This window comes from Notamacropus eugenii, chromosome 1, assembly GCF_028372415.1.
Source record: "Notamacropus eugenii isolate mMacEug1 chromosome 1, mMacEug1.pri_v2, whole genome shotgun sequence".
Lineage (NCBI taxonomy): Eukaryota > Metazoa > Chordata > Mammalia > Diprotodontia > Macropodidae > Notamacropus > Notamacropus eugenii.
In genome coordinates this window covers 214,161,264-214,232,848 of record NC_092872.1, presented here as the reverse complement: position 1 = coordinate 214,232,848, position 71,585 = coordinate 214,161,264, and the positions used below count along the sequence as shown (strand labels likewise).

The 71,585-nt window shown below is 43.2% G+C and overlaps 1 protein-coding gene across 1 annotated transcript; it reads left to right on the top strand.

Annotated features, from left to right (window-relative positions):
- The first annotated feature begins 25,733 nt into the window (after positions 1–25,733).
- On the top strand, positions 25,734–48,094 carry RRP12 (ribosomal RNA processing 12 homolog). Its single transcript, XM_072626589.1, has 34 exons — positions 25,734–25,973; positions 28,318–28,547; positions 29,493–29,576; positions 29,965–30,041; positions 31,631–31,736; positions 32,030–32,146; positions 32,830–32,968; positions 33,173–33,300; positions 34,187–34,285; positions 35,396–35,487; positions 36,089–36,200; positions 36,500–36,597; positions 37,370–37,484; positions 38,247–38,389; positions 38,635–38,756; positions 38,848–38,912; positions 39,012–39,174; positions 39,510–39,664; positions 39,968–40,035; positions 40,224–40,317; positions 40,894–41,052; positions 41,233–41,313; positions 41,458–41,563; positions 41,890–41,997; positions 42,270–42,427; positions 43,145–43,236; positions 43,445–43,600; positions 43,694–43,860; positions 44,090–44,203; positions 44,419–44,468; positions 45,137–45,209; positions 46,773–46,834; positions 47,282–47,364; positions 47,519–48,094. The coding sequence occupies exons 1-34, from the start codon at positions 25,835–25,837 to the stop codon at positions 47,619–47,621; spliced, it is 3,858 nt and encodes a 1,285-aa protein (XP_072482690.1). The 5' UTR covers positions 25,734–25,834; the 3' UTR covers positions 47,622–48,094.
- Positions 48,095–71,585: the final 23,491 nt, after the last annotated feature.

The window sequence follows — 71,585 nt, the reverse complement described above, 5'->3', positions numbered from 1 at the left end:
CCAATTGATGAGCATCCCTGCAATTTTCAGTCCTTTGCCACCACACAGAGAGCAGCTATAAATATTTTAGACCATGTGTGCTCTTTTCCATTTTCCCTAATCCTCTTGGGAAATAGACCTAATAATGTTTTGGCTGGGTCAAAGGGTATAGGCAATTTAATAACTCTTTGGGTACAATACCAGATCTCTCTTCAAAATGGTTGTATCAGTTCACAGATCCACCAACAATGAATTAAGGTCTCAATTTTTCCACATCTCCTCCAATATTTGTCACTTTTCCCTTCTATCATTTTAGTCAATCTGGTAAGTGTAAAATAATATCTCAAAGTTGTTTTAATTTGCATTTCTCTAATCAATAATGATTTAGAGAATTTTTTCACATGATTATAAATAATTTTGATTTCTTCATCAGAGAGCTGCCTGTTCATATCCTTTGATCATTTATCATTTGGAGAAATGATTCACATTATTATAGATATGACAAAGTTCTTTACATATTTGAAAATGTAAATTTCATACAATTCAAGGCATACCTCACTAAAACTTGGGGCACACTTTTTGAGATCAAGCCAGTTAAGAAACTCCCTCCCTTTTCTGGTAGTTTTCTACATCCTGCCCAGAGATAGATACTACTAGATAATACTCTTTCCTTATACTTCTGCTTTTGTGGGACCCTCAATGAGGGGAAAGAATTCAGGGATTGGTGAATTTGAGAGGTTTGGAGTCAAAGCCTCATCCTGTCCTCTCCAGTGGGCCAGATGTGCCCACTGTTTTGTTGTATGTTGTTTTGTAGTATAATTCTGGATGGGAACCCTGTGAGGGATGAAGTCAGGTTTACTTCCCCACATCAGCCACCACAATGACCGCTCCCCACTCCCTCCCTGAGTCATTGACCTGTTCCTTTCCTCCCACCAGTGCATCCTTACTCTGCTGCCTTTGTCCTCAGCTCTGATTACTCCAGTTCTCCACCATTTTTGCCTCTTCCTCCCATTAGCACTCCATTGCTTTGTCACCAATGTGGTTCTACAGGCTATAGTCCTTCACTTTTTCTGAATGAAACAGCCAAGACAAGAATGTCCTTGGGATGTTTGAAACTTTCCAGCTCTTTCATAAGTCCAGAGCTAGATGCCTCCAGGATAGATCTTCCTGGACATTTTTGTTCATATCTCACAGCCTCACCCTCCATGTGAAGGCCTCCCTCAGGCAGCTGATAAATACTTCTACTCTATTTGGCCTGCCCTACAGTCTCTAATTTTTATTCTGGTTGGAGTTTGGGTGAGTTCTCTTAAGTTTCTCTTCTCTCCTAACTCCTGAACAGATGCCTTCTATTCAGTATTTACCCTTGAGTCCTGAGGTTTGAAAGGATTCCCTCTTCATTCTTTCTTGGCCTTAGGTTTCCCACTTCATCTGGGAAACCTGGATTTGCTACTTACTACTTGTGTGACCTTAGTCAAATCATTTCATTTCTCTGGGGCTCAGTTTCCTCCTTTGGAAGACTAGAGTGTTGGACTAGCACTGTGTCAAGCACCTAGTGGCTGCTTCATAAATGTTTGTTGACTAACTGACAGTTTGAAAAGGAAATCAGTGATCATGAAAAGATAGTGTTGGCTCACTAAGACACAGTCACTCTAAACTAGTCTTGTGGGCCTGCTAGATCCAGTCAGAAATACCTATTATCACTTCCCTCCCTCCCAAGTCTTTTCTTATTTAAGTTAAACATTCCCAGTTTCTTCAACTATTCTTCATGTAACATTGAGTTTTTTTATGTAATTAGTATTTTTTTCCAATTACATGTAAATATAGTTTTCAACATTCATTTTTATAAGATTTTGAGTTGAGAATTTTTCTCCCTCCCCATCTCCAATCTAATATAGGTTATACATGTGCAATTATGTTAAACACATTTCCACATTAGTCATATTGTGAAAAAAGAACAAGGGAAAAAACAAAGTGAAAATAGTGTACTTTCATCTACACTCGGACTCTATCAAGTCTTTTTCTGGATGTGGACAGCATTTTCCATCAAGTCTTTCAGAGTTGCCTTGGATCATTATATTGCTGAGAAGAGCTAAGTCTAAAATAGCTAATCGTCACACAGTGTTGCTGTCACTGTGTACAATGTTTTCCTGGTCCTGCTCCATGTAACATTGTTTCAAGTCCTCCTGCCATCCTAGTTGCTTTCCTCTGGAAGTATGCCAGTCTTTTAATATCCCTCTTAAAATATGGCATCCAGAACTGAACAGAGAAATCAGAGGAATGCAATAGACACAAGATATCTAATTTTAGCAAGGCATTTAACAAAGTCTCTCATGATATCCTTATAGACAAGATGGAGAAATATTGGCTGGATGCTACCCCAATTGGAGAGATTCATAACTGGTTGAATAACCATAACCCAAATAATACTAATAAATGGATTTATATAAAACCTGGAAGAACAGAAGAGCCTGTTCCTCATCAAAGCTTTTACCAATGATTCTACTTACGATAAGGTTGTGTATTTTTTAATTTTCCAGTGACATAAAGATAATGGGATTAACTAATGTGACAAAATCAAGATCCAAAACCTTCTCAAGAGATTGGAAAAAATGATCCAAATCTAACAAACTACAATTTAACAAGGCTAGAAAGTCTTATATTGTTTTTAAGAAATCAACTGCATAGGTATAAGATGAAGAAGACCTGTCTTAACAGAAGATCATAGAGAAATGACTCGGGAACCTAAGGAATGAGCCTAAGGAAGCATTTTCTAGCAGGTAGAGCAATCCAAAAATGAACTAGACTGCTTGCTGCCTGAGGTAGTAAATTCTCCATCCCTGGAGATGTTCAAGCAAAGGCTGGATGATCACAGGTGAGGGATTTCTGCTCTGGGTAGGCTGTTTCCAGTGGTCACATTCTTGGTGGACTGATTAGATACAGAAGTGAAGGAGAGAATTAGGTAACGATGTCTCTGAGGTTTTGCATGTGTGTGACAGACAGAACAGTAGCTTGGAGTTGCTAGAAAAAATGAAATTGGAGGGGCGATGAATTTAGCTCTGCACATTTTAAGTTTGGAGTGATGGTGGAATAGCCAAGTGAAAATGTTTAACATACAGTTAGGGATAATATAGTGGGAGCTCAAGGGAGACAAGAGCTATCATTTAAGAGTAAATCTGCCCCTAGGGAGAAAGATAACAAAAGCTGACATCCCTCTCCCCACCCAAGGGGGACAGATTTTAGAACAGAGGTTCTTAATTTTTTTTTTTTGGTTTATTTTGGCCCTATTTGTCAATCTGAGAGAGCCTGTGGACCCCTTCTCAGAATCATGTTCTTAAGTGCCTAAAATAAAATAAATAGGATTATAAAAAAAAAAGATTAGGTTGAAATATAGATATAAAAATATTTTTAATAACACTTGCTGGGGAAATTTAACTTGGTCTTTGTATTAGAATCTAGCCCTACACATTTTAAAAAAGGATATTTTAAAAAGACATGAATTCAAAAGGGAACTGAAGGAAGAAACACATAGGCCATTAAGACTTTGGAATTCACTTGGCTAGAGAACACATGAAAATGAATAATAAGATTGAATATTTTTAAGGTTTACATCTTTGAACTGGGCTGAACTGTGTCCTCTCCCTTTTCTTTTAGCTTAAGGCAGAATTTTGGACAAGTTTCTTTGTTTTTCTGGGCCTTGATGTTTTGTGTCTCGGGTTTCTTACCACCACAGTAATGAAAAACATCCCCAAAGCTTGATTAAAGTTATCTGACAGATTCAAATGAAAGGTATTTAGGAATAATGTGAAAAAGGGAAACAACGCATTTTTTAAAAATATAAAAATACTGGAGGTTGGGGTTGTCAGCAGGAGTTGTAATCTGTTGTGAAAAAGGAGAGGAAATTGAGCCATAGGCTCTTCTCTCAAAGAGGAAGTAGTATGTGTATTGAATAAGAGCAACAATTTCCATTTGTGTGGCGTTTTATGATCACAAAATATTTTTGCATACATCCATGGTGTCTCCCCCATTAGACTGTGGAGGGCAGGGACTGTCTTTTGACTCTTTTTGTATCCCTGGTGCTTATCACAGTGCCTGGCACATAGAAATGTTTATTGGTTTTGATTATTAATTGGTCAACTTGATCTGCTGAACCTCGCAATAACCTAATCACTTGGTAGTGCAAATATCCATGATTCTCCCTTCTATAGATAAGAAAACTGAGGCTTAGAGAGGTTCAGAAACCTGTCCAAGACCACACAGCTAGAAACTGGCAGATGCAAGACTTCAAGATAGGCTATCATGCAATAACTCATCCAGAAAGCTCCACTATGTCAAACAGGTAAGTGTTTGGTCACCAGGGGAGAACAGCTTCATTATCCTGAGCAGATCATAAAGATGGAGACAGTAAAATCAGAGCAGTACCAATGCCCTCCTCAGATACTGGAGTTAGAAAATCTTGTTGAAATGAGAAATCCTGTAGCAGATTCAGGGTATCTATGGAGTGCGGTGGATAGAGCACCATGCTTAGAGTCAGGAACACTCATCTTCCTGGGTTCAAATTTGACCTCAGACATTTACTAGCTCCGTGACCCTGGGCAAGTCACTTTCCTCATCTGTAAAATGAGCTGGACAAGGAAATGGCAAACCACTACCAAGGAAACCCCAAATGGGGTCACAAAGAGTCAGGCATGACTGAAATGATGAACAACAGCAGGTCCCGGACCAATGTTTTCAACATAGTTTTGAATTCCTAGTGTACAGAGTAACAACTAGGCAGTTAGGACTCAGAACCAGGGTGGCAAATTTATTGGACTTAAAGCATAGAAACTTCAGGCACATAGAAACAGGAATGCCAAGCACCTAGTTAGCAAGCATGATTAGTTAAAACAGGAAGATACCCAATAGGTGGTTGGAATGAACTCTTTCCTTTCCCTTACCTCCTGGTCCTCATTCCCCTTCCCTTCATCTGAGGCCATACTTTGTGCAACTGGCCTTGGGTGCTATGTGTAGGTATTAAAACTCCTGGTGATGGTTCTGCTTGTGTAGCAAGGCCTTATCAGACCAGACAGGGGCGGGAAGGTGGTATCATATGACTCCTTTGAAAATAGGCTGCAATCCTCAGCCCCTTCACACTAGTTCTGTCACTTGTTTGGAAACACAGAGCACCTTTCTCTTTTGCCAAGCGAAATGTCCAGGCCAAGAAAAGGAGAAACAGCTACACCCTAAGGGAGACATGGAAGAAAGAGCAGTGTTCTCACCATGTGAGTGAGAGGACAGCACGGAGGTATTTTTCTTGTCCCGGGATGGGGAGAGAGAGAAAGGAAGTTCCCCTTGGGATTATCCACTAAAACAAAAAAGAAAAGGTTAAAGTCTTTTTTCATACCTCTCAGTCAGTGTTTAAGGCTTAGTCCCTGATCCAACTAGTCTATAGAGGTGGGGCTAGCCCTCAGCACATGTTGTCACTCTTACCTCCCATCTCTACATTTAATAAACTCCTTCTCCCTTTCAGTTCTCTTTTCCTTCCCTAAAGATGTCAAATGTCTTAACTTCTGTCCCTAACCTTCTTGGGTCTCTCTCCTTTGGCATTATCCTTCAACAGAGACCCATTTTCTGCTCTTTTTCTATCTCTGTTATAATTTCCTTGCTTGGTGTCCCATTTCTTTGGAACCTTGATAACTAATTAATCTGAACAGGTCAGTATTGCCTGGTTGCCTTCTTCTAGAATTATTTCAACTTGTCCATATCCTCCCTAAAATATGGTACTTGGAACTGAATATTCCAACAATACTTCAAGGATGTTGTGACCAAGGCAGAGTACAGGAGGACTGTTCCAGATACTATTCTTGTGGCCTAAGATAACATTAGCAAGATTAGTGGGTCATAGTGGAGAGAGGAGGGCTAGCCTTGGTGTCTAAAAGAACTCAGTTCAAATCTTGCCTCTGACATACCAGTCACATGACTAGGAGCAAGTCACTGAAACTTCCAATGGCCCAAGCAACTCTGGAAGATTACAAGTGGCTACAAGTTACTGTCTTCACTGATGGAGGAAGATTCCCCATTTGGAGTTCCTTGTACTGATTAAATCAATAACATACTATTGACTTGTCCTGAGTTTACTAGAGTATCGACTAGAGTACTTTTTCTAAGAGTACCAGGTCTTTTTCATATGAACTGTTGTCTAGACTGGTCTCCACTGTCCTGAATGTGTGCATTTGATTTTTTTAACCCCTTGTTAAATTTCATCAAACTTGATTGGACCTCTTTCTACTCTGCTGAGATATTTTTTGGATCATGATTTTGTCTTCTAGTGTTTTAGCTTATCCTAAGGCACAACTTCATGAAATCTATAGATCTGATAGTCTCATTAAGTAGAAAATAGGCATTTTCATGAGTTTTGGAGACACTATAATGATCACAATGAGGGTGATGCCAATAGAGAGTTCCATGACTGGAACTTTCTTTGGATTACTGAGTATTATGAAGAATGGGGCCCTCTCAGTGACTCCTTGCAAAACTGGCTCTCTGTAGACATAGTGTGTAAAGAGCTACATAATCTGATGTGAATGCCATCATGAGTGAATGCCTAGCTAGCCTGACTAGAGAATTCTCTCTACTGACCTACTATTGTCTGAAAGAGAGAAAGAGAGAGAGAGAGAGAGAGAGAGAGAGAGAGAGGGAGAGGGAGAGGGAGAGAGAATAAGGTAGTCTGTGAGTATATTCCAAGAGTACAACCCCTGGGAACAAATAGACAGAGGAATATTTCTTACACAGAGTTCTCCCTTTTCTCATCATCCTATATGGCTCACATCTTCCATCTTTCTTCCTTGTATCAGTTATTCTCACTTCCTTCTTGCCTCTCTTTGTCTCATGCTTTAACATTCATTCATTCAAAGCTCTAAATAATTGATTTTTAAAACCAACAAAACTATATCATGGGGCAAACATGACTAACTAGGTATCAGATATATAGTAGGACTCCCTTTGTTGCCTATCATGAGGAACCTCTATGGACCATTACAAATGAAGATGAACAAATGAATGAATGAAAAAGCACTTACTAAGTGATCATTAAATCAGAGCATTGCACTAAGTGCTGAGCATACTAATAGAAAGACAAGACAGTATCTGTTCTCAAGAGTTTACACAGGGGAAACTGCAATCTAAGAGGATTCAGCTGCAAGTCAAATGGAAAGGTTCCACTGTTCTTGGAGTGCAGCAGCAAAGGAAATGGAATTCATCTTCTCTTATGTCATTTGTATAGATAAAATAATATCTATTTCCAACACTGAACCATTGTCAAAATCAAGGCCTTTGGTGATGAGAACTTTTTTTTTTCCTGGGTCTTTAGTAATTGTGACTGTTTAGCATCTTCAAAGGCAGCTGATAGACCCCACATCTCCCCAAGGGTTACTCCCCTGGAGTATGGTTAGAAGGCTGGGTTGACAGAAGAGTTTATGGGAGGGAGGCCACTGCTACCCTTGAGGCTTCTGGGCTAACTTGATCATTGGTGGCAGCTAGTTGGCAGACCATGTTGGTGGGCAAGGAAGTAATAATGCCCACTTTCCATTAGGGTAACTCTAATCACTGATGATGGTCTTGGGGGCCATGCTGGAAGCAAGACGAATGGTCTGCAGATGATAAAGAACTAAAAAGATGATTCTTAATTGAGTAGTAAGCCTTACCTGGAAAAGATAGCAAAGTGACTTTAGCAATTTGAAATGTTATTTTAAGCTTGGAATATTCCTTTGTTTTAACTGCAAAGGCAAAGTATAGCTTATCTGCAAGGCCTTAAATAATTCAGAGGAGTTAAGTGCAGATTTATCTTCTCTGAATTATGTCCTGTCTGGTTGTTTTCTATAAGCTATTTCTAATTTTAATTGATAGTCTTTGATCTCTTGGAATGTATAAAAACCTCTTTGGGGAGAGACTGTCCAGTTTAAAAATCAGGTTTCAGCAATACTGATGAAAGCAGAAGTTTGTTCTTGAAAAATTCAAGAATTTATTTTCTTAACAGTTTTGAATTACATCCTTAACAGGGGCCACTGCAACTCCTGAGGCTCTTGGGTTTGGGCCCTGATCTATTTCCATTGGGGTAAAGGGAAGGTGGCAGTTGAGGAGGTAAGTGTGGCTTGATGTATCTGGCACATGTGGCCTGCTGTTGCCTCCTCTCAGAGTGCCAGCTGCTTTGGTCAGACTAGCCTGCCTGGCCTATTGTTGGCAGCTGGTTGGCAGCTGGTTTTGGTGGCAGTGAGGATAGCTGGTCGCTCCTCTCTGGGATTTGCTCCCCTGGCTGGTGGCAGGAGTAGGGGAGTTGGGAAGGGTACAGAGCAGGCCAGAAGCAGGATGAGTGATCTAGAGGTAGTTGGTAGCATTCAGGACAATGCCAGGGAACAAAAATGGGACAAGGATCCTGCTCATATTTCCAGGTTGACCTTAAATGCCTCCTCCTCCTTGAAACCTTCCTTGAGTCCAACAGTTGAAAGTAATTTATTCTTCATTTGATCTAATAGCACTTTGTATCTTCTTGAGTAACTTCCATATTCTAATTTACATTATATTTACATAGAAATATCTTGTAATACATCTTATGATCCTATCATTGTAAGATTTCTAATGGTGGGAACCTTGTCCTATTCTCCCTAGTACCTAGCATTGGAAAGGACTTCCATTAGGGAAATTCCCTCCAACAATGAAGATCAGCAATTCTTCTGTAATTTACAGTTGTATAGAGTTGTCTAGAGCACTGAGACATTAAGTGCTTGTCCATAATGGGGTCACACAACCTGTATAATGTTGGCTTTCTATCCATGTTATCTCTACTATCCATGTTATCTCTAATATCTCTATTAAGCAGTTGCTTAATAAATGTTGAATGGATGAGTGGATAAAGAGATGAACAGATTAGTTCTTAATCTCTTGACCTTATCATCTCCTAATCTCTTTTTATCACTCATACTTTGCCCTCAGAGCTCATCCAAATCAAGGCTTCTTAAATGGTCTGTGCACAGATTTGGGGAGCCCACGTACTTGGATTGCATCTTTATTTTTACTAACTTCTAACTAAAATTTATCATTTCCTTCCATTATGAACACAGGTAACAAACATTCTTCTGAGAAGGAGGCCATGGGTGTCACCAGACTGCCAAAGGAGTCTATCACACATAAAGATTAAGAACCCCCTGGTCTTAACTGAAGTCTTGGCAGGAAGTGCCTGGGAGGTGAATAGACAGCTGTGGTAGGTGTTCTCATTTCCATTTCAATTCCTCTATGGTAGCAAGTTGATATTAAAACCAGGCCACAACTGTCAACCAAAACTCTGCATTACAGGAGGCATCTACCCTTCATCTTCACCAGGAATTCATCACCTTTTTTTGTGTCCCAGACCGCTTTGACTAAGAAAGTTTTAAAATGTATAAAATAAAATACAAGATTGCTCAATTTTCATTAGTGCCTAGTGAAAATAGATATACATGTATCCGTGTATATATATATATATATATACATATATACACACATATATACACATATATGTGCCTGTTTGTTTCTTTAAATGTATGTATACACATGTGTATATATGTCTCCATGTGTGAAAATTAATTTTTGACCCTATATTTTATATTTGATTTTATATTGTAACAATTCTGTTAACTCTGAAACCTCTTCTCTGAGATTTGAGTGCAGAAGTTTAGGTGTGCTAAAGTCCAAAGCCTCCTCTCTGATGTTAGATAATAAGGATACAATGCAGCTAGTTAAAGACAAAACTGTTCTCAGTACTCCCATAACATATTTTCTCAGCATATCCTGCAAGGTTTGTGGAGTATTCCTGAGAAACTAGGGCAACCAGGTTAGGACACCCTGACTTTATCTCATCTTTAACAATTAAGGTGCTCTTATTAAATTCTCCAGTCACCAGTACAGTTATCCCTTCCACACTGTGACTTTCCTCATCATTGTTTTTATATATCACAGATTAGCATAAGAAATGAAATAGGAATTTTTTTGGAGTTTTGTGGAAGCTGTGGACAACACAAGAAGGCCGGCAGATGATGCAGAAAGGGTGTCAGAAATGCATAACATATACGTATAGTATTGTATATCAACATATTTTATCTTTTAATACTGTAAACACCCCATAAAAGAAAAAGAAAAAACTTCAGACTTGTTCTCTGGCATGAAGGGAGAGCCAAAAAATTTTTACAAGGATTTTCCAGATCTTGGGAGCATGGGATAGCTAAATCTGCCCTTATCAGGGTCATTAGGGAGTAGCTAGGACCTATAAATTTACAAAGGCATTTGGCACAGTGGACCTGAGTTCAAATCCATCCTCAGACACTTACTAGCTGTGTGACCCTGGGCAAGTCACTTAATCCCATTTGCCTCAGTTCCTCATCTGTCAGATGAGCTGGAGAAGGAAATGGCAAACTATTCCAGTATCTTTGCCAAGAAAACCCCAAATGGGGTCATGAAGACACAGCTGACCCAACTGAACAACAATAAAATTTCGTCAGAGATAGTGAGAGGTGATCCTCATGGCATGTGAAGACTAGGCCCACTTGCTTAGATGCATCTAATAATGACCTTTCACCTCTGTGATGCTGGCTAATTAGATGATTTCTGTTCAGTTCTTTTATGCTTATAAAAATGTATTGCACTCACAACTTAAGGTGCCTTGGACAGCATCAGGGCTATTAAACCTGTCCTTTATTATCACAGATATATTAAATTATGTCTATAATAGTCATAGTAAATAATAGCTAGCTTAGAGATCTGCTCAGTTTACCTCTGCTGAATTTCAAACAAAACAATGTGTCTATACATGTATATATGTGTACAAATGCTTGTGCTTGTATATGTATGTATGTGTGTGACTATGTGCGTGTGTGTGTGTGTGCATGTGTGTATGTGCGTGTGTGTGTGTGCGTGGTTTGGAGAGTTTCCAGGAGTGGCCTCGTGGCCACAGGTTCCTCACCCCTGGACTTTAAACCATCCAAGTTAATGGACCTCCCAAGTCCATGGACTGCAGCTTAAGAGCCCCCGATACGGACTTCATTTTGGGAGCAGCTGATTCCTAGGGCCAAGTAAAAGGGCTGAGAGGTTGATAGAGTTCTTGGGCCCACTTGATAACTCCTTTGCCTGCAAAAAAATCACCATCCATAATTCTGATCCTTTTCCGTACTTATGACCTCGTAACACTCATAGTGAAGAAAGATTGCCCTCTGGTGGTCAGAAAGCATCATTGCAACTTTCAGAATTGCCAAGGGAACCGTCCTGCCTTAATAGGATCATGGAAGGACCTCAGAAGCCATCTAGTCCACCCTTCCCATTTTACACACGAGGAAACTGAGGCCTAGAGAGGTTAAATGACATGTCAAAGGACAAACAGTTAATAAGTATTGGGGGATGGGATTTGAACCCTGGACTTCAAAACTACTACTTGATTGCCTTAACAATGAAACAGCTGATCAACAGGGGTATCTTCAGATCTGTAGGAGAGGTTACCAGGGCACAGAGAGTTTGGTGATGGCTTTGTTTTTCCCTTAGAATGATGCTACAGCATATACCTATTTCAGTGGATTCATAATCACCTTCAGTACAGGTTGCAACCACTCCGTACCACCTCATTCATTGTGACTATGAATGTCTTTCCATGAAAGCTCCAAAGAAAAGGGTCTACCCAATATGGAGGGTCAGGGTCATATTTGGCCTCTTTCCAGGGCCTCCAGCATAGCAGACATGAAGATTGCTACCTCCAGACCTAGTCACTCTTTCCTGCCAAGGAAGTTATTTTCTTTTTTAAAAAATTAATTTATCTATTTTCAGTTTTCAACAATCACTTCCATAAGTTTTAAATTTTCTCCCTCTGCCTCCTTTCCTCCCTGCTCCTTCCCTGTGAGATGGCACGTAATCTTATATGGGTTCTACACATACATTCTTAAATACAATTTCACATTAGTTATGTTGCATAGAAGAATTAAAACAAATGGGAGAAACTATGAGAAAAACCAAGACAAAAGAGAAAATAGTCTGCTTTATTCTGTGTTCTGATTCTATGGTTCTTTCTCTGGATATAGATGGTATTCTGCCTCGAGTCCTTTGGAAATGTTTTAGGTCCTTGCATTGCTGTGAAGGGCTTAGTTTATCACATACAGTCCTTACATCCTGTGGCTTTTACTATGTATAATGTTCCTCTGGTTCTGCTCATTTCACTCAGCATCAGTTCATATAAGTCTTTCCTGGTTTTTCTGAAGATGGCCTATTTTTTATTTCTTATAGGACTATAGTATTCCATTACATTCATATACCACAACTTGTTTAGCCATTCCCCAATTGATGGACATTCCCTCAATTTTCAGTTCTTGGCGACTACAAAAAGAGCTGCTATAAATATTTTTCTACATGTGGGTCCTTTTCCCATTTATATGTTCCCTTTGGGATACAGACCTAGAAGTGGTAGTGCTAAGTCGAAGGGTATGTACATTTTTATAGCCCTTTGGGCATAGAAAGAAGTTGTTTTCTATAGGTTGGTGTAATTTTGGCAGCACTGCACATTCTCTTGTGGTATACCTAGGATTTCTATCTTATCTTTGTTGGAATCTCCATATTGGATCCTCACCAAAAGTAGGCGTCTGTCTGTAATGGGATGATGAGAACTTTGCTGGGTCCAACCCCTTTGCTCTTCGGTATTCTTGTGAGCCTGTCCACTTGGTGGTTCAACCTGTTCCCCAGGGGACAGGCAGCCAGTGATGACAATGCATTGTCTTTGTTAGGCCCCAGCCACTTTCTGGTGTTACTTCTTAGACTAGGAGACTTTCTAGTCTTTTAATTATCTGGTGGTGTCTGGTTTTCTATCAGTCAGCTAGCCATCTGCTCTCTTTCAGGTACCTTGAGACTGTGTAGCAGGACTCTGTCTCACTGCTAGAGTTCATCACTTCAACTCAACATTTGGCACCTACTATTAGATGCTAGGAGACTATTAGCCTTGGAGAAAATAGCTTCAGTAAAGACAAGATCAGAAACCAAACTTCAAGGAGTTGAGAACTGAGTGAATGAAGGTAATAAGTATTTAGAAGTATTCTAGAAGTATTTAGAAGAGTTTGGCTGTACCATTCAGAAGCGTTATAGGATGATAGGTTGAGACACTGGTTGAGCCAAGTGAAAGATTCTTAAGGATGGGGGGGGATCAAGCATTTTTAGGGAGCAGGGAAGGAGCTGGGGATAAAAACAGACAGAAATTAGAAAGGGAGACAGAATAAGAAGGGATGAGCTTTTGGAGAAAAGAGAAGGAATAAGATCAAGGATACAAGATGCAAAGAGAGGGACAAACTCTTTATTAGAGACAGAAGGGAAGGAGGAGAGAATAGGAGATATTAGAATGGTATTTTGAAGTTCAGAGAAGGGGGAAAGAGGAGGCTCCAGATCCAGCACACTTTTCCATTCACCAGTCCTGCAAAACATACAGCCTGCAGGCTGCCTGGAGTCCTTGAAAAACATAGAGGATGTAAAAGAAAGTAAAGATGTAATGAAGGCTTTGTCCTTTCTTGCTTCACCCGCCTTCCACTAGTCACTATTGTGCCCATCATGTAAATTGGCAGGCAGGTTTCCACTGTATACTCTCTCCTGTTTGTCACAAGACCTGCAGCAATCAACCACTGTCAGTCTGTCTCTAGTCTGAGAGGCTTATCTTTTCGTTGAATGGGGACAAAGGGAAGGCAGCCACGAGCCAACACAGCTGATGCCCTCTATGCCATGAGCAGCACCAACAAGAGGATTTCTTCCCCTCCCTCACTGCATGGCCACCCTCCAAGTTACATGAGTGTCTAGTGCTATCTCCAAGGTCAGACACTCAGTTCAGTATTTCTTTGTATGTGACTTTGTAAAATAGGTGATAAAAAGAAACACAAGACTGAATCAGAACATAGTGTTTAATCTGGAATGGATAAATAAATACTTGTCTACTTACACGAGAAACAAAATATTATGTCTGGTTTACTGAGAAGTAACAGCTATTCCAAAGGAATACAATCTTTGTTGCCATTTTGAATTAAAACATCGTGATTTAAGCAAATTGGACACCAATGAAAAGCAAATTAAAGCATCCAAACTGTTGAAAAATCTCAGGAGGAACAACAGTTTTTCAAGAAAGTAATCTCAGAAAATGAGGCAGCTACTAATATTAGTTTTCAGATTTCTAAAGAAGTCGATTTCAGACATGATTCCCAGAGTATGATAAACTGATTGCTGACAAGAAGTGAAATACATCCCATCACCTAAATGTAAGAAAACTTGAAAAACATATTAAAACTTGTACTGCTTAGCAGAAGAGTGTCTCCAGAGTCAAAGGTGGTGTCGTTAGCCTTGTTTACCGTTGTATAGCAGAAAGTATGCTGGGTTTGGTGTCAGAGGATGTGAATTCAAATCTTGTTCCTTTTTACTGGCTGAGACTTTATGAGACATTGGACAAGTCATATCACTGTTCTGGGACTGAATCTCCTTATGTGCAAATGAAAGAATTAGACTAAATTTAAGGTATCTATTTATCTATGGTCCCAAGAGCTCAGAGAAATGATGAGCTGTTATTGTAGGAACTAAAGCTCTCTGAAAAGCAGAACAAGTCTCTTGATTAGTTACAATTAATAAAATTTATCATAGAAGAAAACTAGCCAAACCGGCAAGGAGAGTTGTTAGAAGACATCAAAATTAGCTTTAGCAAATGTACATTTATTCCACAAGTGAATAAACAATCCTTTGGGGTCACATAGAGCTAGGAGGGAGATTAGGATCTTAATGAGAAATCAAGCAAATCATGAGTGACTTACTGTCAGAAATTTTCATATCTCACACCCTAGACTATAAGAGAACCTGGGCTTTGGATTCTCATTTAAAAGGAGGTGGGACACGTCTTGGTGAGCAAATTGGAACAACTGCTTTCTAGAATACCAGTTGGTGTTTGTGTGTCTGTGTTTCTGGTTGGGTTTTTTTTGTTTTTTTTTTGTTTTTGAGGTAAGTGGGGTTAAGTGACTTGCTTGAGATCACACAGGTAGTGCCAAGAGGTCTGAGGCCACATTTGAAGTCAGGTCCTCCTGACTCCACTGTGCCACCTAGCTGCCTCAACCACTTGATGTTCTAAGCTTCTATAGCACCTGGGCCGGGGCTGTTAAATCAATGAAACACTGGTCTTAGGTATATTTATGGGTGTTACACATTTTTTGCATGCTTCTAAGGCCACCAAGCCACTTATCATCACTTACTGCAATATTTTTTTCCTAACCTCTTTAGCTAGAAACTGCAGTACCTTCCTTTTGGGTTGTAGTTCTGGAAATCCCTTATTTCGTTGAATGACTTTCTCCTTGCCTGAAATGTTATGCTGAACTTTGCTGGGTAGTTGATCCTTGGTTGAAGTCCCAACTCCTTTGCCTTACGGAATATTGGGTTCCAATTCTTTCGATCTTTTAATGTAGAAGCTGCAAGGTCCTGTGTGATCCTGACTGTGTGTCCTTGATATTTGAATTGTTTCTTTCTGGCTGCTTGTAGTATTTTCTCCTTCACTTGATAGCTCTGGAATTTGGCAACGATATTTCTTGGGGTTTTGAGTTTGGGATCCCTTTCGGGAGGGGAACGGTGGATTCTTTCGATGACTATTTTACCCTCTGAGTCTAGTACTACTGGGCAGTTTTCCTTGATGATTTCCTGGAAGATATTGTCCAGACTCTTTTCTTCATCATGGGTTTCTGGCAGGCCAATAATTCTTAAATTTTCTCTCCTGGATCTATTTTCCAGGTCAGTTGTTTTTCCAATTAAATATTTTACATTTTCTTCTATCTTTTCATTCTTTAGATTTTGTTTGACTGATTCTTGTTGCCTCATTGAGTCATTAGTTTCTACTTGCCCAATTCTAATCTTCATCGTATTGTTTTCTTCAGTTAGCTTTTGCATCTCCTTTTCCATCTGACCAATTTTTCCCTTTAAGGGGCTATTTTCTCCATTTAATTTTTGTACTTCTTTTTCCATTTGACCAATTTTCCCAGTTAGGTTTTGGGTTTCCTTTTCCATCTGATCAATTTTCCCAATTAGGTTTTGCCAAGCCTAGAGGCTTGTATTGGGCTACCCGAGTCTTTCTTACCTGTCCAGGTCTTCGGCTGGCCACGCCGGATGCACGTATGAGAGAAAGGACGTTCCAGAGTCAAACAGGGGTTGAGCTTTATTACAGGGTTTCGGTTACAAGTGCAGGGGGTCTTCTTTCTTAGGACGAAGAGGGGGAGATTTCCTAAGAAGGCTAAGCTTAAGGGATTGGAAGTAGAAGTACAAGCGGGGAGAGAGGGGGAGGGGAGAGAGGAAAGAAAAGAAGCGGAGCCCTACTTTTCTCTTTGGCTCCACACGTGCTAAGAGAGCTTTTAGGCTTCCTCAATCCTACTTAATCTTCAGCCACACAGTTTGCATCTCAATACCATGCTGTTAGGTAACTAGGTGTGCTCCAATCCGGGACGACCTCGAGGGCAGGGAGACTCCACCCATCAGGTATCTCCGGGGGAGAGGCGGAAATACCCGAGCTAGCCGAGCTAGCTCGGTCTGACCTTCTCGAACCCCCGCTGTTCATGGAGGGCCTCGTAAGACTCTAAGATTTAGAAGTCCCACTTTTACCCGCCCGAGACTGTCCACATGGATTTGAGCTTCCAGTCCCAACAAGGTTTTGGGTTTCCTTTTCCGTTTGATTAACTCTTCCTTTTAGGGAATTATTCTCTTCAGTTAATTTTTGAACTTCCTTTTCCATTTGTTCAATTTTCCTTTTCAGAGTGATGTTCTCATCAGTGAATTCTTTTTTTATAATTTTAAGATCATTGGCCAGTTTTTCTTTTATATCCTTCTTCAGATGTCCCAGGTAATCTAGTTGTGCTTGCGAGAAATTCATAGTCCCATCTGAGGTTTCAGATGGAAGTACAGTCTCAGCTCTGACCTCTTTGGTGTTTGTGTTTTGGTCCTTATTCCCATAGAAAGATTCTATGGTTTTTTCACTTCTCGTCTGCTTTTTCCGATTCATGATGTTGACTGAGTGTTGTAGCTTCTGGTTCTTTCAGTCAGAAGGTACAGATCTTTAAATTGAGCTGATGTGTCTAGGCTAAAAGCAGGCTTTTGTTTTTTGTTTCCCCGATCAACCCTGGGGTTAGCTTGTTAGGTGTGTGGGAGGGGTGGTCTGGTCTCAGGAGATCTCCTCAGCTGACCTGAGGCAAAGGCAAGGTCAGGGGATGGTGATCCCAGCTTCCCTATTGTCTTCCCTTTTCCCCTGGAGGGCTGGGGCACGCCTAGAAGCTAATGCGTGTTCCCGCCCCTCCTGGGGCTCGTCTCCCAGCGCTGAGGCTTGCCTGGGTCTCAGTGCGAATTTTCTCTGCCCTGGGTCGTCTGTCCTTCCAGATCGCCTCCGCCACAATAGGAAGAATCCCCCTTTGCTATTTTTCTAGCCTCTGGTGTTATGACACTATTTGCCCCCTTCTGCTGTTCCCGCTGATTCAGGATTTATCTGGGGAAGAATTTTATGGTTCTTTCACGGTCATCAGGGGGGAGGAGAGAGCATTTACTGATCACTCCTCCATCCTAGCTCCCGGAAGTTCCAATAGGTGACTTACCGAAGTTTAGTCTTCAGGCTGAAGGTTTCAAGGGCTGCTGCGCTGATATCTGGTGCTCAGCAGCTCTCACCAGCTCGGTTTGGCTTGTCTCCTGCTCCACTGCTTTCGCCCACCACTCTCGGGTTTCTCAGGTCCCTTCCGCCCTGCTGCGCTGACCACGCTGCGCTGTGCGCTGGGGGCTTACCCCCGCGGAACAGATCCTTCCCGTGGACCTTCCAGTCCAACCTGGGCTCCGAATCTGTTAACATCTGTCACCCACTGGATTCTACACCTCCAAAGTCTGGTCAGATTCTCCTTTCAGAGATATCCAGAGGAGTTTGTTCAGGAGCTTAGGTGAGTCGTTGCTTTCACTCCGCCATCTTGGCTCCGCCCAGAATTTCTTCTGGGTTGTAGTTCTGGATAGCATCTCCGACTGAGCCTCCTCAATTTAGGACTCCCATTTTGCAGGTTTGGTGCCTTTTCTCGGGTTCCCTGTGGGTCAGAACTCCTACAACTGTGGCAAAGGCTCACCAGAGAGTTTTCCTTAAACAGTCAGACAGTAGACAATAGTTAGCTCAAAGTTACGGCATTTAATAAGATGGTATAGCAAGAACAGTTACCATATAGCATCCCCTCCCCTCATAAACCTGTTTCAAACTCTCTCACAAATGCACTCAAGTAGATATCCTCTCCCCTCAGCTGCTTAATACTCTGAGAAGACTCTACCCTGAGGCTGAACTCCTATTAATGTTAATATCTTGCCTGAACCCCATTCATCAACGATTAACAAACTCCTACCCTACCATAGCCTCCCCATCTCAGTGACTCTGAACCACCTTCAGTCATTATTCATCCCTCACTAACCACTCTCTTATTCCCATCCTTCTCAATCCAAACCCTACCAAGGTCCCACTCTAAAGCTACCCACTCTTTCCACCATGCTCTCTAGAATGCTTGCTCCATTAGTAATAAACTTGTTTTCTTTGTAAATCTTTTTAGCGACCACTCCTTGGATCTCACTGAGGCCTGCTTTCCTCCTGATGCCACATCTTCCCTGGCCACCCTTCCTAGTACTGGTTGTATTTTCACTGATTGCTCCAAGGTGAAGGAGTTGGGATTGGCCCTTTACCTCCACCATTTGTATTGGTTGCACTCTTCTCCCTTCCCCATTTTGACCCCTCACTGAGCCACTTCAACTCTACGTTGCCCTCTTCTCTTGAGTCCCTTGCTCCCTTGTCCTACATCACTGATCTCACTCTGCCAAGTCTCAGTTCTACATTACTCTGACCATCCATTCCCGCTCATTTGCTGCTAAATGAAGATGGAGAAAATTACAAAACCATGTTGACTGGAACCACTTCAAAATTAGGTACATAATCTCAAGTGGGTCCTCCATTTTTTACACCCCCCCTAATTGACACATTATCTCACTCACTACAGTGGCTTTTCCAAACCATTTCATCTCTTCTTGAGTCCCTAATAGCTCCCTCTGCCCTCACCCTCTCCATTGAGAATATTGCCTTCCATTTCATTGAAAAAAATTGAGGCCATTCACCAAGAGGTCTCTTTTCTTCTTTCTTCCTCATCTCACATCACCCAGATCCCCTTATTCCTGCATCAAATAATGAGGTAGTCTTTTTCCTACCCAAGGCAAACTCTTGTACATGCACAAGTGATCCCATTCCATCCATCCTATCTTCTCAAGCAGACTGTTTCCTCTATCATTTCTGTGCTCACTAATCTTCCCTGTCTACTGTCTGCTTCCCTACAGCCTACAAACATGCCCACATCTCCCCCATCTCAGAAAACCCTCACTAGATCCATCCATCACCCTATTGTCCCATTGTTCTCCTCCCTTTTGTGGCTAAACTCCTTAAGAAGGTCACCTACAATTGATTTCTCCACTTCTTTTCCTCTCATCTATAGTCTGGCTTCTGACCTCATCATTCAACTGAAAGTGCTATCTCCAATGTTACCAATAATCTCTAAATAATCAAACCTAATGACCTTTTCTCAATCCTCATCCTTCTTGACCCTGCTGCAGCCTTTGACACTGGAAGTCACCGCCTTCTCCTCCATACTCTCCTCTCTCTAGGTTTTCATGATACTACTCCCTGCTTTCTGACCTCTCCAATCTCCTTTCCCGATCTTTATCCAGGTCATGCTTACTACCCATGACTGTCCCCCAGGGCTCTTCTCTTCTCTCTCTAGACTATTTCACTTCAGAAGAGATCCCATTGTTCCCACTGGGCTTGCTCTCTACTGCTTTTCCCTGATTAAGAGTCAGACTGACAACTTTTTAGACAGATCAAAGGCAAAAAATCTGAATTCCTAGCAAAGGGAAATAAAAACCAACAAGTCTGATTTAAAGTTACAAAGTCTTTGTAACTCTTGTTTAATTACCTTATGGAGCCCTGCACTGTGAAACCAATTCTAGGAGACAGAACCAAAGAAACGTCACAGAGCTGTATGTGTCTGAGCTACTGTGCATTGTGGTGGTGGTGGGGTATGTGCATGTGTGTGTGCATGTGTGTGTGTGTGTGTGTGTGTGTGTGTGTGTGTGTGTGTGTGTGTGTTTTGAGGGGAAGTCCCAAATCCCTTGCCACATGAATGCTTGCTTCTTAGCAAGCTAAGCTATGAGGCAAAATCATTGTCTTCTTCCTGACTTATGTATTTTATATATATACGGCTGTCAATGAATCCTTCTACCTTTAGGAACAAAGGATGTTTCCCTGATGTCTCAGACAAATATGAGATACTTAAAGTCCTAAACAGTTCCATAAATACGTTGCCCAAACTCATAGAAACTGTACACAGGGTCATAAGATCATAAGTTATCATTAAAAGTACCTAGTCCAATCACATGAGAGAAGTGAAGTGACTTGCTCATGGTCATGCAGGTACCACTGTTAAGTGGTTAAGTGGTTAAGTGGTTAAGTGTTAAGTTAAGGTCTTTCCCAGGTCTCAGTTTGACTGAAGCAACCCTATTCAATAAGAAAGGCTAGGTAAGAAATGAGGCAAAGAATGGTCTCTTTTACCTAGTTTAAAAAAAATATCAATCAGGGAGGGAAAGACCCTCAGGGTTACTGGTCCAAACAGAAATAACTGCTATTTACATTCTCTCTGAGCAATAGGGCCCAAACAATGACTCCATGGGCTTGGGCTGGGGCCTATTATTGGCCAATCAATGAGAGTCAGAGTGATTTGGGTTTAAGGCCTGGTCCTTAAGAAAGAAATCTAGCTGGTAAACTCAAAGTTTCAGAGATCAAAACTGACATTCCTTTGGGCAGAGCCCACACAGGTAAGGGTATCATACCCTTTGTGGACAAAGTAGGAGGAAGGAAGGGGAGGGGATGGAAGGGAGGGTAAAGAATTTTCTCCTGTTAGATCCTAGTAGCAATGCTGAAGTCTGGGGCCCTGTATCCCATTCCCTGGAACCCTAAACAAGCTTACCACACTGATCTTCTTCTTGACATTTTCTAGCACACATTCATACTCTTATTTTCCATCTGGTATATCACTTGGGCCCAAAAAACAACCAGAAAGAGGAGGGTATAGTGGGCTGTATCACATTTTCTATCACTTGAAGCTAGAGCAATGTTTTCCATTTATTACTGTCTTGGCTGCCCTTTCCTGTCTTTTCTAGCACTTAGCCCTCTATAACTTTCTTTCTGTCACAGCTTGCCCTTTTTATTTTCACCTTAATCAAAGCAAATAAGCTTGAGGACCCCCACCAATAACTTTGCCCTTTCCTCAAGGTTTACCAAGGAATATTACTAGTCTGTAAAACTGGGGGGTTATACTAGATCAATTAGTAAACAGGTATTTATTAAGCCCTTACTACGTGCTAAACACTTAGGATACAAAGAAAAACAAAAATAAGGTCAGCGTTTTCCAAATCTAAAAACGCTGTGTTGGGAAAAAGATCTAGCTTTTGAGTGGGTTCCATTCAGCCTTCTGAAGCCTCAAAATAGGAAGGAAATAAGCATTTATTAAGCATCTACTATGTGCACAGTGCTTTAAAATATTATCTCATTTGATCCCCGCCAGGTTGTTGTTGTTCAGGTGTTATCATCCCTATTTCACAGTTGAGTAAACTGAGAGAGACAGTGGCTAAGTGACTTGCCCAGGATCACTCAGATAATAAGTCTCTGAGGGTGGATTTGAATTTGGGTCTTCTTGACTCCTGGTCCAGCACTCTATTAACTGTATCACCTAGCTTCTTCAAGGGCAAGGTATGAGGAGCTTAGAAAAAAGAAGAAGCAAGCAGTAGGAAAAACAGAATGTAGAGGGAAGGAGGATAATGAGATGTTACTTTTAAAATATATAAATTTTAAGAAGTTTTTTTAAAAAGGATTTTTGATAGTAAAAGTTTTGGTCCAAGGAATGACAAGGTTCTTCAGGTGTTTCAAAGGGCATTGTGCCAGACTGCCTCACAGCAAAGGAGGTTCTGATGGGTAGTCCTGCAGGAGGTTGTCTGATCCCTCCATAAGGGTTTGGGAAATGGAGAAACTACAGTGCAATGAGTCATTCAAAGAACCCTGAGCACCATATTATTAGTGAGGCAGTAGGTATCAAACCTACCATTGTATTGTGAGTAAAATGTAATGAGATTCATGAGTTTTTCTTCAATTTTTCCTTTCTCATCCCTTTACAAGTTTTCCCAAGATGGGAGGTCTTAAGACCAAATGGCCACCCTTAAGACAACCCTTACGCAGCATCTGAGTTAAATCTTAGAATAATCATTGCAATTTCCCCTTTTCTGCTTTATAGCCATGTAGTCTCCTTCCCTTTATTAGTTCTAGCTCAGGTTATATTTCATTGTTGCTTGGGTGCAGGGAGACCAACAAATAAACAAGATTTAAAGAAATTGAGCCAAAGAGTTTCAGTGACTTGCCCAAGGTCACACAATCAGCAAGGGCCTGAGGTGACATTTGAACTCAGATCTTTCTTATTCCAGGTCCAGCACTCTATCCAGTGTGCCACTAGCCACCTCTATGCATATTGTTATCTTAAGGGTTAACAACACATTTTTGCTGTTGTTGAAAGGGGTTCAAGAAACAAAAAAAAGTGAGGAACCATTACTATAGGAGAAGTTCTGTAAGTAATAACAGCAGGGATAGCTGGCAGGACAAAATTTCCCCCACCCCGTGCCTTTAAGATCTCATAGGCTCTGCTGCCACACAAAGGTTGAGGGTACACATTAATCCTGCTGGATGAATGGCTTAATGTGTTAAATGCTGTATCATTGTGCAAGCAATAACCCATTCAGTAAACATATTTAGCAGGGGCATTTAAAAGCACCCCAAGCTTTCAATAGAAACAATTTCTTGTTTTATTTCCCAGATGTCCAATAAAGCTACAATGTGGTTTAAGGAAATAGGCTTTTAATATCTCTGACTACTTTCTCTCACTTCCTGAACCTGTTTTCCCATCTGTAAAGTGGTAATAAATACTCGCATTCCACACCTCACAGTTTGGCCCGAAGAAAGTGATTTGTGAACTGCAGGGTTACAAAGTTATAACAAGCTGTAGTCTCAGTCAGTTACAAAACTGGCTGACTGCTGATTTCCTCATTCAACTAGACCAGTAACTCATCGATGCTCTATTATCCCTATAATTAAGAACAAACCTTCCCGACTGTTGCCCAGAGTGTTACAATAAAAGGCATCATTCTAAACAATCCTGATACTCTATATGAAAACACAGAGGTAAATTCAATGATATTTGCTTTACAGAAGGATTCACCTAAAATCCCTTTAAATAAGGAACCACACTGGTTCATTTTAAATGATTCAATTTGCAAAAGAAAATTTTTAAAGGAATGTATATCCATCTCTCGCATGAAGCAAGGTGCTCCTTTATTGTATATTTACCAAAAACTCTATCCTAGTATCTCACAATTTGCTTAATATAGAATAAAAAGGTAGCACCAAGTATGTTTTAGCCAAATTTACCCAAGCTATCATAATTTTGCACTGAATATATTATAAATTGAAAGTTGGGCTCCCCTACTTTTTCAAAAGGTTGCTTTTAAAAGATGAGTAACTATGATTAAGAGGCTGAGAAAAGGTTCCTTTCTTTCATATCTCGATGAAACTAGACCTAAAGTTCTGTGACTTTTTTAAAAAAGTATTTTGAAATAGGAGATGTTCAAAATAGTTTTATGGATGAAGTAACTGAAACCTACAGCTAAGTGACTTATCCAAAGTTCCAAAACTAACAGAGGCAAAATATGAACCTAGGCTCCTGCTTACAACCTCAGGGCTCTTTATCAGCACCTACCATCTGGTGCTATGCTGTGAGATTACATCTCACTTCACCAACAAACGTCCCCTCAATCAGGGATGCTCCCAGGCTGTGGGATCCAAATGAGGTGAAAACAATAGCTCACATTTATATAGTGCCTTAAGGGTTGCAAAGCAACATCATCACATTTCTTCCTTAAAACAATCCTGTGAGGTAAGTGATACTCTACCACTCATGTAAATTGGGTGCAGTGAGACAGAAAATCTAGTGGATTTTTCCTGCCAATGTGAAGGAAGAAAGAGTTGGGGCAAAGGGCAGATGCTTGTTAATATTAAAAAACTGATTTAAAAAAAAGCTTGATTCACTCCTTGATTTGGGGCAAATCAGCTTTCCCTTAGTTTCTCCCTCTATAAATAGGTTTGTTGTGAAGAAAAACTTACTGTAAAGTGCTATAGAAATAGATATTACTATTCTCAGTCCCAGATTTGCTACAGAGTAGCTATTTAAATGGGGGGGGGGTGTCAGTCATTTCTCTTCTCTGAGCCTCAGTTTCTCATTTGTAAAATGAGACCCTTTCAGGTCTGACATTCAATGATTTTATGACCTGGAGCCTTCTAGGATTCAGGGAGCTAGATTCAATGGCCCTGTCATAGCTAGCAGTTACTAACACAGAAGATTCTCTCAGAGAACATTGCAATGGAGATTAGCCAGAATCAGCAGCTCTCAAAGTATGATCCCTGGGAAGTCTTTTCAGGGGACCCTAAGGTCAAAACTATTTTCATAATAATACTAAGATGTTGTTCACCTATTTAAATATTCCTTCCTTTTCTTCTGTGTGAAGTCGGGTTTTCTTCACACACTTCAACCAAAACAAGATAATGAAAGCAGATTGAAAGCAGAGGCAGATATGAGAATCCAGTAGACATTAAAGCAATTTGCAAAAATATGTTAAAAAATGCCACTCTTCTCACTAAGTTTTTTTTTACCATTCAAAAATGTTTGTTAATGTATAATCTATAATAAATTGTTTCCCTTTCAAAGAGGGGCGAAGGAGGAAGGGAAAGAATTTGGAACCCAAAATTAAAAAAAAATAAAATGTTAAAATTGTTTTTACATGTAATTAAGAGCAAAAAAATTAAATAATTACATATATAAATATACAATAAAATAAAATAAATAAATATGATAATAAAATAAATAAAAAACATAATTTAAAGATATGTTACCACTTTATATGTATACTCGATCTCCTACTGCTTGCCTTCTCAATGGGTGGGGAAAGGGTGGGAGGGAAAGAAATTGGAACTCAAACTTTTTAAAAATAAATATTAAAATTGTTTACATGTAATTGGGAAATATTTAAAGAAATAAATAAAAATATATTAAAACCCAAAAAATTTATCTAAGTAGGTAATGCAGTGGATAATAACGCTGGGTCTGGAATCAGGAAGACTTATCTTCCTAAATTCAAATCTGGCCTCAGACACTGTGTGACCCTGGGCAAGTCACTTCACCCTGTTTGCCTCAGTTGCCTCACTGTAAAATGTATTTTTGCCAAGAAAACTCCAAATGGGGTCACGAAGAGCCGGGTAGGATTGAACAATCGTTTTTTCATTTCTAATACCGTATCGATAGCTCAGTCCTCCCTCAGACACGTCGTCTCTCTCTGACGGCCCGGTCTTTTTCGGCAAGGAAGGACGGACACACACACATCGACAGCCATACCCCACGTAAACAAAAGCTCCTTGAAGTCCTCGACAACGGGTCTTGAGACCCGAAAGTCTGAGAATTGCAGTTCAAACAATTTCTAAGATCTCTAAGACCTCCAAGGTCCAGACTCACAGAAACCGGATGTTGACGACTTCCACCATGGTAACCAGGGGAAAGGATCCGGAAGTGACTGGCCGGAAGCGGAAGTGAGGCGCTCGGAGCCGCACGTGGGTGCTGTGCGTGCCGGGGGCTTTGGCGAACGCCGCGGCGTCAGGAGCTGCTACCGCCGTGGGCCCCCAGCCATGGGGCGGTCGGGGAAGCTGCCGTCGGGCGCCTCCACCAAGCTGAAGCGCTGGAAGAAGGGACACAGCAGCGATTCCAATCCCGAAGGTCGGCGGCACCGGCAGGCCGCGCGCAGCCGCTTCTTCAGCCGGCCCTCAGGTAGCGCCGGCCCGGGCCGGGGCCTGGGGAGAGGGGATGGGTGTCCAGAGTTGGCCGCGGGTGGGCGGGGGCCTGGAGGCTGGGGGCCTGCGTTGGGGCGGGGCCTGAAGGGGCTCCGGGACTAGGGCCCTTAACTCCTCCCCCCGTGGGGTCCGAGAAGGGAATGCGGGGAGTCCAGGAACTTCCCCCCTTATGCTTCTTCGTATGTTCCTGTATAACTGGTGTCCGTAGTAATCGTGTTGTTCATTTTGCGCTTTAAAAAGCTGTCCTGAGAAGGGGCCGTAGGCGTCAGCGCGCCCTGGGGGGTCTTTGACCCGAGGAGGGCCGAGGAGTGCCCTAGGAGTCAGGCCTTGGTGTCCTGGGAGCATGTTTGGACAGAGATTGCGGGCCTCGTGAGGCTGAGTGGCCTGTGGGATCCAGGGAGGAGGGGGAGTGGGAAAAGCAAGAGTCACTCTTGAACCTGTGAGATTTAAGGAGGACTTTTAAAAAAGTCAATTTTTTTTCGCAGTAGAAGTCTTACGGATTACTGCTGGTGCTTAGGGTTGTCACTGACGGGGGAATTTTTGAGTCTCATTCCCAGCTGGATTCAACAAAGGAAGATGGGGAGGGAGAGAGGGCATTTTCAGCTTTGGAGACAAGCAAAGGCACGGAAGCAGGAAAATGTTTGGCCAACAAAGGAGAGAACATGTGTGAGAGAAGGCTAGAGACACTAATGTGGCAGTTGAGTGGTATTGGGAGAGAGGGTGGCATTTGGGCCAGATGGAAATGGGGAAAGTGCCTCCGTTCCTGTGGAAAAGCTTGGAAGTTTTGGAGCCATCAGTTTGAATGAAGCATAGGGTAGGGACATGTTAAGCTACTAATGGGGAGAGAAAATGTAGACGTAGAATTGACAGGATTCTGGCAACTGGTCAGGGCCATGGTTCTGAACTTTGGGTGTGTGTTTCATGTCAACCTCATTGGCAGTTTGATGAAGCCCAATAGCATTTTTTTAATGAGTAAAATACAAAGGAAACCAGTTACATAAAATACAATTATCACAATACTTTTTAAAAATAAATTTATGGACTTCAGATTAAGAACTCCTGAATTAAGGATAGGAGAGAGAAGAGCTAAAGATACCTTGAAGGTAAATTTTTAGCTTGGGTGATGGTAGAAATAATTGTACCAGTCATTCATTTAGCTAGATTTAGGTGTTAGGCTTTCAGCAAACACAGAGTATAGTCCCTGCCCTCAAAGAATTTACTTTCTGGGATGTAGGTTGAGGAGTAAATAAGGACTATCTGTACAAAGTAACTTCTGGGGGAAGAACTAACAGCTGGAGGGCCTGCTATAAAAGATGCAGTCTTGAAGGAAGTTGCACCTTCTAAGTAAGGAAGTAATCAATACATTCTAGCTAGAAGGAAATCCTGTGAAAGGTATGAAAACAACACAATTCCTGTTACATTACAATAGGGGAAGATATCATAGATAGGGAAGTGGGCCTAGGAGGGATGTTTTGAGCAGGGCTGCTGAGTGGAGCCATAGAATGATTGTTCGAAGCATCCTTTCTGTGCATGGTAGAGTTGATTTCATTACTATTCCCAGAGCAAAAGCAAGAAGTGACCAGGTGAGAGGGGGGACACATACAAAAGATGCTGTAGAGGTAAACTAGCCAAGACTTGGTGACTTGATTGAATGTAGGTGGTGAGAGGGGGGAAATTCAAGGATAATTCCTAGATTTGGAACCTAGGTGGCTTAAAGGATCATGATGCCCTTATTAACAGGAATTGTATGTGGGACTTCCAAATGGAAAATGTTATAAAAGCAGGATGCAGGAGAGGATGGGGATGGAAATGTAGCTGGATAGAAGTGGTTATTGAAGGCAGCAGATTGGATTGGATTGCTGAAGGAGGAGAGAGTATAAAAAGAAATGGGGAGCATCGGTGGCATTTAGTATATCTGGGAAGAAAGGAGCCAGTTGGGAGAGGAACAATCAAATCAAATGTCAGGAAGGGTTGTTGAGCAGAGTAAGATGCCACTGAGACCTTTAGAAAGATGATAATTGGAGGAAGTAGTTGGATTTTGTTTCATTAGTGACTTGAGAGCTGTTTCAGTAGGACAGTGGTGATAGAAGTCAGGTTGCAGGGGTGAAGAAATAAATAGTAAGGAAACAGAGAGAGCAAATGGAGCCATACTTGGAAAGAGTTTGGTGAAGAGGAAAAACCCAGTGACTTGGGGGGACAATGGCATGGTTGAAGGGAAAAAAAAATTATTTTTAGGATGAGAGACCTGAATATAGAGAGGCAGGGATTAAAGAAAGTCAATGACCTCTCTCTATAAAGATTAACCCTTTTCCTCTTCTCAGAAAAAAGCGATCTAACCGTCGATGCCCTTAAATTGCATAATGAGCTGCAAGCTGGGCCTCTGCCCTTGGCTAGGGAAGAGAAAACTCAATCCCTCATGGAGAATGAAGCTGGCTCAGTGCTCTCTGAGAAATCTTCAGGCACCTTCCTGAGTGGCCTTTCTGACTGTACCAACGTCACCTTCAGCAAGGTGCAGCGTTTTTGGGAGTCCAGCTCGGCTGCTCATAAGGAGGTATGAGTTGTAGGCCCTCTTAGGATCTGTGTTTCAGTATGACGTGTGAAGTTAGTTTGTTTGGTTTCTCAAACTCAACTTCAGGTCTTGATATCAACTGATTTTATTCGGCTTTGGTTACAAATTAATTTGTCTAGCACTGGTGAACTCTTGGTGGAGTTGAAAACTGATCCAGCCATTCTGGAGAGCAATTTGGAACTACAAAGGGCAACCAAACATGAATACCCTTTGATCCACTACTAAGTATGTGTCCCAAAGAGATCATTAAAAAAAGGGGAAAGGACCAACATATACAAAAATATTTATAGTGGCCCTTTTGTAGTGGCAAAATATTGGAAATTGAGGAGATGCCCATCAATTGGGGAGTGTCTGAACAAGCTATGGTATGTGACTGGAATACCATTATGCAGTACGAAATGATGAGCAGGCAGATTTCAGAAAAACCTGGAAAGACTTGTACAAAGTGATGCAAAGTGAAATCAGCAGAACCAGGAAACCATCTTAAATGACAGCTCTTCTCAGCAACACAGTGATCCAAGACAGGTACAAAGGACTCATGAAGGAAAATGCTGTCCTCATCCAGATAAAGACCTGATGGATTCTGAATGCAGATTGAAGCATATTTTTTTCACTTTATTTTTTTGGTTTTTTTGCTTTTGATCTGTTACTTCTTTCACAATTGTGACTAATATGGAGATGTTTTACATGATAGCACATGTATATCCTATATCAAATTACTTCCCATTTTTAGAAGGGGACAGGGAGGGAGAAAAATTTGGAACTTAGAATTTTGTTAGAATGAATGCTAAAAATTGTCTTGTCATGTTATTGGGGGAAAATATACTTTTAGAAAGGAAAAAGAATTAGTTTGTCCAGGAGAGAGGAGGGAAGTGTTTTTGGTGAGATGATGGTTTCTAATTTACAGATCCCTTCTCCTTCTCTTAGATCTGTGCAGTCCTGGCTGCTGTCACAGAAGTGATCCGTTCCCAGGGAGGAAAGGAGACTGAAACAGAGTATTTTGCTGCACTGGTGAGTTGGGGAGTTAATCGAATAGAAGCCCTATCTGTAGTTTGAACCCTAGCTGTGTCCCACATACTCCTTAACAGAACAGGTGTGAAAGTTGTAGCCTAGTGTTAATCTTGAGATATAAGAACAAAGAAGGGCAGCATTGTCCAGTGACTTTTCTGGTATTTGCCAGGTTATGTAAAAATTGCCATATTCTCTCTTCCTGAAATCTTGGGTGCCACTAGGCCCTGGAGCTCTCAAGAATAAGGACTAGTAAATGTTACCCCTGGGGCACGTGATGGCCTTCTCTTCTCCATATACTCTACCTCCCCTATATGCACACACATGCCATAATAAGCTATTCATCCAGTAGGCCAGGCTTCTGTTCACTTTATCCTTGATCTGTTCTCAGATGACCACAATGGAAGCCGTGGAGTCAACAGAATCTCTCGCTGCTGTGGTTTATTTGCTGAATCTGGTTTTGAAGCGGTAAGTACAGGGTCCTTTCCTAACCCCCAGATTTCTAGAAGCCAAAGACAGAGATGGAATGAGGAAGACTTTTCATATCACAATATTGAGCCCAGAATGACAAGAACTCCAGGCTGAGGAACGTTGGATATCAGTAACTTGGGTGAAGATTGGGTTCCCAAAAATGAGGCTGCTGTAGCATGGGGGGAAGAATAGCGAAGTATGAAGTTTTGATACCATGAAGGATCCTAAAGTTAAGTGAAGAATTGGGCCTGGAGGTGATCGTCAGAATTACCTGGTATTAGACAATAAAGCAGAAATAGCTCTCTGGAATAGAACAGATGTGCCAGGCATCCAGTTAAATATTATATACAAGGTGAATGGTTTGATAAACACATAGGGAATAACAGAAGGAAAATGAAAAATAGCTAACAAATGTCCTTGGGGAAATAATTGGCATTTAGGTGGGAAAGTGATTACCATTTGTCCCAGTGATTTCCAGCTGGATAATAGACAAACAGAAAATGAATTGAAATTGAATGAGATAATGACTTTAGTTGTGGAGAGGAGGTGTTTTTTTATTTCAGCAAACTGAAAGAATTAGGAACAAGATTGACGTATTTGACAATATAAAATTTGTGTGCAACATAAAAAACCTAATTAAAGAAAATGCTGAGGAAGATACATGTAGAAAAATATGACTGATTAAAAACCTGACACCTAAAATTTAAGGAAGTGGAAAAGGCATTGCAGTAACTCTGAGTACAGCTTGATTAAATGACCAAAGGATATGAATAGACAGTTTTTAAAAGAGGAAATAGATTGTTATTAATGGCTCAAAAGACCACTCATTTTCACTAATAATCAAAGAAGATACAAATCTAAACAACTGTTGAGTACCTTGTACCTCAACAAATTGGCAAAAATCATGAAAACTGACACAGCTCAGTGCTGGTGGCAGCATGGAAAAAACAGGCCTAGTCATTTACTGCTGGTGGAATTGAAAGTGCACAGAATCTTTTTGTAGAGAAGTCTGTTAGTACACAGTAAAAGTTACAAAAATAATCATACCTCACACCACTTGACTTAATAAGTCCAGTCTGGGGAATATGCATCAAAATTTACCAAAAGGCAAAAAAAGAGAGAAAGCAAGTTTTGTTCAGTATTCCTAGTAGCATTATATGTAATTACAAAGACTAGAAATCAGTTAAATGGCTAGCAGTAAGGGAATAGTTAAATAAATTGTGGTACACAAATGTAATGAACTGCTATAATTCAATTAAGACTCACAAATATGAGGAATTGAAGAAATAGGGGAAGAACTTGAGTGTTTCGAAGTGAGGGGAATCCACACTGATTCTAAGTGTATGAGAAGAAAAATTGATGATGGATAAGCCAGGATCCAGTGGGCATTTAAGGGAGTGACTGAAAAATTGTTATACTTTATCCAGTGAAATTAATTTATTTAAACATAGGTAGTTATTAATAAAATTTAGTTGATTTTATTGGTGTTAGGTATATTTTTATAAGGGTTATAAATAGAGTGGATATTAGAGTGGTAGAGGGATCAACTAAGGCTTGTTCACTGTTCTGTGCTCTCTTTTCCATAGGGTTCCCAGCCCTGTGCTCATTAAGAAGTTCTCTGATACCTCCAAAGCCTTTATGGATGTTCTGTCAGCTCAGGCCAGCTCTGGTTCCACAGCAGTGCTCCGATGGGTGATTTTTCCTGCTTCCATTCATTCTGTGGAGGGGATTTTGCTTTTGAGGAAATAGCAGAGGGAGGCTGTACAATACGGAAGTGGAGTTGGGGTGTGCAGTTTAGAAGGGGGATTCATATCCTTTGTTTGTCTGAGAAAGAAGGCTTTGAGATTCTTTTCCTACTCAGGTTCTCTCAAGAGCCTTGGAGCAGGACTTTGTTTGTGGATTGGGATGTTCTTCCCTGTGGGCTACCCATTCTTCATTGTGTAGCATCTGGGCAGGTGATACTAATGTTGCTGTGTCTTTCCAAGGTCCTGTCCTGCCTGGCCACCCTTCTACGAAAGCAAGACCTGACAGCCTGGAGCTACCCTGTTACTCTACAGGTTTATCATGGGCTGTTAAGCTTTGCCGTTCATGCCAAACCCAAGGTGAGCCTCTGGGCGGGTATGAGACAGTGTGGAAATTCACTCATTGCTCACTGATCTCCAAAATGCTTGAGTCTGGGTGTTTGGGAGTGAATCTGGCTGTAATTGGGGGTGGTAGAGGATTCTTCTCCTTTATCTTGATTGACTCCTTCAAGGGTCATATTTAATTGAGCTGATTTTTTTCCCTTTTTTTAAACTGTAAGACAGTTTAACATGTTATAACATGGAACCAAAATCCCTGGCAAACATGTCTCATTGCATAACCCAGGCAGTCTCCAGGGATGCACAAAGTACCAGTCCCACTTGAAACCTGGGAGGTATGAAAACTGAGAAGGTGTTCATTGGGGACATTGTAGGTATCTACAGGGTTTTCCCAAGGATTCATGGATAGTGTCTTTGCTGAAAAGACTCTAGATCTTAGAGCACCTTCCCTGAATCCCTTTTATATTTACAATAACAGCATATCCTGCGAATGTCTTCTCTTAAAATTTATAAATGATATTTTTCACTCTCCCAATGGATTGTCAACTCCTTGAAGGAAAGGACCATGTGTTCCTTAGCCTTCCCCATAAAGCGCAGTGCAGGACACCTAAAGAAACTCTCAGATCCCTGTTGGTTGATAGTGCCCCTTTAGGGTGCCAGTTGGGTACTAACCTGGCTTCCTCTACCCTGTTATTGTTTCCCAGGTCCGGAAGGCAGCCCAGCATGGGGTGTGCTCTGTCATCAAGGGCAGCGAGTTCCTCTTTGGAGATAAGCCCCCCACCCATCACCCAGCTGCCCCCTCCACTGCCAAGTTCTGTATCCAGGAGATTGAGAAGTCTGGAGGTAGAGCAGCCAAATCTAGGAAAGCCCATGTGACTTCCAGGGGGCCTTAGGAGCTAAGGGGGCAAGAAGGCAGTCCCATCCCTGGCAACTTGTCTCATCTGTCTGCTTGGGTTCAGGGAACCAGAGAAGAGTGATCCAAGCAGAAATAGAAAGAGAGTAGGGGTGTGAGGGGAGGAACTCTTCATTCTTCTACTTCTCTTCCAGGCTCCAAAGAGGCCACCACGACCCTGCATGTGCTTACCTTGCTCACTGAGCTGCTGCCGTGTTTCCCGGTGGGCATGGTGAAGAGTTGCAGTGAGACATTGCTGAGGGTCATGACTCTTAGCCATGTGGTAAGATGAGGACTCCCGGCCAAGGTGGGCCAGATCAGGGGTTCACGAGGGTGCCAGAAGAACTGGGCAGACGGTGTTCCCTCAGGAGCCCCTGGTTCTGGTCTTTGGCTTCTTGTCCAAGATTTCTTTACCACTAATGGTAAAGGACCTTGAAAGTTGTACCAGAGAAGGTTCAGCTGGAAGAAATCTGGGGGTGTTGCCCTGGAGACGGAAGAGATGCTGGTGGGATGGGAGGGCCATATTCAAGTGTTTGAATTGTGGAAAGGAATTAGACTTCCTTTTGACCTCAGTGAGAGGAGCTCAGTGATGGGTACAGGTAGCAGGGGACCAGAGTTAGGTCATTTAGAGGTGACTCGGCAAAGGCTCCGTGGCCACTGTGTGGGATGCAGAGGAGTAGTTCTTATCTGGCATCTCTGGGTTCCTTTCAGGTCTGAGATTAGGCGATTCTGCTTCAGTCAGAGTGAAGGAAACACTCCTGCTTACAGTGGTGTGCAGACTCAACTACCCTGAGGCCTCCCCTCACTTCTGATTATTGAATTCAAGCTGATTTCTCTCATCTCTTAATCTGAGACCTGAGATTATGGGCAGTCAGGCTTGTGATGGCAGAATGCCATAAAATGGCCCTGTCACACAACTGCATGATTTTATAGTGACTTCCTATATCTCTGAAGAAAACAGTGGGGGAGAGGGGGGAGAGATGTCCAGGGCACTGGTCCCGTTGATGTGCCCTAATTCTTTGTTCTTGGCCTGAATGTGACTCTAGTTGGTAATGAGGTCCTGGATCAGTGCCTGGGCTCTGCTTGCCAGCCCACCCCTCACTTTTCTGTATTGCCTGTTTCTCAATAGTCCCTGACTATTGGAGACTGAGCCTGTATGTCCTCCCCAGTTGGTGACTGCCTGTGCCATGCAAGCTTTTCACAGTCTCTTCCATGCCAAACCCAGTCCTGGCACCCTTTCAGCGGAACTCAATGCTCAAATTATCACGGTGAGGCTTGGGGGAGGTGGTTTTGGTCTTGGGTTGTTACCTTTGAGGAGTGGGCTAGGTGAGGAGGGTGATGGCAGCACTGTCACTCCAAAAGAGTTATGCAGAGAAGGAGGGCTTGCCTAGCAGCTAGTGTCATTGAGAGGAATGGCTTGCTCTAGAGGGTGGAGGGGCTGCCAGCCCAGAAGAATGAAAGGCACACTTGACTGGCCCTGACATCCAGGCAAAGGCTGGCAGACAAGGCTGCACAAACCATTCCTTGCCTTCTTGAGGAGGGGAAGGGGGCACTGTCTCCTAGACCAGAGAAGGTACAGGGTGTCCTTGAAATAGTCAAGGCCAGTCTTGTGGTATGAGGGAAACTGGTGTTGTCAGATGACCAGAAAGAACCTTTGAGGGAAAAGCGTGGGCAGCAAGTTTTACTAAGGAAACAGAGCATCCAGCCTGGTTATGAGGCCTTCACCTGAAATGAGAAAATGCCAGTGATCTTCCTGAATGTGAATCTACAGTCACTGCCTCATAGAATTTATTATGGCTTACAAAGTAGGAAGGGGCACAACTTTCATTTAAAAACACTTCAGTAGCCAGAAGAACCCAAAAGAACTTCTGAGAAGTTGTGGCAACATTAAATTTTGACCATACCAAGGGTTAGAGCCCAAGAGTTCTCACTTAGAGGAGTTCCCTCAGTGTATCTGGTCACGTGTGCATACAAACTTTTTAAAGTAAAGTTTCATTTTCCAAAGCAAGACAAAATTTAAAGTTATGCTTTTTAATGGAAACACTTTAAATGGATAAGTAAATGCGATTTACTAGTATTATTCAGATTTGTGGTTGGTTTCCTGAGATTAACATTTGTGCAACCTAATTACGAACCCTCTGTGTTCAGTGGCCAGTTGGTACCTGACCAGACCTAGAAGAACAGGTCTAGAATAGGCCCAGGTTGCCTTCAGCAGGCCCTTGGGTCTGCTTTGGTTCACACCCACACTTGAAATTGGCAACTGGAGACTTGGGGAGGAGGATTGATTAGTTTGGTGTGGCCATTCACCTACTCGTATTGAATTTGGGCTCATAGGCTTTTTGCCCTGATTTTATGAAACCTCATCTTGCTGTCTCTAGGCCCTGTATGACTACATTCCCAGCGAGAATGACTTACAGCCCCTGCTCGCCTGGCTTATGGTTATGGAGAAGGCCCATGCTAACCTGGTCAGGTAGGCGTGGGGGCCTCTCTCCAGGCATGCTTCCTCTGGAGAGAGGTGGGGGGTGGCGAGTTTGCAGAAAAGTCAGGTGAACTGAAGCTAGAGCCTTCTCCTGAAATGAAAACTAAGTGTTTTCCAGCAGTTGAAGTAGAAGAGGCAGATTGCCAGATCTTGTTTTGTCTGTATCACGTGTCTTGCCCATTAAATCTCTTGAGGAAATGGAGAGTCAGCTTAGGACAGGGGAGTGGGGAAAGATCTAGGTGGTGTTGTGCACCTGCACGTGCCAGCCCAGGAGTGTGGGCCCTTTGACGAAAAAGTCACTTGCTCTGTGGACATCACTGTTTCCTCGTCTTTGGGAAAGGAAAGGTCCCTTTTAGGTGTCAGAGTTCTATGATTTGACATTACTCTCCATTTCCATCCTTAAGAAAATGTGCTGGAAATGAGAATTTTTTAGAAGTGTTCAACAGAAGAGGAGAAGAAAGAAAGGGGATTAGATTAGAAAACTTTTTTGAGTTTTCTTCTAGTGCTCTGATTTTTTTGCTTGCTAAGGAACTGCTGGTTTCAGTCTCATAGGCCTTTGGGGCCCAGAAACATTGAAATTTTGTCTTTTCAGGTTGCAGCGGGACCTTGGTATGGGGCATTTACCTCGATTTTTTAGGGCTGCAATGAACTGTCTTCTTTCACCCCATGCCCAGGTGGCAACAGCTGCCACCCAGAGCCTCAAGGTATTCTTACTTGGGAGCTGCTGACCAGGGAGGGGGGTCTGTGATAGTGTAACTCAGAGCCTTCTGCCCTCATTGGTGTAGTTCATGGCTGTGATGTGGGTGATGACAGCTGGGTGGTGAGGGGTATTGCATACTGTCCTTGTCACTCGCCCAGACTCATACTTGACCTTTCTGCCTAAGCTGGGCCCCTTGGAAGCATCAAGATGGGTGGTTCGCCCCTCAGAGAAGGTGGGCATGTTGCAGGGATTGGCAGTATTGGTAACAGATGTCTGTTGACCGGCTCCTTGACTCTTCTCCAGCTGCTTCTCACAGAGTGTATCGCTCCCCATATGGCTGATATTGGCTCAGTGTCCTCTTCTGCCTCCGGGCCCCCACTGTACGTTGCCAAGATGTTCAGGTGAGAACACAGGAGTCATCCAAGGGTGCAGGGGTGTTTTATGGAGAAGCTTTTTTCAATGCATGTCTTGGCTGTGAATCTTCAGGGCTACTCTAGGAGCGCCCCATCCAGCCACAGATCTGTCCCTTTACTGTATCTCTCTCCCTTTTTCCAGTGTTAGAGAGAATGTACGTAACATGTGGCCATGCCAGCTATCCTTCCTCCTTCTTCTGCCCTGGCCAGAAATTGGCAAAAGAGAGGGAGGAAATTTAGAACGTTGGGATACTTGGTGTGTTTCATTTCAAGGCTTAGGATCCTCAAAATTCTGCCTATAGGCTATTCATTTAGTTGGCTTGTCTGAGATTGATTTATATTAAAGTTTTTCCTGAGTGTTCTCCTTTCTTCCTTTTGAACTTGATCCGTCAGATGGTCTGACCTAAGACTGGTTTCTCTAGGAAGGATGCCACACTTAGCAAGACAGTCTGTCAGGAAAGCCATTGATCCTGAGCCATTCTAGACACAGACTTTGGAAATCAGAACATAGCCCTTATTATTTTTCAAAATTCTTAACCTTAAATAAAGTGGGTATTTCCATATACAGACTAGAATAGGTAATGGGTCACACATGAGGTGAGGGGCCAGGGTGGAGGCTGTGGCTTTCCTCTTGGATGGTGTCTCCTGCTCCATTTCTTGAGCACTGTGACTCCTGCCAGACCAGCAGTGTCTGTATACCTACTGATCACTTGCCTGATATACTTGGTCCTTAGCTGACAAGTTGCTTATTCCTTGGCAGGACTGTGGAAGAAGGCCTGACATACAAGTTTCACGCAGTGTGGGACTTGGTGTTGCAGCTGCTACGAGGCTTTTTTGAGGCCTGTGGGAAACAGGCTCACCTCATAATGAGGAAGGTGAGTTGGTTGGATGCAGGCTGGGAGGGCTCTCTTGGGGCTGCTGTGTTTTAGTTCTCTTTCGAGTTGGGGAGCTTGGGTCATGTGTCCTTATAATGAGGACAGAGAGAAGAAACATAAAGGAGGTCTGCTTGGTTGTCTTAGCTTTGGATTCCTGACCTGATGGCTTTGATGTGGGTCAGAAAAGAGAAGAGATCCTCAGGAAGTCCCTTGGGTAGTGGAGATATCCTAGCTGGCTTGGCTGGGGACCTTGACTGCCACTAGGCTACCCAATAGGGATCAGAATTTAGGGAAACTGCAGAAAAACCCTGTAAGAGTGATAGGAACCTGGCTCCTTACAGGGGCAGCTTCTCTGGGAAATCATGGGGTGGGGAACCTGTGGCCTCAAGGTCATATGTGACCCTCTAGGACCTCAAGTGCAGTCCTTTAACTTCACAGAACGAATCTTGATAAAAGTATTTGTTCTGTAAAACTTGGATTCCATGGAAAGGCTACACCCAAGGCCACATGTGGCCCCGAACTCGCAGGTTCCCTACCCTTGTTCTAGGCCGTTCCAGTGACCAGGAGGCAATCTCCCTGTAAAACACCATTTGGAAGCTGGTGGGCAGCAGGGTCCCTGGCAGACTTAGCTGTGTAGGTGGTCATCTTCTGGCAGGGAGCAGGAGCAGGCGTGGCAGGGTCCCTCTTATCGGCTACTGGAGCAGGCTTCTCTTAGTGGCCGTTGTGACATGTCTCTTCCTTGTATTTCTCCTCTTTATCAAGTGCCTTCAGTCCCTGTGTGACTTGCGCTTGTCCCCACACTTCCCTCACAAGCTGGCTCTGGACCAGGCCGTGGGGGCCGCAGTGACCAGCATGGGCCCTGAGGCTGTACTTCAAGCTGTGCCTTTGGAGATCAATGGCTTTGAGTGAGTGTGGCACTGGAGGTGAGGGAGGGTGATGAAGCAGGGCCCCCAGCCAGGGGAGATGCCCATCTCTGCCCAAAGGCTTCCCATAATCCTCTCTGTGCCGCTGCTCAGTTCAGAGTGTTGTTCACTAACCCTGATACCAGCCATGTCAGATTCATTTGGAGGCCTGGTCCCTGTTGTGTTTTCTGCCACCTACCTGTCAGTCTTGGTTTCATGTAGTTGGGGTACTCTGTCTTTCTCCTCAGAGAGAGTCTGGATTTTCCTCGGAGTTGGCTGCTTCCTGTGATTCGTGATCATGTCCATAACACACGGCTGGGCTTCTTCACAAGTTACTTCCTGCCCCTGGCGGCTACACTGAGGAGCAGAGGTAACAGCCCTCCCTCTGAGGGGCAGGCTTGTTATCTGATGGACTTGGAAGGGTCAGCCGGGATCACACAGCCTCGTTTTTCCTACTATAGCTACAGAACTGGCCCAGGAGGGGAGGACAATGGAGTCCAAGATCTATGACACACTTCAGTGGCAGGTGAGGTGCAAATGGTCCTCCAGGGCTGGGGCTGTGGGCTTGGGAAGCAGGAGAAGCCACTCCTGAGGGTGATGCCATTTCTCTTCCTGCCCTCTCCAGATTTGGACTCTGCTGCCTGGATTCTGTACTAGGCCCACAGATGTGGCTGTCTCCTTCAAAGGGATTGCGAGGACCCTGGGCACGGCCATCAGCGAGCGCCCAGATCTGCGGCTCACGGTGTGCCAGGCGTTGCGCACACTTATCACCAAGGGCTGTGAGGCAGGTATGGTTTCTGCCTCTCAAGCCAGTGACTTGGGCTGACCTGTCCTTTCCAGAAAGCCTGTCTTCCCAGGCAGCTCCCTTCTGCCCTTCTCCACACAGGTCCATGCCTGTGTTGGCATCTGAGTAATCAGTGAGCTTCCCAGAAGTGCAACGCGCTGCCCCTGCTTTCCAGGAGCATTAGGGGTTCCTGGCCTTCTGGCCTGCCCTGGGTGTTTGCTCATTTCTGCAGTGTCACCCTCTGGAGGAGGGGGCCCAGGGCTCCAATCCAACAGGCCTTGGAGCTTAATGAAGCTCCTCCTTTTCCCTCTTTGTGCTTGGGAATGTTCTCTGGAGCAGAAATGGACCGTGCTGAGGTGAGACGCTTTGCCAAGAACTTTCTGCCCATACTCTTCAATGTGTACGGACAGCCTCTGGCGGATGGAGAGAGCGCTGCTCCCCGGCGAGCTGTGCTGGACACCATCAAGACATACCTCACTGTCACAGAGACAGAGGTGAGTGTGGTCTGAAGGACCTTGGAGGCCTGGGTGGGCAGGCTGGAGGAACAAAAGGGGAAATGTCTGAGGGGAGGTGGTGTGAAGGCAGTTCAGAAGTCAAGAGCTATCTTCACCCATTTGGGCCCTGCCAGAGCTTGGGGCTCCAGGTGGCCAGATAATGCTGGTGGCATTTCTGGGCTAGGCTCTGCTTTCAAAGCAGTTGCAGGTAGATCATGTCAGGGTTAAGGCTAGGTTGGGAGCTGTGAGGGGGGGTATGGGGAGCCTGGCTCCTCAGTATTTCATTTCTCTATGGATCTGCAGCTGGTGAATGGCTTCCTGGAGAAAGCCAGTGAGAAAGTGCTTGATCCTGCCAGCTCGGACTACACCAGGTAAGCAGGTTGGGCTGATGGGTATGCACCTTCTCCCTTAGGCCTCCAGGAGCTAGAAGCCTGAGGCTGGGCAGGGAGCCTTGGAGTATGAGAATTGCTGGCTGGCCAGGGGCCTCCTTCTCTTCCTCTGCCTTCATGTCAGCTAGCCCTAGACCTACACACTGACTGTGTCTCCCCTGCCTGAACAGACACTCTATCCTTGACCTGATTGTGGCCATGGCACCTCATGCTGATGAAGCGTCTATCAGCAGGCTGTATCATACAATCTGCCCCTACCTGGAGGTGAGCTTCTGCAGGACCAGGCGGGGTGAGGCGCAGAGCCCCCCGATTCATGCTGGGGGAGGAGGGGAGGCATAGGAGCCTTCAGACCATGCTTGTGTCTCGAGAGAGAAGGGGGTTCCCATGGGAAGGAAGGGAGCAGCAAAATTAGATTGTGTTATGGAAGCACCATGAAGATTGGCCTTTTCATCAACCTTTAATTACTATATTTTGACATAATAGACATTTGCAACACCTGAATTCCCCTAAAAAGTATACTTTTTGAGAACAGTAATGACAAGACTGCCAGGTAGTACGATTGCAGCTGATAGCACCATGTCACTTAACAGAAAGGGAGAACCTTAGTGGTGGGATGGTTCTCATGTTCTCCTTTGAATTGGACCCGCATTTTCTCCTCCTCATGTTGTAGTCATTTCATAAGGTTTTTGGGTTCTGCTTTCTTTATTCTGCATTACTCCATAGTTACGATCCAGTAATGGTCTGTTATTCATATGTTATATGTAGTTCAGCAGTTGGGGAATATCAGAACAGACTGGTAAATGTTCCCCATTTCTGACCTGCCCATCCATTCTACTTAAGAGTAAGGAGCACACCATGCAGAAAAAGGCCTACCGGGTGCTGGAAGAAGTGTGTGCCAGCCCGGAGGGTCCTGGAGAACGCTTTGTTCGGAACCACCTGGGAGACCTGAAGAAAAGCCTCCTGGATTCCCTTCGGAGCACTGCCTCCCCAGCTAAGAGGGTGAGAGACTTGGGGGTTTTGGGAGAGATGGGAAGGGATGGGGTGCCCTTAGGGGTAGGGCAGAGGGCCACTCCATACAAGGAAACCAACTTGGGGCAGTTCCTGTTGAGACTCCCAGCCACTGTCTAGGAGCTGGGGGCAAAGCCAGGCATTCTCCTCACTTGCCTTCCTCTCCTCTAGCCCCGTTTGAAGTGCTTGATCCATATTATAAAGAAACTGACTGCGGAACATGAGGAGTTCATCACTGCCCTGGTTCCTGAGGTAGGGCAGTGAGGAGTTGTGGGGAGGGGTGACCCTGGAGCGTGGCCCAGCAGCAGGCCAGACACACGCCGATGGACTCCTCCAGGGCCCAACTGGCCAAAGAGCTGTGGTGGCCGTGGGCTGACCTGTAGGGGTCTGCTGCAGGTGATTCTGTGCACCAAGGAGGTGTCAGTGGGAGCTCGGAAGAATGCCTTTGTGTTGCTGGTGGAGATGGGACGTGCTTTCCTTCGATTTGACTCTAATCAGGAAGGTGAGCAAGGCCCTGTTCAGCTCTAAAGGGTCTGGGCCTGTCGGCTCAGCTGGGAGTGGATCTTAAAAGCATCCTGGCTTTTCCTCGGGTGTCATCTTGGAAACTCACCTGAGCTCTTGGCTCTCATGGAAGACAAAGAATAGGAAGCTTCCTGTTCACTCTGGTCCCACAGCGTCCAAGGGTAGAGGCTTGAGGCTGCTTTCTTGGCCAAAACACCTTCACACAGAGTTTTGCCTCTGGGTCCATGGGGACACCTGAACAGGAAGGAGGATAGTTTGTGGACACTCACATGGAAGATGATTGCACTCTGCTTTCTGTTGTCGCAGCTGCTTTGCAGAGGTACATGCTCCTGATCTATCCTGGCCTCGCAGGCTCTGTCACCATGATCAGCTGCAGTGTCCTGGCCCTCACCCACCTCCTCTTTGAGTTTAAAGGTAAGGACTGTTTTATAGACTGCTACTGATGGATAGAGCAGAAGAAAGCAAGGAAAGGGCAGGGGTGAGTAGAATGTGGTTTCTACCTCAGTGATCTCTGGAGCATAACACCAAGTTCTCTCCCCTCCAACTCATTCAGTGAGTTGGGCTTCTGACTGTTGTGTCTCCCAGATGGTTCAAATTTTCCAATCTCCATTCTCCCCATGGAAGAGGAGGTGGTGAGTGGGGAGGGGAACGGATCACTGACCTGTATATGGGGGTCTTTGCTGTAGGTCTGATGGGAACAGACACCATAGAGCAGTTACTGAAAAATGTGTGCCTGCTGCTGGCCTCCCGTACCCGAGATGTGGTCAAGTCTGCCCTGGGCTTCATAAAGGTGGTGCTCCTGGTTATGGACATGACGCACCTGGCCAGGCACCTGCAGCTCATGGTAAGTGCCAGCACAGGCATCATGCTGATCCAGCTTGGGCAAGCCTCAAACCAAGCCTTGGGGTCCTGGCCTCCCTGTAAGCTCTGAAGGGGCCGCTTGGGCCAGCTTCTGTTCTCCCTGGCACCAGGAAGCTGCGGTAGTTGTCACCCACTAATGCTGGAGAAGGTTTGGAAGAATCATCCTCTATTTGGTCCCTGGACAGTCTTGCCTTCTTTGGGCATCTCATGTCCCCTTCTACCACTGCCCGTTGTTGTCACAGGATGGCAGAATGTTAGGCTCAGAACAGATTGATCCTGCCATCTTATAGATAAGCATAGCAGGCCCAGAGGGCCAGTTAAGTGACTTAGGATCACAGGACCAGAATTCTGTAGCAGAAATGAGCACAGTGTGATACAGAACATAAAACACAGTGGGTACTCCAAGGAGGCCGAGGCAGGCAGGGCAGGCTTCATTGAGGGGGCAGACCTTGTGCTCAGCTAGAGAAAATGGACAGAGAACTTGGGGTACCTTCCAAGCCCCTGAGGCAGTAGGTCGTCTTTAGTAGTGCCTGTTAATGATGGGCCTATAACAGCAGGTTAAAAGGCACCTTTAGTAGAGTCTCTGGGTGAGGGTTTGAGAATCAGGAACATGAGTGTCTCAGAACTGTCCACTTGTGGTCTTGGTTGCCTCTTGGCTTACTGCTGCTCTGACTGTAACTTCATGTTCCTGCCATAACAGATGGAAGCTATCGGGAGCCTGACTGATGACATGCGCCGGCATTTCCGAATGAAGCTCAGAAACCTGTTTACTAAATTTATCCGCAAGTTTGGGTCAGTAAGGATGGATGGGTTGGAAGAAGGGACCAGAGAGGGGCTGCAGGGGAAGTAAGGTGAACATGGAACCCCTGTCACTGTGGAACCGAGGCTTGCTGCCCATGTCTCAGGGGGCAAGGGAGCAGATGAGGTTCTGCATCTGAGCTGTTTCCTCGAGGGCACCAGGTTTGAACAGTGACTGACCTGCCTTCCTTTGCACCCTTAGATTCGAGCTGGTGAAGGGGTTGCTCCCTGAGGACTACCACAAAGTCTTAGTGAATATCCGCAAAGCGGAGGCCCGGGCCAAGAAGCAGCGGGCTTTGCAGCAGGCGTCTGTGGAGGAGGAAGACAAAGATGGCTCTCCTCAGGTCAGAGGAGACAGGTAAGGCTGCACCCAGCCCCAGCCCTCTTGCCAAGGACATTGTGACCAGTTTTAGGCAGGGAATGGGTCATATCCTTCCTTCCCTCTGTCTAGCATTGAAGAGATTTTGGCTGACTCAGAGGATGAGGAAGAGGATGAGAAGGCAGGCAAGGGCAAGGATCAGAAGCTGGCACGGCAGAGGAGCAGGGCATGGCTGAAAGAGGGAGGTGGAGATGAGCCCCTCAACTTCCTGGATCCCAACGTGTCCCAGCGAGTCCTAGGTAAGGAGAAGAGGCCTGGCCTGCCATGGCCCCGTCACTTCCCAGGGCCTGGGCAGACGCTGCCAGGTAGACCAAGGCCTCTCCTTCCTGATAGCTAACCTGGGTAGAGGGCAGAGCCCCCTCTGCGGGGGTGGAGCAACTGGGGGGGGTCAATGATGTCAGGGAAGAGACTTCTTATGTCTGTAGTTTGTCTTCACTCCTCCCCCGCCTGTACACACTCTCTCTTAAGCCACACAGCCCAGTGGAAAACCGAAGAGGAAGGACCATAACTTCAAACTCAGTGCAGATGGGCGTCTGATCATCCTAGAGGAGGAGGAGCAGGAGGAGGAAGATGGGGCGAAAGGTGTGTGGAGTGGTCAGCACAGCTGAATCACCTGAATGTGGCTGCCAAGCAGCCATTCCCCCAAGCAGAGTCCCTGCCCTCCCTCCCTCCCTTCTCTTCACCTTGGATTAGGAGGGAGTGGAGAGGGAAGGAAGGAGTATAGGGGGGGACACGCAGCCCCGTGAGACATCAAGGCAGCCCCCAGCTCTGAGATACCGCTTGTTTTTTGGCCCCAGGTGCAGATGAGGAGCTGACTGACCTCAGACAAGAAGTGCGTGTGCTGAGCGTGAGTGTCATTGCCATTGCCATGCGGGCACCTCGGATTTCCTCCCTAAACTCAGGCACAGGCTCTGCTCTGAAGCCTGGACTTGGCTGTAGCGGGGTGGGCCAGCACTGTCTGGAAGCTCCAAATGTTGGGGGCCATGGGTGTGCTTAGCCTTTTATGACTGTCAGTTCTGCAAAGGCCACTATGCCAAGAGGGTGGAGTTGTGCCAGGATTCAGACCCCAGAGTCCCTGACTCCTAATCCAGTGCACATTCCACTGAACCCCCTGCCACTTCCATTGCCTAGCATCAGATCGACTGACTTGGTGGGAGGAGGGATGGGCAAACTGAAAGTTCTGGTGTGTTTTCAGAGGGGGTGGAGGTTGGCCCTCTGTCCCATTAAGAACAAGGCAGAGAATGCAGCTGTCTTCAAAAGGCTCTCCACTGCCTCATGCTCCCCATCTCTGAAGGATACCTCCCCTTTTTTTTGTGTAGATCTTGTATGTTATGTGGTTGTTTACATACTGTGTCCCCCAGTAGACTCTGGGTTCCTTGAGGGCAGGATTTTGGTTTTCCTTTCTATCGCCAGTGCTTAGCCCGTGGCCTGGCACCTCAGAAATGCAGAGGAAATGTTTGTTGACAGACTCTTGTGGTGGGTGCTGGTCATACTTATTCTCCTCTGTATTCACAGAAGAAAGCCCGGAAACTCAAGCTTTGGCAGAACCGTGATGAAGAAGAACCAGAGCCCCTAGCCCAGTACAAAGGTGAGAATACCTTGACCCTGCTCTGCTCTGTCCAAGGGCAAGAGAACAGCTCCCCTTACCTGTGTAGGGGTAGTGAGAGAAGGTCAGTGCAGATATTGGAGACAGACGAAGGGCTGCGAGATAGAAAGAGCGAGGCAAGTCCAGCCTTATCCCTGCTGAGGCTGACCATGGCACTCTCAGACCACCCTTGTCCTGTTCATGGTACAGCTCCTAGGAGTGAGAACTGCCGTCCTTGGCATGAACCTTCGGGCAGCTAGGCATCCCCTTCCCATGATGCCGCTAGAGGGAGACGCCCAGTGTGTGAGGTTGCCACAAGGAGCTCAGCCCATTCCCTGTTTGGCTCCTGGTTCCTCAGGTGCTGTGGCTGAGCGTACAGAGTGCTGTTGTTCGTCATTGTTCAGGTCTTGCTTCCTCTTTACCTTAAGTTAGAATTTTAGGGATGTTCGGTTCTTGTTTCTTAATAAACTCATGATATAGCCGAAGCAGGGCTTGAGAATAGCCATTAGAAAATGATTGCTGAGTCAGGCCCCCTGCTGCCACTGACCCTACATGGGTCACCCTTCTTCTCAGGGCCTTGGTTTTCTCCATTTGTAAAGTGAGTGGGTTGGCCTGGTGACCTCTGGGATCCCATATGGCTTGGGAATTGAGGATTCTGGGATCCCACACAGCTTCTTCCAGGTGCCAGACTGAGGTCTGATCCTCTTTAAAGGGATTCTGTGGGCTGGGCTGTGGTGCATGGTGACTAATCCTGAGTTTCTAGAAAGTGGATGAGCCACTGACCCCATGGTGTAGGATAAATCATTGGGTGAAACGGAGGGCCTGAGAGGGGAGCAGGTCTTGTTCTATGCTCTCCACAGAGTAAGAGGCAGAGCTGGGACTCAATCCCAGGCCCTCTGATTGGAGGGAACAAGCATCTATTAAGCACCTCCTGTGTGCCAGGCACTGTGCTAATCCTTTACAGATATTACCTTCATTACCTCACAGCAGCCTGGGAGGTAGGTGCTGTTATTGTTATTTTAAGGAAAAGGAAACTGGCAGATGGGTGAAGTGACTTGCCCAGCGTTACTCAGCTGCTAAGTGTCTGAGGCCAGGTTTAATCTTGGGTCCTCCTCACTCCAGGCCCAGGGCCTCATCCTTTGTGTGGCTGGCACACAGTTGTTTCCTTCTAAATCACCACCAGCTGTGCCTACCCCACACAGTAGTTATGAGGATCAGAGATGATCCTGTGCTTTGGATACCCAGGCTTCGTACAGATATGAAGTGCTGGGGTTGATCAGAATTTCGAAGGGCAGAGAATCTGTTTAATGATGGTCACTGGCAGGTATTTGGGTTTTTGGCTTTTGTTGGTGTTTAGAAGAGCAGGTTGTAAAAATGGTGGTTCTGCGTCAACAAAGCATGGTCTGCTCCTCAGTCAAGCCTCCTTGTTCGTCTTTAGTTCTTAGGGGCCAAGTAGCTGTCCTCTTTGTGCTGAGCCCTCAGCAGGCTTCTCCTTCTGAATCCAGCATCTGGGGAGAGGCGGCTGCTCTGACTTTGTAGTCAAAGATACTCTTGTTCCCTTTCCAGCCGGAGGTTCTGGAATCCACCGCCCACTAACCAAGAAGCCTGGGGCTGATTATAAGGCCAAGGTAAGAGCTGCTAATGGACAGCATCCATTGGTGCTAGATTCAGGGTAAGTGAGGTTAGAGAAGGAGAAGGGAGGACTGTAATTCCTTTCATCTTCATGCACCATTGACCTCATCACCTTGCTTGGACAAAAGTCACTGCCAAAGTGCAAGGGTGGCGAGGGGGTACCCTTCAAGTCTGGGTTCCTGAAAGTGTTTTACTTAGCTGGAGAGTAAGAGGGAAGGGAGGCCGGGGTGGGGGCAAAAGGCTCTTGAGTCCTGACACAAACAGAAGGGAGAGGACCTGTGTGTCAGGCTGAGAGCTGGAAGCCCAGGGGTCATTCTGAGCAGTAGGGGAAGCAGTGTCTGTGCCTTCCAAGTCCTGAAGTGGGCAGGAGGTCCAGGCAAGGCTGGAAAAGGGGTCACAGGCTGACTCTGGCCCCCAATGTCTATTTGTCTTTGGCTGAGCAGAAAGGAAGAGGCGATGTGAAAAAGAAAGGTCGCCTTGACCCCTACGCCTACATCCCCCTGAACAGAGCCAAGCTTAATCACAGGTATGGCCCAGCAACCAGATGGGCTGGGTGGGTGAGGAGGGTGGGAGATGAGCCCTTGCCTCTGAAGACCTTGATAATTGAAGGAAGAAGACAGGGAGCAAACAGACTTTCAGCAGTGAGTGAGGAACTTGTTTATGTGTGCTTGGCTTTTCAGGAAAAAGGCAAAGATGCAAGGGCAGTTTAAGGGCCTGGTGAAAGCTGCCCAGCGTGGGGCGCAGGCCGGGCACAAGAACCGAAAGAAGAAGCATAGGTCCTGAAGGCCCAGGATCTTTGGGGGCCACTGTCCAAGCCTTATTTCTGCCAACTGTGGAGTGTCCTGACTTTGACCTGACAGGACTAGAGGCGGATTCCAGGGACTTCCAAGGCCTGAGATGGCCTGGGACCTGGTAGGGTATACCCTTGGAGGAATCCTTTTCCTTGCTGGTATCCAGGAGAGTGGTCTGAGTGTTCTTTGAATCAGGTTCATGCAATGACTCTATATATCGTTGAAAGGGCCAAGGGCCCTAGACCACAGGTGATGCTGCCAGGGAATCCATTAGGTGGGTTCCGGTAGGCGAAGCTGCCTGAATTCTTGGGGACACTGTTTTTCTGATCAGACTAAAGCTGTTCAAAGATACCTCAGTGTTGGGGCAGCGTGTGTGTATGTGTGGACGTGTGCTTTGGTGGTCACTCGTTGACCAGAAAACTGTACTACCCTGCACTGATGTGCATTAAATTTGGGTTTGCTGAATACCTTGATAAGAATTGCTTTATTTTTTTAATCACATACTTTTTTGTTACTATTTATTTTGACCCAGCAGATACAGCCCAACAAACAGTACTTTCATTCTCAAAGGATAGTTAAACAAAGCCATCTAAAAGAGGGATTACAAGAGGAAGGAAGAAAATTGCATTTAAGATAAGGTACATGAAACATCTGGGAGTTAAGTCACCTAGACAAAGACAGGTCTTAAATACACACACATAGCTGTTGTGACCCATAAAAGTGTAGATAACTGGAGAGAGAAAGAGTCAGACTTGTACGTACTGTACCAGTCTTCCCAGGGGGATTATTTGTAGAAGTAGATAAAATAATTTTAAAATCCATTTGGAAGATTAAAAGATCAAGCATACCAAAAGAATAGAAAGGAGGGGGTCTTGGCCTTAGCAAATGTGATAGTCTGCTATAAAGTAATTTCCAGAACAGCCTGGTGCTGAACAAAATAGAGAAAAATGTGTCAGCAGAGTAGACAAGAAAGTGGTGGTATCCTTAATAGGGTCATGAGGTCAGTGAACTCTGTAATAGCGGATAGCATTCATATAATGTTTTATATATGCCAGGCACTGTGCCATGCACTTGTTTATCTCATTTGGTCCTTCCAACAACCCTGGGAGGTGGGTACTACTTTTATACCTGTTTTACAGGTGACCCAACTTAGGCAAACAGAGGTTAGGTGACATGTCCAGGGTCACACAGATAGTAAGTATCTGAGGCCAAGTTTGAACTCGTTCTTCCTGACTCCAGGCCTGGGTGCTAAACCTGCAGTTCCACCCAGCTCCACCCACAAGGTCACAATCTGCAGGGGAAATCCCTCTATTCACCAGCACTATCTGGGAAAACCAACCATGGAGTCTGGTGGAAATTGGTTTTAGATTAAAATCAAAATGCCACAATGAATTCTAAATGGATAAATGACCTATTTTTTTTCAAACTACACTTAAGCAAAATTAGAAAACAACTTAGGTCTTTCACAATTTTAGGTTAAAGAAAAATTCATGGCAAGATAGGATCATAAAGCACAAAAGGGTTGATCTCATTTGTATGAGATTTTTAAGCTTTTGTACAAAAATCAGTGCAGTTACAAAGATAGATGTGAATTGGAGAAAAATCTGAGCGTTAAGTATCCAGTAAACATTTCTACCATCTCTAGAGAGAATGTATGTGAATCTCTTAAGAGCCATTCCCCAGTAGATAGCAGGCCAAAAGATAGGGAAGCATCAGTTATTAGCCAAAAAGCAATTGGGAAAACCTAAGAGAAATGTTCACTAAAACAAGCCAGAGAAGGGGGAACACTTCCTGGAGTCTGGGGAAGGATGCACAGTTAATTCCTTGCGGGTGTGTTTGTTCAGTCATTCTGGAAGAAAGGTGTAAAATTGTCAGTGCCCTTTGAGCGAGAGTTCCACAGGGGCTGTATCATGAGGAGGTACTGCCAGCAGTAAGACACTCGCACGAAATGGTTCATAGCAATATTCATGAGGTTTAAAGTAGATTTTGTGTAGTCTTTACGTTATTTAGATTTTTGCCCTATGCCCCCCCCCAACTCTTTGTAGCAAAGAATTCTTTGAAAAAGAAAGAAAATTCTCAAACTCAGTTGTTTTATTTTAAACCTTCATGTTCTGTATAATGTTTTACATCTGTGGACTTCTTGCACTTCTACAAAGGAGGAGAGGAGAGGTCTTCATGTCACTTCTTTGGGGCCAAAGTTTTTCTTTATAAAAGTTTTACTGCATTTGTTTCCAATTTTTGTGATGATTATTTCCATTACACTGTGATGATCACTGTGTTTATTATTTTCCTGGTTCTGCGTCATTTTTCATCAGTTCACGTAACGTCTTCTATACTTCTCTGTTTCCATCACGATGTTTGTCGTTTCTTATAGCACAAAAATATTCTATTCACGTACCACAATTTGTTCAGCCATTCTGTAGCTGATGGGCGTCCACTTTGTTTCTAGTTCTTTACTACCACAAAAGTACTACTATAAATCATTTAGTGGTCATGGGATCTTTTCATCAGTGACCTATGTGCTTCATAGGGAATCTCTGGGTCATAATGACTTAATTTGTGAAATTCTTGCTTTCCAGAATAAGTTGTCCTAATTTACAGTTCCCTACATCAGTGCGCTTGTCTTTTCACAACCTCTCTAATAATGGCTATTCCTCTCTTTTATCATCTTGGCCAGTTGGCTTCAAGTGAAACTTGAAGGATTTTTTCATTTTCTTATTGGTGTATTTCCTTATTAGTGATTTGGAGCATTTTTTTCATATGGTTGTTAATAGTTTGTAATTCACATCCTTTAATCACTTATCTATTGGGAATGACTGATATTATATATTTCTGTTGTCTCTGTCTTGGATATTAAATCCTAATCAAAGGTAACAAAAAGTTTTCCATTTGACCACTTCCTTTTTGGCCCTAGAGGCATTAATTTTGTTTGTGCAGCTTTTTGTAGTAACGAAGAATTGAAAACAAAGTGAGTGCCCATGGATTGGGGAATAGCGAAACAAATGTGGCATATGAATGTAATAGAGTTACGGTATTACTGTTACAGTGATGTAACAGAATGTGCACTGATATATGTTGGATATAGACAGGCATGATAAGATCTACATGAACTGACACAGTGAATGAAGTGAACAGAACGAGAAAAACCACGAAGTAAATGAAATCCAAATTGAAAGTTGCAAAATTAAAAAGAACAAATGTGGTTTTAAAGAGATGTAAGAAGATGCCCCTGCCCCTTTGCAGAGGTCAGGGTACTACAAGTGTTGTACATAGCAGATCTTTTTGATCTTTTTTGATGTATTGATTACTTACGCTGATTTTCCCCCTTTTTTGTATTTAAAAAACTGATATGGGAGGGGATGGCAGAGGGATCTCTTGAGGGATCTTCAAGAAAATTATGGTTATTAAAAGTTTTATTTGTGCAGAACCTTCTCAGTTTCATGTAATAAATTTATCTATTTTTTTCTTTTGTAATTGTCTCTGTCCCTTTTTTGGCTAAGAATACTTCCCCTAGCTATAGCTGCTAAAGCTAATAAGATCATCTTCTCTGCCAAATTTTTTATGGAATGATCCTTAATATTCAGGTTATATACATTTAGAATTTGGGGAATATGGTGTAAAATGTTGGTTGAAGCCTGATTGCTGCCAGACTGTTTCCCATTTTTCCCAGTAGTTCTTACCACATGGGGAGTTCTTTCCTAGGTAATTTGTGTTTTCAGCTTTATTGGACTCTGGATTCTTGAGAAGAGACATGAAAGAGGTCACATAACAGACCACATATGATGAACGGTTAATGTTATTACCATACTCTCCAAGAGCACAGTGATACTGTTATGGTTCGTCTTCGTTTTCAACCAGATTTCTTTTCTGGGAATATACTTTACAAGGGAGCTTTATGGGAAGTCTTTGTTGTGCCAAGACAAAAAGGGGATAATGATGGGGACTGCTAGGCCACGTTTCACGTTTGTGGTTAACTGTTTGTTAACAGGAAGGAAGGAAGGATGTGTGCTTTAGTCTTTAACACAAACCAACGTTGTCCTTTGCATTCGACCTGGGCTTTGTTTAAAGTTGTCTCTAGTTACATTATTATAGTTGGCATGCGTGTTGGTTGTTTGGCTCTGGTATCTTTACTCTGGCAGCACCTTTTTGTCACATGTGCAGACCCTGTTTAGCAGCCGGGGCAGCTGTGACACAACCTTTTATTCCTTTTCTATCAAGCATGGTGCTTTGTTGAGTGCCTCTGCGAATGCAGAGCCATGCTCCTCAACTAGGCAGCATGGCTTAGCCTTTGGGGAACTAGCTGAATCTTCTCAAGATCAGGGGCTAGAGCCACAGGTCTCAAACCTGAACTAGCAGATAAGCAGCTTGGCAGTGCTGAGAGTACCAAAGGCCCTCCTTGACTGTGCTAGGCTGCCCTTCCCGTTGTACCAGTACATATTCACGTGGCTCCAGATTTAGTCACCATTTTCCTCTCCAAAATAGCCCTACTCATACACCTGTGACATTTCACACCCCTCCTCAATAAGCTCCCATAGCTTGCTCTTGCCTCTAGGATAAAATTCAAATTCTGGCTGTACTTTACCTTACCAGACTTATTAGATATTACTTTACCTAATCTAGTATTGTAGCCCAGTGGCCTACTGGTTGTTCCCCATACACAACATTCCATCTTTGTCTCTGCCTTTCCATAGGCTGCCCCACATGCCTGGAATGCACTCTCTCCTCTCCCTACCTTGCCAAATCCCTGTCTTTCTTCAAAGGTCCATTCACTTGCCATCTTCACTTCTACTTTGTGTATCTTGTATTTACTTTTCTCTTTATGTCTTTAATACTTGGCTTCATGGGAGTTGCTTAATTCTGTTCAATTAATGAATCAGTGTAGAATGAGATCAGCAGAGTGATGAGGGTGGGATGTATCAATTTCAGAATCATAGAAATAGGAACAGCTAGGTGGCACAGTGGATAGAGCACAGAGCTTGGAATCAGGAAGACTCATCTTCATGAGTTCAAATCTGACCTCACACACCTGTGTGACCCTGGGCAAGTCATTTAACTCTGTCTCAATTTCCTCATTTGTAAAATGAGCTGGAGAAGGTAATGGCAAATCCCTCCAGGATCTCTGCCAAGAAAAACCCAAATGGGCTTGTGAAGTGTTGGACATGATTGAAAACAACTGAACAACAACATAGAGTAAAGGAAAGGAAGCTCAGGAGAGAGTCCTGAGGAAAACATCCATACAAATGGTATATAATGAAAAGGAGTAGTCAAGAGAACCATCCAATTGATTTACATTTTTAGTTGTCAACATCCACTTCCATAAGCTTTTGAGTCTTAAATTTTCTCTGCCTCCCTTAACTCCCCCCTCCCCAAAACTGTTTAATTAACATTTATTTAGCACCCACTGTCTGCCAGGTACAGTGCTAAGTGCTGTGGATACAAAAAGAAACAAAAGACGACCCCTCAAGGAGCTTATAATCTAATGGAGGAGACTTGTGCAAACCAATATATACAAAGCAAGCTATAGACAAGATAAATAGGAAATAACAGAAGGAAGGCACTAGAATTAAGAGAGGTTGGGGAAGGCTTCTTATAAAAGACAGGATTGTAGTTAGGACTTAAAAGGAAGCCAGGGAAGTCAGTAGTCAGAGTTGAGGGAAAGCATTCCAGGCATGGAGGACAGCCAGAGAAAATTGAGTATCTTGTCTGTGGGACAGTCAGGAAGCCAGCGTCACTGGATCAGAGTAGTACGGAGAGTAAGATGTAAGAAGACTGACTGATTAGAAAGGCAGGCAGGAGGAGGCTAGGTTAGGAAGGGCCTTGAATGCCAAACAGGGCACATTGTATTTGATTCCAGAGGTAACAGGGAGACAACAGAGTTTTTTGAGTGGTAGAAGTAACATAATCAGATGTGTGCTTTAGGAAAATCACTTCAGTAGCTGAGTGAAGGATGGATTGGAGCAGGGAGAGATTTGAGGCAGGCAGACCCGCCAGCAGCTATTACAATAGTCTGGGCATGAGATGAATGAGGGTCTTGCACCAGGATGATGGAAAAGTCAAGGAGAGAAGGAGGTGTATTAAAGATTTCTTGGGAAGGTGAAATTGGCATCAGTTTGGAAATTGGAGGAGGGGAGGAAGTGAGAGAGCCAGGGAGGACAGTCATCAGGAGAGGTCAAGAAGGATGAGGACTGAGGAAAGGCCACTAGACTTAGCAATTTAGACATCTATGGTGACCTTGGAGAAAAAGCAATTTCACACTGAATGCTGGGTCTAGAAGCTAGATTATGAGGGTTGGAGAACAGAGTAGGAGGTAAAAATAGGGTATCAACAAAGGTCTTAGATAACTATCATTTTGACAGTTATCTGGCCATCACTGACAGTGGTATGTATTCTTAATAAAGACCACATTGCCAAGACCCTTACTATAGGGGCTTCTACAGGTGAGGGTTGAGGGCATTAGATGCTGCCAAGACTGTTGTTGAGAAGTAGGAATACAGACCCTTAGCTAACTAGGTTAGCTAGCTAGGGTTCATCATAGTGTAGCAAGATACTAGATTGGAGCTCAAAGCATCTGGGTTCAAATCCTGACTGCTACCTCTGAGCACATCACCCTGGGCCTCAGTTTCCTTAGATGTAAAATGAGAGAATTGAACTACATGTTCTCTAAGGTCCTTTCCCAGCTCAAAAATCTTACCATCCTATAAACCAAACCAAGACAAAAACCAGTTAATGTTTATTTGAAGATCTAGCCTAGTATTACACCATGTCTCAGTTTTACACCTTTCCATGTACTGGGGAGCTCAAAATGTGCTATGCCAGCTGAAATAGCCTACCAGAGCCTAAGGCAAGTAGCAATGGACTCTCCTAACACCAGTAGCACAAAACGTTTGCAGTAAATCTGGTTGCAAAACATGATTCAAAGCATCCAAATAGGCCTCAGATGCATCCTCTCCATTCAAATATCAAATTTGCCGAATACTTGTTTAATGGGGTAGTGATGATGTGTGGCAGTTTAAATGGATTGCATCTAACTAGAGGCCTGAAGGTGGTACAATAAAAAATGTTAGACTTGGAGCCAGGAACACATGCAACTGAATTCTGCCTCACATGCACTGAGTGATCCCCTTAACTCTCTGCTTCACCCTTACAGTTGGGGAGAATGACAGTCCCTCCCTCAGAGGGTTGTGTAGACCAGTGAGATAAATTAACATAAGGTGCTTTGCAGGCCCTAAAGTACAGCATAAAAATTAGCTGGTTTTAACTCAACCAGGACACTTCCCCACCTCAATCTGCCCCTCCTGTGTCTGGTATTTTGGTGCCTCCCAACTCCCATGCTTAGAACGAATTCCCACCTCATCCCTGCTTGTTAAAATCTGTTTCTTTTGATGACCGGTTCAAGTGTCATCTCAGCATAAATGTCATCTGTCAAATGACTCCATATCAGAAACAGATGGGATTTTCTTCAGTGGAAACATTAAAAAAGATGCCTTCCTATCTGCTTTGCTGCTATGCCCTAAGAAGCATGGAATTACCATGGGACACCAGTGAAGCCTCCCTATGGGTTATCTCCCCCATTAGAAGGGGAGGTCCTTGAGAGCAGAGACTATCCTTTTTTTTTCTCTGTAGCCTTAGCACTTAGCATCGTGCTTTGCATATATTAAGTGCTTAATGCTCATTCATTCATTCAATCCTGGTACCACTTTTTTCCCAGTTACCCAGATTCAAACCTTAACTGTCTCTTCCCTCACATCTAATTGCTTGCCAAGCCCTGTCAAGTCTACCTCTTACATCCATCCCCTCCTTCCCACCATCAATATATTACCACTCTATTCTAGATCTTCTCTTCTTACCTGGACTATTAAAATAGCCTCCTCCCACCCAATTAGTAACATTTATTTATACTTAGTATAAACTCAGAAGCACTTCCTAATTTACTATCTTCCTCAGTGAACAAAGAAAAATTGTAGCAAAAGAAAAATTTGAATAAAACCCCACGGATAAAGTGACCACAACTGACAGTAATGCGCCATTCTACACCCAGATGCATCTTACAACACATGAATTTCAAATGAACGTGATCTAATAGCCTTTTAACTGTCTTGCCTCCTTCTGGTCCACTATGTCTCCATTGTCACTCAATCTTTTTCATGAACCCCTCTGAAAATGGCAGCTCTATACTCAAAAACCTGGCTTGGTTTTCCATACAAACTATCTGTCTTAGGATCTGAGCCCTCACTCTGCCTCTAACCTACATTTCCTGATCTTTACTTTCCAGCTCAACCAGGGCACTCCCCCATTTCATCCTGCCCCTCCTTCATCCAGTACAGTTGGGGAACCCTTGGCCTTGAGGCCACATGTGGTCCTCTAGATCCTTAAACTTGCCTTTTGACTGAATCCAAATTTTACAGAACAAAAGGCCAGTGATTAAGTGAGATTTTGGAGGCTGCTTTTTGTCTGTTTCTTGTTTGTTTTCTTCTGGAGAGATCCTGCTAATACAAACACTGAGTCCTATCCCCTTCTTTTACAGAGGAGGAAAATGAGACACAGATTAGTTAAGAGGTTGTCACAGGCTTCCTGGACAGCACCAAGAGTGGGGGTTGTGGAGTGTGATAGGAATAATACCTCCTTCCCATAGGCTAGGCTAGTTTCTTCCTGAAAAGGCATGAAAGTTGTCCTTGAGATTTAATTGGCTCAGAGAACTAAGGCCTCAATTGTTGACACAGTTTCCTAGGATATAAATGCATTTGTTTCCTTAAGTACTTATATGGGAACTGGAGATCCCTTTTATCCATATCTGTGAAAACATAGATATTAACTATCTTTGGAGATTTAAGAGGCAGGGTAGTGTGTAGTGGATTGAGCATAGGAATCAGTCAGGAAAACCTGGATTTGAATCCTGTTTTAGATGGTAGGAAAACTATATCACCTGGAGGCAGGGGAAACAGGGAGGGAAGAGGTATTTATTAAGTGCCTGCTATGTTCCAGGCACTGTGTTAAGTGCTTCACAAATATCTCATTTGTTCATCATTTTACAGTTGAGGAATTTTTTGTTTTTTGTTATTCTGTCATGTCTGACTCTTTGTGACTCCATTTGGGGTTTTCTTGGCAGAGAAACTGGAGTGGTTTGCCATTTCCTTAAGCAGCTCATTATACAGATGGGGAAACTGAGGCAAACAGGCTTAAGTAACTTGCCCAGGGTCATATAGCTAGTTTCTGAGGCCAGATTTGAACTCAGGAAGGTGACTCTTCCCAACTCTAGGGCTGGCACGCTTTGCACTATGGCACCACCTAGTTGCCTTCTATGCACTTTGATTGACTCTTCTCCTTCACTGGCCACAGGCTGTGGCTATTGACAAGGACCTCAAAAATGGGGTCTCTTGGGCCGCTGGTGACCCAGGCAAGCAGCAACAGGTAAAATAGACATCATCAGGGTATCTTCTCACAGGCATCAAGGTTGTCAAGTCCTGCTGTAATTGTTTGTCCTTTGTTTTGGAGGAGGACTAGTGACATCACGGGGTGATGTCCTGACTTGTATTGGATTTAAGCAAGTCAGAGTTAAGTAGTCATCTGTCTCACTCTCTCTTTGAGTCATTGAAGTCCAGTGGCAGGAAAAAAGTCAAGATGACTGGTGATAGACTGCAATGCAACGGATGACCTTGGTGTCTTCAGTGTCTGACCAAATTCTTAACCCTTCACAGTGCCTGCTTCAGCTGCCTTCATGGTCATTGGAAAAATTGTTCTCATCCTCCCATCTGCTGGGGAAAATCTTCACATACTTGGGGTAGACATCCTCCTAACTCACTGACAGGTTTGAGGCCCGCTGGTTCTCCTCAACCTGGTTTAGTCCCTCTTCTGAGATGGTTTTGCAGGGGTGTGGTTGCTGTACATGCTGTAGCTTCTTGGAACCACAGGTGGTAAGAGGTGGTGAGAGATGAGTGAGAGATGGAGAGGTGGACACCAAAGAGGGAGGAACAGCCCTGAAAAGGGTTCAGCAAGCCCTCACACCAGAGCTGCCAGTCCTGAACATCCCATATACCCCTATGGTAAATTAGAACTTTGTTCAGTGCATTTGAAGAACCACACATCTGTTCTGGAGAATAAGCATCCTCCCTGAGGTGGTTTATGCCATTTGAGACAACTGTTCAAGAAGTCCAATTCCTTCTAAGAGTTCTTCTTATAATTGACAGCAGATTATTTGATTTGGTTCAATTAAGCAAGAATTTGTTATACACCTGCTGTTTGTTGGACTCCATGCTAGGTGCTGGAGATGGGAAGACAAAAATAGAAAAGTCCCTGCCCTCATGGACCTGACATTCTACTGAAAGGAAAGTGCTTTGTAAGCCTTAAAGCATTATATCCATCTGTTAACTGTTCTATGGTAGAGAGCATGGGGATATTAGATATGAGAGGGGGAAGGGAGCTTAGAGACTTAGTCCTTTTATTGATAAGTGAAGAGATGATTCCCTATAAGGCCCTTCCCTCATAAGTAAATGGCTCCTTCTTGACATCAACCCCACCCAACTGCTGAGAGTTTGGACCCTGATGTCAGTGGGGATCAGTGCCTGTCCATTGCCTTGTCCCCACCATAGATTCCTGTAGAAGGGAATCCTTGTGAGTCTGGGGTGACTGTCTCTTAGCAAAGTGTCCTGTGTAGCGTTCACACAAGTAACATGGAGAAGCTGGTCCTCAGTTCCCTCTTTTGTACAGAGAATGGGTTTCACTAGCTGGTCACTGAGGTTCCTTCCAGGTCTGGATTCTCAATCATATGAAACCAAGGTTGAGACAGGTTAAGTGATTTGTCTAAGGTCCCACAGCTGGGAAGGGGCAGAGCAACAATTTGGATCCAGGTCTGACTTCAGAGTGTACTTTCTACTGCATTCTACTGCCTTGCATTCAAAAACATTCATTTCTTTCCTTTTCAAATATTTTTTTATTGTTTCCTGGGTTACTTAAAATTCAGGGTTTTCATCTCTTGGAAGGATAATACCAAATCTGCCGCAAATAGACAAATACAAATGTGCTTGATTGGTAGGAGAATAGCATGAGCAAAATAGCATGATCTAGGGCTAAAGTCTTTTTTCTTTTTTTGATTCACCATGAGACTGCTTGTACTCCAGAAAGTGCTGAACCCTGATGTGGGAAAATGTAAACTAGGTCACCATTTCCTGGAGTGGATTTGGATGCAGCCATCTGATTGATAATCAGAGCATGGCAAAGAGGTCTTGATATCCCAGTTGGGGAGTGAGTTTCATGAGTCATAGCTGGAATAACCTGTAGTCTTGTAGTGTGTCAGTGGGTTCTGCCTGATTTTGAATTCCTTTCTGCCAAACAATGTGTTAGCAGAGCTCTTTGGGCTACAACTAAACCTATGCTAAATGACTTGATACCAAATGTGGTTCTAGACATCGTCACAAAACTGATGAGGTTCAGAAACATCATAGGTGCGTAATAAATACTTACAGAATTAAAACTAGTTCCCCTCCTTCTCCTCATTTGACACATGAAATGCAACCAAGAGCACCAAGTATTTGTAGACTGCATTTGCAAATGGGTTCCCACTCTTGGTTCAAGGTACAGAATAGTTAGTTGCATATCATCTTGAAAGTTGATTGATAGAGTTGGCATGTGTCTCTTTCACTTGAGTTGGAAGTGACCTGGTCACTGGTTCTGAATAAGAAATCCCTCTACCATAAGGGATCAGAGATTCAGAGCTGGGGGGGAGAGGGGGGGCTTGGGGGACCTTAGAAGACCTATGATCATCTAGCCTTTCTTTGGGAAGCCATGCCCCCTTGAAGTGGCCCATTCCTGCTGAGCATCTCTCTTAATTCCTTCCAATGGTTTCTCTATTATTTCTACTCATTGTTCCTACTCGTGCCCCAGAGAAGAACCAATCTATAGCCTTTTTTATGTTAACAGCCCTTCAAATCCTTGAAAGTGGCTATCACATCTTTTCTCTTGTCTCAATACCTAGGCCTTACTCCTAAAGCCCTAGGAGTAGTCAGGCTACTAAACTAGATTCTTTTTCTTGGTAATCTGTGGGTAGAGGGTGAAGTTGTTTCTGATTTCACATTTTGGAGAGAGGGAGAAGGGGAATGGAGAAGGCAGGGCTGATGACTAGTTATTACTTGCCACCTTCAAATTTTGTTTTTCATTAATTTTTTTAAATTTAGACTAACCACTTTAGACCTTTTTTAAGGAGAACTGGACAATTATGCTGTAGTAGGTGAGATGAACTTAAATGTAATACTACACACCTGTAGCAGATGTGGTGTTAGGATTGGGCCTAACACTGATACGTATTAATTCAGGTGGGATGTTGGGATAAAACGAGACACTTATAAGTCTCTGAATAGTTTGTAAAAAAAAGGGTTTACTTTGCCCTAATACATCAAGGATACAGTGGCACTCAGGTTCTATACACCTGGTCCCCTTGTCAACATTTGGTAACGTGTCTAAGTCATGTGGCAGACATGGGGATGTAGCATAGTCATCAGACATATATGAAATCAAGAGGTTTCCACTACACATGGATAGGACTTTATGACCTTAAATAACCAGGAAGCTTTGTAAAGGGAGACAGTGTTTAATGAGGTGCCAGGAACAAATTTGCTACCTTTTAGGAAAAACTAATCACTCACATGGAGAAACTGGGAGACTTGGTCCTATGACATGTGAGGAGCAGTAAGTCCAGCACTGATTGATGTAAGTCACTATAGCTGTTTTTTAAACAACATTTTATTTTTCCCAATTACATGTAAAACAATTTTTAACCTTCATTTTAAAAAATTTTATATTCCATATTCTCTCCCTCCTCTTCTTTCTCCCTGAGATGGTAAGCAATTTAATGTGTTATGCATGGAGTCACTATAATGTTAAAGCTATAGAGTCCAGCCCTTTCATTTACCACTGTTTGAAACAGCTTAAGTTTTCTCTGGTTTGCCTTTTCCTTTCCTTCACCAGTCCCATTCTGAATTTGTCAAAAGGACATGGAGTTCATGGCTTGTACAGACTCAGAAATAAATAAAAAACGAACTGCTATGAAGTCATTCAAAGTTGGCTTGTGTCTGGACATCTGAAAATGGTGATTGGTTGATTTACAAGAAGCAGGAAAGAGAATAGTAGAAACACACAAAAAGATTCCAGCTGAAAACATACTGAAAACAAATCTGAGATACTGGCAGGGCTATGGCATCGTGCTATGATTGATTGGGGACCTGGATCATAAGGACAGAATGGGGGAATGTTGTAGACATGAGGGAGAACCTCTGGTCACCATTAGAATCCAGGGGTGTTTTGGAGGATGACCTAAGTAAAGATTCATATTCCACCTATGAAAATCAAGTGATTCATTTGGTGATAGGTTTCTTTTCTTTTCTTATGACTTCGATATGGGTTAAGTGTGCCTGTTTCCTTTGTGAAAGTGAGGCCAAGAGCCAAGATTTTAATAGGAGCAAGCTGTAGCCACTTAGAAATGAAGATTTCAGACTTTTCTAGGAGCAGCTGAGCTCAGTCACTTGGAAATGTTAATGTTTTGATTTTTATCTCATTTGATAAAGGTACTCTAAACCATAATATGAATGTATAGTCTTTTGGGGGTCAACAAAGGTGGGAAATATATCATCTTAATGTAAGTAATTGAGTCCAACTAGTTATAACAATCTCCATTGTCCCCATCCCCACCCCAAGACTAAATATGATGGGATAGAACCTGAGCTGATTCTTAAGACACTAACAGATAGCTAGGAGTGGGGCAGAACTCAAACCAACATTTTCCCCTGGCATACAGGTCCTGAAGGCTTCTGTTGGAAGGGAGGCAGCTGGAGTCTTTTGACCTCAGAGTGTCGCCTGAGGACTTATATAGTGGAGAACACAGTGTGAACAGCTATTCTAGTCCTGTCTCTGAGTGGCACACTAGCATTACCTACACAACTACCTGCCTTTTAGTCTTGAGTCTTTATGTCAGCAGCTCTTGTGGAGGGAAGAAGCTCCTAACTACTTTGCACCTAAAGGAGACTGACAGCCAAAAATATGTTCTTCAGTTGTTTTTCAGTAGTGTCTGACTCTCTCACCCCATTTGGCATTTTCCTGGCAAAGATACTGGAGTGTTTTGCCATTTCCTTCTGTAGTTCATTCTACAGATGAGGAAACTGAGGCCAAAAGGATTAACTGACTTGCACAGAGTCACACAGCTAGTGTCTGAAGCTAGATTTGAACTCAGGAAGATGAGGCCTGGCATTCTATTCACTACGCCACCTAATGACCCATTTATGTCCATATTCTTCCATAAATTATCCATCAGAAATTCATCTAGTATGCTGGAATCCTTCCTTTCTTTGTATAGGGATTAGTACAGTGCCCAGGCCACCCACTTTCACTCTCAGTACATGATCAGGCCACTTCTTTTTCTAAATATATATTTCCTGAATGATGAATTTTACTTTTCTTGCAAGTAAATTATCCTTGGTAATTAGCTACATATATAGCATGCATTTCTCCATTGCCCCTTGTAACATTTATTCTTCATATATTGTGAGGTTTCATAAATTGTAGTCATTTAGACATGCTGGAAGCATAATGGTGAGACAAGATGGGGTTTTGCTTCAGGAGGCAGCTTATGATCATTTGAAGTGATCCACAATTTCCCAAATGCAACTCATGCTCTCTTCCTCTAATTCAATTTTGGGCCCAGCTCCATGTCCTTCTGTAGCACCTATTTAACTTAAACTCAAGGATGAGCTTGATGGATGATCCGTGGGCTTGCCCACTAAGGAAAGCTTGATTAAGGGAGATTTTTTTGTAGGAAGACCCACACCTTTTTTTCTAATTTCTGATTTCTAATGAGGCATTAGTTCCCAAAGGTTGTTGTGCCCTCTGGCTCCGAAACGGGTACCAATACTCTAAAGTGAGGCTTTGTTTTGGGGTTTACTCATTGCAAGTGTTCATTTGGCCCCATGAGACTCTGGGTAGCTGCTAAGAAGCTCCGGACTTTGAAAACCCAGATCTTGGTGCTCCTCTCTCTGGTAACTATGTATGTATGTAATAGTGAGACAGTTGGATCTGTCTGTTGATCCGTGATATATGTATTGCTTATAGTCAGGCAGTTGGAAGCCCTGTCTGTTGGTCTTTCTGTTTGTAATTTCTGCTTATAATTTCTGTTTGTATTTTCCCTGAAGTTCAGGGTGCTGACTTTTTCCCCTAAACTAAGTGAATGACATATACGTACTTGATTAAAGTAGATTATTGACCCCTCAAAAATTGCTCTCCTTTTAGAATAGCAAATCTAAGAACCTATACAGCAGGCCCTCCTGTGTATGTTGGGGTCCGTGCTGTTACATCCATCCAACTGCAATGTTATCTTCTGATAAGAGATGATGGAGTTGACTTACTGTTGTTATTCAGTACTGGCCTCCCACATCTAAAGCCTCTACAGTTTTGAGACTCAGATTCAATGGGTTCCAGGCCCAAACAAATGAAAGTAATTTTCATCTAAGTAATTCTTTTTACAAGTAGACCAGTGGAAATAATAGGTCATATTTACTGTATAGTGCTCCACATTTTATTGAACCATCAATCCTGTAATCAGCACTGGATTTGAAAAACAAGCCTCCAGACCAATGTCAACTGATTGATCAACACTTATTAAGAATCTACTATGTGCCAGACAGGAGCGAGTAGGTGGCACAGTGTAAAGAATACTGGGTCTGGAATCAGGAAGACTCATCTTCCTGATTTCAAATCTGACCTTAGACAGTTACCAGCTGTGTGATCCTGTTCAAGTCACTTAACGTTGTTTGCCTGTTCATCACTAGTACAAAAGGAGGTGGAAAAGGAAACGGTGAATCACTTCAATATCTTTGCCAAGAAAACCCCAGATGGGGTCACAAAGAGTCAATAAAGAGTGAAAGGACTTAATAAAAAAAAAATGTGCTAGGCACTGTGCTAAGTGCTGGAGATACAAAATGAGGCAAAAGACATTCCCTGCCCTTACAGTTTAATGGGGGAGATATTTGTGCAAACAGAGATGCACAAAAACAAGCTATATATAGGATAAATAGTGAATAATTAACAAAGAGAAGGCGCTGGGATTAAGAGGAGTTGGAGAAGGATTCCTGTAAAAGGTGGGATTTAAGTTGGTACTTAAAGGAAGCCTGAGAGGTCAGAAATTGGGGTGGAAAAGGGAAAGCTTTCCAGGCATGGAGGACAGCCAGAGAAAATGCCCAAAGCCTTCCAGATGGAGAGTTTTGTTCATGGTACAGCTGAGAGACCAGAGAGATAGTCACTGGATTAAAGAGCACAGTGTCAAAGAGTAAGGTATAAGAAGTCTGGAAAGGGAGGAGGGGGTAGGTATGAAAGATTTTGAATGCTAAACAGAGCATTTTGTATTTGATGCTGGAGGCAATGGGGGGTACTGGAGTTTATTAAGTAGGGAGATAACATGTTCTTTAGGAAAATCACTTTAGTGACTGAATGGAGGATGGACTGAAGTGGGGAGAATTGGAGGCAGGTTGCAATCATCCAGGTGTGAGGTGATGAGGGCCTGCATTATAATTGTGGTAGTGTCTGAGGAGTGCAGGTGGAGTTAAGAGGTGCTGCACAGGTGACATTGACAGATTAGTAACAGATTGGATGGAGGGGAGGGTGAGAGAGACAGAGAGAGAGAGAGACAGAGAGAGAGAGAGAGAGAGAAAGAGAGAGACAGAGAGAGAGAGAGAGAGAGATCCAGGATGACTCCCAGGTTGTGAGGTTGTAAGCTGAGGGGGGAGGGTTTAGGGGGACAAAGAACAAGTTTTATTTTGGACATATTGAGTTTAAAATATCTGGGTATTTTAACATATAAATAATAAAATAAATGTAAATGTAGATAATAAATAAAAATGTATAAATACATACAATATTTACAAACTGGATATCCAGTGTGAGACGTCTGAAAGTCTGAGAGATGAGACTGGAGAGTTTGGGGCAGGATGGGTCAATGTAAGAATCATCAGCACAGAGATAGTCATTAAATCCATGACAGCTGACGAGGTCACCGGCGGGCACCTATGGTTAGAGGGAGTGATCTGGAAGAGGATCCAGTAAAGCAGACAGAGAAGGATCAGTCAGAGAAGTAGGAGGAGAACCAGAAGACACTTATGTCCCAAAAGGCTATAGAGAAAGTACTAAGAAGGAGAGTCATCAGTAGTGTCCAAGGTGGCAGAGAGGTCAAGGAGAATGAGGACTGAGAAAAAGCTATTAGATTAGGCAACTGAGTGATCACCACTAACTTCAGAAGGGATTCTTTTGGTGGAATATGGTCAGAAGTCAGAATGGGAGGAGTTAAGAAGAAAGTGAGAGGAGAAAAAGTGGAGGCCTCTATTATAGATGGCCTTTTGTGGGACTTAAGCTACTAGTGAAGGACAACAGTTAGCTAGGACCCAAGGACCAAGTGAGAATCTTTTGAGGATGAGGGAGACACAGGCATGTTTGAAAGCAATAGAGAAGGGGCCAGTAGACGGGGAAAGGTTGAAAATGAGAGAAAGACGGGGGATGATAGAGGGTGGATTCTCATAGGGGAGATGGGATGGAATGGGATCACTCGAACAGGTAGATCCTGGCAACTTAATGGATATTCCTCAGGTTGAGTGATCAAAGAAAGGAAGAATTAATAGAGATTTTCTTATCTGTAAAATGGGGATGGTGAAACCTGACTTAGTTCCTCAAAGTATTGTTGTGAAGACAAAATGATCAAAGCATACTATTTTCTTTCTTTTTTGGAGGTGAGGGGAAAATTTAGAACTGAAAATTTTATAGAAGTGACTGTTGAAAACTAAAAATAAGTAAATAAATTAAAAGGGGGAAAAATAAAGAAAAAAATTGTGGCAGCAAGGTGGCATTGGGCCTTAGTTAATATCAGACCTCAGACACCAGCTGTGTGACCTTGGACATATAACTTAATCTCTGCCTAAATAAAACTGGAGAAGGAAATGGCAAACTACTACAATGTATTTGTCAAGAAAACCCCAAGAACAGTACTAAACTGCTAAAAAGACATGACATCTTTTTGTGCTATGGTGCTATGTCCACTGGGTCACAAAGAGTTGGACATGACCAAAAGACAAATGCCAACAATTTGGGCAAATGCCACTGGGTGCCTGTTAGGATAGAGGAGGCCCAACAGGTACGAATGCATTTCTGTAATTCTACACAAATGCAAGGCAGAAAGGAGCAGATATAAAGTTGCCTGGGAGAGGTGACCTCAGTCTCTAGGGAGCCTCCTTATAATTGATAATAGACTGTGCTGACAGACATACCAAAGGCAAAATGAATCATCAGCTCTTGAGGCAGAACACATATATGGGATCATCTAGGCCAAGTACTGCCCATTTCCTCCCCACTCAGTCCATCAAACATGGGGGAAAGTACTTGAGAGAGGTAAAATGATTCAATTCAATTCAACCTTTCTTAAGTGCCTTCTAGATGGAAGGCACCAGAGGTAGAAAGACAGAAAGAAAGGACCCTCTGACCTCAATGAACTTGACCTCAAGGTCTTCTAGGGGAAACATAATATATACACAAGTAAGTAAAAATACTTGTAAATAAATAATTATTTTCCACTTTTTTTCAATTAATAAGAATGTATTTTCTCTCTCTCCTTAAGAAAAGGAAAGAAAAACAAAGCCCTTCAAACAAATATGTTTAGTCAAGCAGAGGACAGAGCCCTGGGCCTGGAGTCAGGAAGACTCATCTTCCTGAGTTCAAATCTGACCTCAGACACTTACTAGCTGTGTGACCTTGGGTGAGTTACTCACTTAACCTTGTTTGCCTCAGTTTCCTCACCTGTAAAATGAGCTAGAGAAGGAAATGGCAAACCACTCTAGCATCTTTGCCAAGAAAACTCCATATATAGTCACAAAGAGTTGGACATGACTGAAATGACTCAACAAGAACAACATAAAATAAGTAAAACAAATTCCCCACCTTGGCTATGTCCAAAAACAAATCTCTCATTTTGCACCTTGAATTCATCACCTCTCTGTCAGGAAGTAGGTATCATGCATCGTCATTGGTCCCCTGGGATCATGGCTGGTCATTACATTGATCAGAGTTCTTAAGTTTTTCAAATTTGTTTGTCTTGACAATACTGTTTTTATATAAATTGTTGTGCTTTTACATGAAATGTCATACTGTATTAGTTCATATGAGTCTTCCCAAGTTTTTCCTAAAGTGTCCCTTTTATCATTCCTTATGGCATGATAACATTCCATTACAATCATATGCCATAATTATATAAAATAATTGAGAGAGAGAGAGAGAGAGAGAGAGAGAGAGAGAGAGAGAGAGAGAGAGAGAGAGAGAGAGAAAATCAGGAAAAGACATATAGAAGAGGGCACATAGCAGTTCTGGGAGGCAGGGGTGAGGAATGCATTCCAGACATGGGGAACCACTTTGCAAAGTCATGGAGGCAAGTGATAGAATAATGTCACCAATGGGGACTGGCCAGCAGGCCAGTTTGCCTGGAACAGAGACTATACAAAAAGGAGAAGTACAGGACTGGAAAGGAAGGTAGGTGGGATCCTGATTATGAAGGGTTTTCAAGGTTAAGTTGAGGGTTTTAGTTGTAGAGAATCAATAAAGACCACACATGTAGTAAGTAGCAGAGCTAACATTCAAATCCAGGTCCTTGGACTCCCAAAATTGTCTTCCCACTACAGCATGATGCTCCTCCCAAGGCCTAATGAGAACAGTCCCTATAACCCTTCTAGCACTTTCTTTGGCCCTACTTTTAGTTCCTGGCTATCCCAATCAATATTAGTCAAACTTTATGCCAGTGCTAGAAATAACAGGTTTGGAGGCTGTATTTGAGCCCTCGTTTATAGAGCCTAGGACACAAGAAATAGGTCCTAATGACCACAGGGAGGAAGGGTTGGGGAAGGAAATGGCCACACAAAATCTTAAAATGTTAGCACTAGGGAGAGCCTTAGAGATAATCAGTCAATCAATACATATTTATTTGTTTTCTAAGAATAGGCACTGTACCTGTGGACACAGAAACAAAAGTGAGATGGTGCCTTCCCTTAAGGTGTTTATATCCACGGACCTAGTCCAGCTTCATTTCACTATAACCTAGATTTCCAGCCAATCCTCAGGCATTTTACATGAGATTCTCCTAATTGTTGTTGATGTTGGTTGCTAGTCCTTTGTTCTCAGAGGGTGAAGTAAATGTTGATGTGACACTATGTGTTGGGAGAGAGAGAGAGAGAGAGAGGACAGAGAGAGGGGAAAAGAGAGGGAGGGGGAGAGAAAGAGAGAGACAGAGAGAAAAAGAGAGAGGGAGGTAGAAAAAGAGAAAAAAGGAGAGAAAGACAGACAGAGAAAGGGAAAAAGAGAGGGAGGGGGGGAGAGAGACAAAGAGAGAGAAAGAGAAAGAAAGGAGGGGAATAGAGAGGGACAGAAAGAGAGGGAGAGAAAAAAAAGAGAGGGAGAGATCACAGCTTATGGTGGAAAGAATTAGAAGAGTTGTGTTTCAATCAATATCCACAACCCAATTACAGTGTCCATTACTTTTATTAGTAAGTATTTATTAAATACCTACTGTGTGCTAGGGTGTTGGAAATACAGAAACAAAAAGTCTTTTGTCCTTGGAGAACTTAAATTTTATCAGGGGAAACAACATACATACATACATATAATAAACACAAAATTTGTGCAAGATAAACACAACATAATTTTGGTGGGAACACTAGCAGCTGCAGTGGAGGAGTTGAGAAGAAATAGGAAATGCTTCATGTAGAAAGTGGCACCTGAGCTGAGCACTGAATGGGATTTGGGAATTCTAGTAGTCAGAAGCGAGAAGGAGAGCACTGTGCAAAGACAGGAGATGCAGTGTTGTATATGGAGAACTGCAAACAGGCCAGTTCGGCTGGAACATGGAGGGCATGAGAGGGAATGATGTGACCTCATCAGCTCTCATGGGTTTCATAATTATCTCCATAGAGGTGACTTCCAGATCTGTATACTAAGCCCTAGGCTCTTTCCTGAGCTCTAGACCCACATCACCCACCACTTCTTCGATATTTCAACTGGATGTCCCATAGGCATTTCCTAATCAACATGTGCAAAACAGAACTCATGATCTCTCCCCTTCTACTCATCCCACTTCCAGACTTCTCCCTAGGTGGGGCAGTGGATAAAATAGGGACATTAGTTTTTCTTTGTCATAAGGGAGGATCAAATGTGCAAAGGGGGAGAAGGGAGAAGGATATTTAAGGAGTAAACAACTGGTGTAAAAACAAAAGGTAGCAATTCAATTTTTTAAAAAGATATGTTTTATACTTTTCACACAAATAAAGTCAGATTTAAATAACTGGAAAAATATCAGTTGCTCATGGATAGGCTGAACTAAAATAATAAAAATGACAATTCTACCAACATACATTACTTATTCAGTGTCATACCAATCAAACTACCAAAAATTATTTTATAGAACTAGAAAAAACAATATCAAAATTCATCTGGAAGAACAAAAGTTCCAGAATATCGAGGGAATTAATGAAAAGAAATGCAAGGGAAAGTGGCCTACCTGTACCAGATCTTAAATTGTATTATGAAGCAGCAATCATCAAAACATGGTACTGGCTAAGAAACAGAGTGATAGATCAGTGGAATAGGTTAGGTAAGAAAGACACAGTAGTCAATGACTATAGTAATCTACTATTTGACTGCTCTAGACTTCAGTTTCTGGGATAAAAACTACTAGGAAAACTGGAAATAGGATGGCAGAAATTAGACATAGACCAACATCTTATATCCTATACCAATATAAAGTCAAAATGGGTACATGATTTAGATATAAAGGCTGATACTATAAGCAAATTAGAACAAGGAATAATTTACCTGTCAAATCCATGGAGAAGGGAATAATTTATGACTAAATAAGAGATATAGAGCATTATAAAATGTAAAATCAATGATTTTGGTTACATTAAATTGAAAAGTTTTTGCACAAACAAACCCAATGCAAACCACAATTAGGAGGAAAACAGAAAGTTGGAAAACAATTTTTATAGTCAGTGTATCTGATTAAGGTCTCATTTCTAGAATATATAGATAACTGAGTCAAATTTACAAGAATACAAGTCATTCCCCAATTGATAAATGGTCAAAGGATATGAACAGGCAGTTTTCAGAGGAAGAAATTAAAGCTATCTATGGTCATATGAAAAAATGCTCTAAATCACTATTGATTAGAGATGCAAATCAAAACAACACTGAGGTACCACATCACACCTACCAGATTGGCTAACGTGGCGAAACAAGAAAAAGATGTTGGAGATGTGGGAAAATTGGAACACTAATGCATTATTGGTGGAGTGATCCCACCATTCTGGAGAGCAATTTGGAACTATGCCCAAGGAGGTATAAAAATGTGCATATCCTTTGACCCAGCAATACACTTCTAGGTCTGTATCCCAAAGAGATCATAAAAACGGGAAAAGGACCCACATGCACAAAAATATTTACAGAACTTTTCTGGTGGCAAAGAATTGGAAATTGAGGAGATGGCCATCATTTAGGGAATGGCTGAGCAAGTTGTGGTATATGAATGTAATGGAATACTATTGTGCTATAGGAAATGATGAACAGGTGGACTTTAGAAAAACATGGAAAGACTTATATGAACTGATGCTGAGTGAGCAGAACCAGGAGTAACGGCAACATTGTACAATGATCATCTATGAATGACTTAACCAAACTCAACATTACAATGATCTAAGATAATCCCAAAGGATTCAAATGCTATTCACATTCAGATGGAATCTGAGTGCAGATGAAAGCATACTATTTTCACTTTATTCTTTTGTGTTATTTTTTTTTTAGTTTGTTTCTTGTTTTCCAACATTACTAATACGGAAAAATATTCTACATGATTGCACATATATAACCTAATCAAACTGCTTACTGTCTTAGCTAGGGGAGAGGTGAGGGAAGGAAAATATTTAGCACTCAAAATTTTTAAAAAATGTTATAAATTGTTTTTACATGTAATTGGAAAAAATAAAATGCTATTTACAGAGAGAGATAGAAATACAGAGAGAGTCGAAGTGTTGCGTAGGAGGAGGCCATTGTCACTGTATCATAGAGTATGTGGAGAACAGCAAAGTATAAGACTGGAAAGGTAGGAAGGTGCTAGAGCATAAAGAGCTTTAAAAGGTGAGGATTTCAGATTTCACCATGGAGGTAATAGGGACCCAGTGGAGTTTATTGATGGGAGGGGAGGGTGAGGTGATATGGTCAGCTTGTGCTAGCAGCATCAATCTGACAGGTGAAGTGAAGGATGGACTGGACTGGGGAGAAACTGGAGCAGGAGACAACAGCAACAACCAACAGGCTATTGCAATAGTCCAGGCATGAAGTGATGAGGATCTGCACTAATGTGGTTGTAGTGTCAGAGGAATGAAGGGGGAATAAACTAAAGATATATGAAGGTGGAAATGATAGGAATTAACCACTGATACAATATGGTGGATAAGAGAGAGAAATTGAGGATGACAGTTTGTTCGCCTAGGTGACTGGGAGCATTAGGGACATCCTCAACAGTATAATGGAAGTTAGGAAGAGACAGTGGTGTAGGGAAATAGAATGAATTCAGTCTGAGATGTATTGAGTTTCAATTGTCTATGGAAATCCAGTTCAAGATCTCAAAAAGGTAGCTGGAGATGGAAGTCTGGAGGTTGGGACAGTGTTCAGAGCTGGACAAATAGATATGAGAGTCATCTGGATAGAGATGATCATTGAAACTATGAGAGCTAATGAGATCAATAAGTGGAGGCAGAAGAGAAGTGAGCCAACTGTGATCTTTCTACCAGGGGTGGGGAACCTTCGGCCTTGAGGCCACATATGGCCCTATAGATCCTCAAGTGTGGCCCTTTAACTGAGTCCAAACAAAAGGATTTGTTCTGTGAGTTTTGGATTCAGTCAA

What these genes read in the sequence shown, in the direction of transcription:
- RRP12 (XM_072626589.1), top strand. Translation starts at nt 25,835, where the DNA reads ATGGGGCGGTCGGGGAAGCTGCCGTCGGGCGCCTCCACCAAGCTGAAG. An exon ending in CTCACCTCATAATGAGGAAG is followed by an intron (nt 37,485 to 38,246) that starts GTGAGTTGGTTG and finishes CTCTTTATCAAG; the next exon opens with TGCCTTCAGTCCCTGTGTGA. An exon ending in GGCTACACTGAGGAGCAGAG is followed by an intron (nt 38,757 to 38,847) that starts GTAACAGCCCTC and finishes TTCCTACTATAG; the next exon opens with CTACAGAACTGGCCCAGGAG.